The sequence below is a fragment of the Mirounga leonina genome, unplaced genomic scaffold (genome assembly GCF_011800145.1).
Source record: "Mirounga leonina isolate KUSES-001 unplaced genomic scaffold, KU_Mleo_1.0 Mir_239, whole genome shotgun sequence".
Classification (NCBI taxonomy): domain Eukaryota; kingdom Metazoa; phylum Chordata; class Mammalia; order Carnivora; family Phocidae; genus Mirounga; species Mirounga leonina.
Genome location: NW_023270624.1, coordinates 3,390,732 through 3,462,820, shown reverse-complemented (window position 1 = coordinate 3,462,820; position 72,089 = coordinate 3,390,732). Strand labels below are relative to the sequence as shown.

General features: G+C 37.7%; 3 protein-coding genes across 3 annotated transcripts; all 3 read right to left on the bottom strand.

Moving 5' to 3' along the window:
- Positions 1-3,240: 3,240 nt before the first annotated feature.
- Positions 3,241-4,220, bottom strand: LOC118026471 (olfactory receptor 2AK2). Its single transcript, XM_035029327.1, has one exon. The coding sequence runs from the start codon at positions 4,159-4,161 to the stop codon at positions 3,241-3,243; it is 921 nt and encodes a 306-aa protein (XP_034885218.1). The 5' UTR covers positions 4,162-4,220.
- Positions 4,221-42,637: 38,417 nt separating this feature from the next.
- Positions 42,638-43,416, bottom strand: LOC118026495 (olfactory receptor 2W3-like). The gene has a single exon (XM_035029349.1). It carries the CDS (start codon positions 43,414-43,416, stop codon positions 42,781-42,783), a length of 636 nt encoding a protein of 211 aa, XP_034885240.1. The 3' UTR covers positions 42,638-42,780.
- A 25,082-nt stretch (positions 43,417-68,498) lies between these two features.
- Positions 68,499-69,682, bottom strand: LOC118026494 (olfactory receptor 2W3-like). The gene has a single exon (XM_035029348.1). It carries the CDS (start codon positions 69,507-69,509, stop codon positions 68,625-68,627), a length of 885 nt encoding a protein of 294 aa, XP_034885239.1. The 5' UTR covers positions 69,510-69,682; the 3' UTR covers positions 68,499-68,624.
- Positions 69,683-72,089: the final 2,407 nt, after the last annotated feature.

Here is a 72,089-nt window from a genome sequence, read left to right as displayed (position 1 = left end):
TGATGTAATGTATGGTGATTAACATAACATAATAAAAAAATAAAAATAAAAAGAGGAAGAATAGCCAGTAAAATATGTAAACAAACAAACAAAAAACAGATTATTTGTTAAAGTAAAAAAAAAGAATTTTATCTTACAGTAAAAAAGTATGTTCCACGGTTGCATTCAACTGTATTATTATAGTAAATGAAGAGGGGGAGATCAGAGGGGAAGATGAACCATAAGATACTATGGACTATGGGAAAGAAACCGAGGGTTTCAGAGGGAGGGTGCGGGGTGATGGGTTAGCCTGGTGATGGTTATTAAGGAGGGCATGTACTGCATGAAGCACTGGGTGTTATACGAAAACAATGGATCGTGGATCACCACATCAAAAACAAATGATGTAATGTATGGTGACTAACATAACATATAAAATAAAATAATAAAAGAAAATTAAATTAAATTAAAAAATAATAAAAAATAAAATAAGATCAAGTGAAGCAAAGTTCTAAAACAAATAACCTACAGCATAAGACCTTTTTATTATACTGTTCAAAGCCCTGATGGTAAATATTCTATAATTTTCCATGAATGTATATTTGGCAATACAGTAATATAGCAAGACAATGATAGTTTAGAAATTCAGAACAATGGGGGACACATGAGGATAAGATAGAAGCTCTGAAGAGCTCTAACCATTTCACTGTTTTAATTCCTGGTTTGGTGGTGGGCTTACAGATACACTATATATTAAAAACAAATAAGCTAAATAAAGATACCCTTGGACCAAATATGTAATTTATTTTGAGTCAAGAATGAGTGCCCCTAAGACAAATAAAGCAGTTATGAGAATCATTGACGATGGACACATAGATGTAAGTCTTTAACATATATGAAAAATATGTATTTTTGATATTTTTCCTTTTTTATATTTTCTTGTTTTTATCTAAATTCCAGGTAGTTAACATACAGTATAATATTAGTTTCAGGTGTACAATATAGTGATTCAACACTTACATACAACACATAGGGCTCATCACAATTTTATTTTAAATTAAGCACCAATCCATTACATTATGTACACCAACACATAAGCACTAGAATGTTGTTATATATTCCTGATTGGAATATTTGATGTTAATACCACAATTTAATTGTCTTATTACATCTAAGCATACACCTTATCTATGACCAAACAAATTTATTCCTAGGTATATACTTAAAGAATTCAGTGTGGGGCTCCTGGCTGGTTAAGTGTCTGCATTTGGCTCAGGTAATGATGTTGGGGTCCTGGGATTGAGCCCCTCATCAGGTTCCTTGCTCAGTGGGGAGTCAGCTGCTCCCTTTCCCTCTGCAACTCCCTCTGGTATTTGTGCTCTCTGCTCTCCCTCCTGCTCTCTCTCTCTCTCCCTCTCAATAAATAAATAAATAAATAAAATCTTTAAAAAAAAGAATTCAATGCATATGCCCATTAGAAAAGTTGTATAGGGAGAGTTACAGCATTTTTATTTTTAATAGCCGAAAATGCAAAAGCATCCAATGAAAGCAATAGTGATATATCCATACAAGACAATGATTATTATGTTATGTTAATCACCATACATACAGCAATAAAAACAATAGCATCATTGCTTGCATTATTGAGGTTATATCTATAAACATTAAGAAAAAGAAGCTAGATGCACAAGAGGATTTTGTTTATTTATTTTTTATTTATTTATGTTGATGGAAGTTAGAATGATGACCTTAATAGAATTAAATGCTAATAGTGAAGGGGCACAAAGAAATTGGATGATGAAAATGTTGCCCTTACAGTTTTCCTCAACAGTAATAATGATGATTTCTTACTTCCAGTTTTTATTCCAAGATCCTAACGCAATTCTCTGTTTTTATGATTCCCTCACATTTCACATCATATCAATCCAAAAGATTCAAATGTCTCCCTTCTACTAATCTCTGGACTGGTCACTTCATGCTTCTCTAACATTACTACTTTTCTCCAAGTCAGCATTTTGTAACAACTGCACTGCAGCAATGCTCTCCTATTTGCCCATTTCTTTTCTTTTCTTTTTTTTTTAAAGATTTTTTATTTATTTATCTGAGAGAGAGAATGGGAGACAGAGAGCATGAGAGGGGGAGGATCAGAGGGAGAAGCAGACTCCCTGCCGAGCAGGGAGCCCGATGCGGGACTTGATCCCAGGACTCCAGGATCATGACCTGAGCCGAAGGCAGTTGCTTAACCAACTGAGCCACCCAGGCGCCCTATTTGCCCATTTCAATCTTCTCTGTGAGCACAGCAATGGTTTCCAGTTTTCTTGGATTAAAAACCAAACTTCTCACAATGGTCAACCTCACATTTCAAATTCTGTATCCATTAACTCTACTCATCTACTGGAGTCCACCAATTTACTCTTTCATTTTCTCTGCCCTGTCCATCATGTTCCTATCTCAAGAAATGTTTATTTGCTCCTTCTTTTGCCCAGAACATTTTTCCCTCAGAACATTCTTTATGAAGTATCAATTTGAATTCTTTACTCATCTCAGTTAAATCTTTGGCCAAATATTTATAGTTGCCACTTCATGGATTGTTTTATATAAAATTACAAAATTCTCTGACTTTCCTTATCCCAATCTCCAGCTATTTTCCCATTAATTCCTCTTATTTTAAGTATTGTAGTTTTTTTCATATTTATTTTATTAATTTTGTATCTCCCCACATTGAAATGCAAACGGAATGAGATCAACGTTTTCTGTCAGTTCTTATCATTGTTTACTCCTAGGTCACAAATAGTTAAAACATTAAATCTGTTGTTGAATGAATGCATAAATGAGTGAATTATGTACTTTGCTCTACATTACAGCATATATTTACATAGATCCTTTTAATGGTATGTGTTTGAATAGATTATATCTCCTTTTTATTGTGTTTCAGATATTAAGGAGGATATTACAAAATATTTGTCATGACATGCAAATACTGAGTTGACATGGATGAAATCTATTGCTTTAGAGGGCTAAATAATGTTGATAATAACACAATTTTTCTAGCTTAAAGATTGGAAATGCATCCACTTTCAAAAACTATCTTTAAGCCATTCTGAAACCAGCAGGATTCAAGGTATTTATCAATTTATTTATTTCATAAATATTTCTGAGAGTTTATATATTCCAAAACAGTATTCCAGGCAAAGTGATCTCTATTGTTTCATCTCAATCAATAAGGATTTCCCAAAGTGATATCTCCTGTACAAATATCCATTATACCAACAGACTTCTCATGGCCCCAATAACTTCTTTATTCCTCAGGCTGTAGATAAATGGGTTCAGAAGAGGTGTGATGATGGTGTAAAACACTGCCACTGTCTTATCCTGTCCCAGGGAATGCAAGGAGTGTGGCCTTTTATAGGTGGAGAGAGCAGTCACATAGAATAGGCTTGCCACAATCAGGTGAGAGGAACAAGTGGAAACAGCTCTTGTCTGTCCTTTACCTGAGCTCATCTGGAACACCACAGTAAGTACACAGGCATAGGATGCTAGAATGGCCAAGAACGGCAGCAGCAGAATAATAAGCCCACTCAGAATGACTGTATACTCATACTGGGAAGTGTTCTGACATGCCAGTTGTAATAGAGATGGAAGTTCACAGAAAAAGTGGTTGATGAGCCGTGATCTACAAAATGGAAGATGAAATACATACAATGTGTGTACTAGAGCATTGATAGAACAACTGGTCCATGCACATGTGACCATGAACCAACAGATCTTCTTGCTCATGAGTAAAGGATAATGCAAAGGGTGACAGATGGCTACATATCGATCATAGGACATGAAACCAAGGAGAAGAGCTTCAGTCCCACCAAGGACTATGAACACAAATGTTTGAATCTCACAGCCTAAAAAAGTAATGGTCTTACTATTTGACAGAAAGTTAGTGACCATCTTGGGCACTGTGGTGGTGATGTTCATTATATCCATGAAGGAGAGCTGACTGAGTAGAAAATACATTGGAGTGTGGAGTCTGGTGTCCAAATGAATGAGAAGGATCAGTATGATATTCCCCATCAGAGCCACTGCAAAGAGGATTACAATGGCAACAAAGAGGAAAGTGTCCATTTGACCATATTGGAAAAGGCCAGAAAGTATAAAATCTGTTTTGATGCTTTGATTTCCTGTCTTCATAGTTTAATCTGAAATATCAGAGCAGATTGTATCTAAAGATTCCATGTAAAGACAATGACTGTACTTCAAGAGAAAAGAAAATGATTATTAATAAATGCCTTGAATTGCCTCCACACCATTGCCCTAGCCAAGTAAAATATACAGACTGTACACTGCTTTCATTTTCTTTGCAAAATGAGTGGAAAACAATGCATCTTATTCCAGTAACTTTCAGAGAATAAACCCTGGATGATGAGAGCTTAACCTATCTCTTTACACACAAGACTTTTTTTTTAATTAATTAATTAATTAATTAATTTTATTTATTTATTTTTAAAGATTTTATTTATTTATTTGAGAGAGAGAATGAGAGACAGAGAGCATGAGAGGGAGGAAGGTCAGAGGGAGAAGCAGACTTCCTGCTGAGCAGGAAGCCCGATGCGGGACTCGATCCAGGGACTCCGGGATCATGACCTGAGCCAAAGGCAGTCGCCCAACCAACTGAGCCACCCAGGCGCCCAACAAGACAACTTTTAGAGAATGTATGCATATTCAGTTTCCCTTAGCTCTATACTTATTGATTATCAGATGTATTACTCACACTCAATTACCCAATGAATTTATGACAGTATTAAAAGCACTCTAAATTTCTGTTCAGTTTGAAAAATACATGTTTTATCCTCTTTTTTTCCCTTTAAATACAGAATTCGTAGGCCTTTTTAAGCACATAGGAAGTTATCTAATCATCTTCCCTCACCTCTAATTCTAAAGGGTAATACTCTGGTAAGTATTAAAAACACTGAATGGGACACCTGGGTGGCTCAGTCAGTTAAGCATCTGCCTTCAGCTCAGGTCATGATCCCAGGGTACTGGGATGGAGTCCGCATCAGGTTTCTTGCTCAGTGGGGAGCCTGCTTCTCCCTCTGCTGCTCCCCCTGCTTGTGCTCTCTCTGTCTCTCTCTCTCTGACAAATAGATAAATAGAATCTTTAAAAAATAAAAATAAAAACATTAAATGCTGTAAAAATATTTTCATAAGGTTCAGGAAATTAATTTTAGGCTATGCCACATTACTGTATTATAAATAAAAAAATTCACTTGATGGATGAGGAAAAAGTACAAACTGGATGTTAAGATGAGAAGACCTAAAAAATATCATGCATCTTCTTTCCCTCAAGAAAGAAATTCTCTAACACCCAGAGACACCTCCTCCAACATCCAAAAGCATTTCCAGTTGTAGATAAAATTCTAAATGTGAGTTCCATTCACACTAATATAAAATAAATATATTGAGGACTGACAACTTTTATGATATGTTCACCAATATAATTTAAAAATTACAATTCCCAACCTTAAAACAATTGTAATTTTCATGTGGCTCTGGTGCATTAAGTACTGTCTTGGAATTTCAAGTTGAAGTAAAAATATTAAAATAATATCATCTTAAAGTTTGTTTTAAAACCAAACTGGAAACTTGTCAAGAGAAAGGAAGCAATATTAAAATTTATATTTACCATGCTGGATTTCAGAACAAGTTATATGTTATTAGGTCCATAAAGGCTGAAAGTCAAAAATTTCTACCTAAAAAACTTTATCAAATAAGCAATTATATATAGTTATTTTCATCATAATAAAAGCTCATGATTCTTATCATAGTCCACACATATTTTTTTCATTGTTTTTTTCCACATTTCCCTTGAATTTTGAACTCTGCTTTTATTAAAAATCTTTAGTGTAAATTTTATTTAAGGTAAAGGTATTAGGTAACTGATACCAGGAGATAGAAACTAAAGAAATGAGTAGAAATGGAAGCCATACATATAGAAAATGTGTTAGCACCTTCATATTTTCAGTCAGGAATAAGGTAAATATAAAAATGGAATTATTAATAATAATCAGGACTTGCATGGAACTATACAATTTATAAAATAATTTACTTTAACGGACTGAGCCACCCAGGTGTCCCCAAAATAATTTACTTTAATGAAGGAGGGGATACCCAGGGGGAAATGAACCATGAGAGACTATGGACTCCAGGAAACAAACTGAGGATTTTAGAGGGGAGGGGGTGGGAGCATGGGTTAGCCTGGTGATGGGTATTAAGGAGGGCATGCATTGCATGGAGCACTGGGTATTATATGAAACAATGAATCATGGAACACTACATCAAAAACTAATGATGTACTGTATGATGACTAACATAACATAATAAAATTAAAGACAAAACAAAACCAACAAACAAAAAAGATCTGCATAAAATTCTCACCATGTGTTTTTTTTTACTTCCTGAAATACTTTACCTATTTTAAATATTTTCATTATTTCAAAAGTATTGTTGGATATAAATTTGTGCTTAATATAATGCAAAATGTTATGGTTTAGAGAAGAAACAAACAAAAATGTTCACTAGCCCCATCAAGAATACAAGGATGTTCCAGGGTCATGGTCTCTTACATTAGAAGTACACACTGCTACCAAACTCTGGTCCTATCTCACTGTGACAAGATGGTCTTCATCCCCTTTGTCTTTTAAACCTGGGATGATTCATATGCAATATAAGACCAAATAAATCTCAAATACTTAACTCTATATTCTTTTCACATAAATTACTTAAGCAATATGTTCATAAATAGTCCCAATTGAGAAAATGCATGTCAGATGCATAATAAATTCACACTACATAATCATCAAAGTGACATGTATTTCTTTAAATAGTATGTCTGACACTAATTGCATGTTTTCCTTTTCAATATAAGTTGTAGGAAACTCATCAAGGCACTCTAATTTTTTTTTTAATTTTTAATTTTATTTTATTATGTTAGTCACCATACAATACATCATTAGTTTTTGATGTGGTGGTCCATGATTCATTGTTTTCGTATAACACCCAGTGCTCCATGCAGTACATGCCCTCCTTAATACCCATCACTGGGCTAGCCCATCCCCCCAACCCCTTCCCTCTAAAACCCTCAGTTTGTTTCTCAGAGTCCATAGTCGCTCGTGGTTCATCTCTCCCTCCGATTCCCCCCCACACTTCATCTTTCCCTTCCTTCTCCTAATGTCCTCCATGCTATTCCTTATGTTCCACAAATAAGTGAAACCATAAGATAATTGACTTTCCCTGCTTGACTTATTTCACTTAGCATAATCTCCTCCAGTCCCATCCATGTTGATGTAAATGTTGAGTATTCATCCTTTCTGATGGCTGAATAATATTTCATTGTATATATGGACCACATCTTCTTTATCCATTCATCTGTTGAAGGACATCTCGGCTCTTTCCACAGTTTGGCTATTGCGGACATTGCTGCTATGAACATTGGGGTGCATATGGCCCTTCTTTTCACTATATGTGTGTCTTTGGGGTAAATACGCAGGAGTGCAATTGCTGGGTCATAGGGTAGCTCTGTATTTAATTTTTTGAGATACCTCCACACTGTTTTCCAAAGTGGCTGTACCAACTTGCATTTCCACCAACAGTGTAAGAGGGTTCCCCTTTCTCCACAACCTCTCCAACATTTGTTGTTTCTTGCCCTGTCCATTTTTGCCATTCTAAGTGGTGTAAGGTGGTATCTCAATGTGCTTTTGATTTGAATTTCCCTGATGGCTAATGATGAACATTTTTTCATGTGTCTGTTAGCCATTTGTATGTCTTCTTCAGAGAAGTGTCTGTTCCTGTCTTCTGCCCATTTTTTGACTTATTTGTTTTTTGGGTGTTGAGTTTGAGAAGTTCTTTATAGATTTTGGATACCAGCCCTTTATCTATAGTGTCATTTGCAAATTTCTTTTCACTTACCTCAGAGGACTCAGCAGATTAAACACCTATCTGATAGCTGAGTGATTTTTTTTTTTTAAGATTTTATTTATTTATTTGAGAGAGAGAGAATGAGAGACAGAGAGCATGAGAGGGAAGAGGGCAGAGGGAGAAGCAGACCCCCTGCCGAGCAGGGAGCCCGATGCGGGACTTGATCCCAGGACTCCAGGATCATGACCTGAGCCGAAGGCAGTCGCTTAACCAACTGAGCCACCCAGGCGCCCTAGCTGAGTGATTGTTACTGTGAAGATTCTTTTCCCTCCACCCAGCCATGTCTCTGAAACTAAAGAAGGTATTTCCTTAAAACACTATCTTTTTCTAAATGAGAAGACATACAAATTTTCTTAAATTTTATAAAATAATTAATGTAAAAGACATTTCCTTTGAGGCATATACTCTCTTATATAGAGCTGTGTTTCATTGTTTTAGAATTTTGTTCTTAAAACAAAACATTAAAAAAGGAATGGAAGACGTATCTGCAATAATATATATAGAAAGGAATCCTAACACCCATATAGGGTAGTGATTACAGTTACACCAATTTATTCTTTAATAAAATTTTTAATAAAATAATAGTATTTGTTGATCATATATATGAAGAGTTACTCAGGCAGAACCACATATATTTTAAATAATCAAACTACTTAACATGGCACATTTGCAGAAAAGCAAAAACAAATTCCAAGAGTAATCAAAAGACGTTTAAATCTCTAATCTGGAACACATTTTGGGAGCTGTTAATGTACTAAAATTCCATAGTTTTAGTGACTTTTTATTTTTTTTGCCTTAGGAAATATGTCTCAAGCATTTAGCATGATAAACTCAGTAGAAAATATAATTTAAATGTACACTGTCATTTTCTTTCCCCCAAGATTTTTAATCTCTCTTGGTGGAAATTCATATTTTGGTTCCAACAGCCCTTTTGGGAAAACTTGGTCTCTAGTCCACAATTAAGCACATATTATACATTGCATATGTTGCTTCATTAGAGCTGGTGTCAGCGCTCCAAAAGAAAAAAGAAAAACAAACAAACAAACAAACTAGTTAAGCTCTGGGCAATTCTCTCCTATATTCATCAAAGTAAGAAACAATCACATCACCAAATTTATCTGATAGGGCTTCAAAAAGTATTACTTAACTGTCTTTTATCTTTAAAATATGTATATGTATTTGGATTCTGCATAATTAATAACTAATTGATATACAGTTTGATTTTTTGTGTGTGTACAAAAAAGGTAAGAATTTCTGAGGAAGTACATGACATGCCAAATGTTTTAGTTAAATAGTTCATTGTCTTTGATACAACAATCTTAAAAATATTGGTATGCAGATGCCTGGATGGCTTACTTGGTTAAGAGACCAAGTTAGAGACCCTAGGTTAGAGACCCTAAGGCTAACTTCTTTACCATCAGGTGGGCTAGAATGTGCCAGCTCTCATTTCCCACAGACACTCCATAAAGAACAACATATGGACGATCCTTTGGATCAGGTCATGATCTCAGGGTTCTGATGATCAAGTCAGGCATCAGGCTCCATGCTCAGCAGGGAGCCTGCCTCTCCCTCTGCCTGCCACTCTCCCTGTTTGTGCTCTCTCTCTGACAAATAAATAAATTTAAGAAAATCTTAAAAAGTATTGGTATGGCTATAAAGTAGAATTCAGGTTTCTTAAATTCCAAAATGGGTAAATTGTTCTTAAGTTCAGAGAGAGTAATTTAAATAATAACATGGTGCTAATTTAATCTTTTTCTATATCAACAATATTTATTGAATTTGTAGAAATTAAGGTGATTTTGGGTTTTAAACCACCAATCCCCTTAACTAACTTAATGGGATGAAATAAAGCAATTACTCTACACAGATTTGAAAAAAGAAAACAACAACAACAACAACAAAATAAAGGAAAAAAGATAATTGTAAGAGGTTGAAAGTCAAGGTAACATACTTTAGAGTTCACAGGGAATATACAGAGATCTACATTATACTTTATGTAATTTTAATATATCAATAAGTTCTTATTAAAATGAGTACATTTCATACTGTATGGTGACTAACATAATAAAATAAAATTTAAAAAGATGAGTACATCTCTTATCTTCATTTCTCCCAATTATTTTATATATAAAATTTAGTTTACTTTTCTACAAAATACCTTAGTTGTGAAAAGACTTTCTCCACAAAGAACAGTGCAGCATCAGTCATTGAATGCCAGTCTGCAGAGGAGAAAATAGGAGTATGGGATCCAGATCTCTGATTTTAAATAGTTTGAGTCCCATAAGTAATCAACACTTCCCTCAAGGTTAGTCACTGGTGGAAATAATTTTAGCCTATCATTGGACAAACCTACAATTTTAGTAGCTTGACATGTACAGTCTTGGGAGATTACCTTAAGAAAAAAAATATGATACACAATTAAGATATGGCATTTGAGGGTCCTATGCAAGGGAGAGACCCTAAGGCTAACTTCTTTACCTTCAAGATAAATTAGCCTCTGAATTTAAGTCTAATATTTCATGGTAATGGTTAAAACTATTGTTGTTGTTGTTGCTGTTGTTTTATTTTCACTTGACATAGTGTGGGAAAATTTTTCAAATGTATTATGAGCCAACAAATGTAAACTACATAGGAGAGTTACAAAAAAGTTAGTAATCCCACAGACACAAAAAATATTTGAAGTATAAAAGTGAGGATATGCTCTTAGTTCCCAAAATTCAGCAACAGGGTATAAATGCAATGTACTGATGGAATGGAGCTAAGGGAGGATAGCTTACTCTGCATAAACAGGATAATCAGAATTATTGTTAGATTTCTTTATTCTTAAGTTTATTCCTTTTTTTTCTATTGTGAATGGTGATTGCACATAGAGCTGAGGGTTATTTTGAAAAATTAATTAGTAAATACAGGCAAGCAATTCACAGTATTGCCTGACACACAGTAAACACCCAATACATACTAGTTTTTGTTTTGAGTGTTGATTTTACTGTTCTTCTTTTTTTAATGGCCATTCTATATAAATTAAGATGGATTCAGAACGGAGGCATGTTCTTTATTGCTTTGCTCTAGTGTGTATGCAAACCCTTTAAGAGTTGTCTCACAGTGATCTAGTTCGATTAAAAACTCAGATTCAAAAAAGAGAACAAACTATCCAGACAGGATAATTTAAAATAAAATCTGTAATACAGCAAATTTCTCCAACCACATATCCATCCCAATGCAGTCACATCACTGTTCATGGCTGACTTCCTCCCAGCTGGAGGGTAGGCTCCCAACCTTACTTAACAAATGCCTGTTTTTCAGCATCTTTTTTTTTTTTTTTTAAGATTTTTATTTATTTATTTGACAGAGAGAGACACAGTGAGAGGGGGAACACAGGCAGGGGGAGTGGGAGAGGACGAAGCAGGCTTCCCGCTGAGCAGGGAGCCTGAGGCGGGGCTCAATCCCAGAACCCTGGGATCACGACCTGAGCCAAAGGCAGATGCTTAATGACTGAGCCATCCAGGCGCCCCCAAATGCCTGTTTTTCTACCACATGAGACACAGTTTGAATCCACACATATTGGTGTCTGAGCCCAAAAACCATATCAAGAGAAAGTCAGGAGATCACTTTAGATACAGATGGCCCTTTAAATTCACACAAATAATGACAATATAGACATGGAACAGTATCCAGTTTCTTTTGATCAAGTCCTAGGAAGGGAGTAAGAGCAGATGTGTCAAGAGGAGAACAGATTAGATAAATCAGTATATCTAATGACATTCTTTCAGGCATACTCACACCTTGCTGACACATCTGTCCCTTGAATCTTGGATAAAACATCAAGACGGTGGGCTAGAATGTGCCAGCCCTCATTTCCCACAGACACTCCATAAAGAACAACATATGGACAAACATAGTTTTGTCAGAACTCCAGAAACCAGCTAAAAAAGTGCAAAAAACAAGTGAATCCTTAACCAAGAAAAAGCCCTTACTCAAAATGTTGGGAAATTTTGTGGCATTTTGCCTCCCCTTGCCATACTCCCCATTGGAGCACTGTGGTTTAGTCAGGAAGACACTTCTTAATTCTCAGTTCCATCGTTTAGACAAAAGAAGAACATACTTGCTTATAAAGTACTGACTTGTGAAGGAATCTCCATATAATTTCTGTCTGTCTCACCAGGACAGTGATGGGGAAAGTGGCATAGTTGGGAGGCCTCTGACGGCAGGGACAGATTCAGGGGAGCATTAGAGCAACAGTGAGCTACAATTTGTGGGGGAAGCAAGACATTAACAAAGAGATATTTAATACAAATCCAAGGCTTCTAAAAAAAAAAAATGCAGGGATGAGACTCTAAGGAAATTTAAAAGTGCCTTGTATGTGGGGAACTTGACCAAAACACACAGAAGTCCACCTTTACTTCTTTTATAAGATTTGAAAGACCAAAACTGAAAATTATTATAAATACATATTAATGGGCCCACACATATAAAAATCTCATCTATGATATCAGTAACTTAATGTGTTGTAGAGATCGTTTTTGTAATCCACATGTGCTGTGGACTGAATTGTGTCCCCTCTTAATTCATATGTTGAAATTCTAACCTCCATTATTTTATAGTGTCTGTATTTGGAAATAGTACCTCAAATAGGCAATTAAGTCAGCATGGATCATAAGGGTCACCTTCATCCAATATGTGTGATTTCATATAAGTGGAGTTTAAGATACAGACACTTTAGAGTTACAGCCATGTAAAGACAGAGAGAGAAGATGGAAGTCTACAAGCCAAGGAAAGGGTCCCCAACAAAATTCAACTCTGCCAACCCCTTGATGTCCATCTTGTAGCCTCCAGAAAAGTGAGAAAATTAATTTTTATTATTAATTACAACCCAGGTTGTGATACTTTGATATGGCAGTCCTAGCAAACAAATACACTATGGTAACAACAAAGAAAATATCAATAAACTACAGACAAAAGGAAATAGGAGGTAAATAAAAGCATCCCATTATTAAAAGATCAACAAAATGAAAATGAAGGCACTAAGAAAGGTAATGAGGGACAGCAAAAGCTATATCAAGAAAACACTTAACAAAAGAGCATTGACAGTTATTTTCCCACCAGTAATCATATTAAATGTCCCATTCAAAAGGTAAAGATTGACAGAATGGAATGGATTTAAAAAGAGAAAATAACTATGCTGTCTACAGGATACTTTCCTTAGTTCTAAGGAGAGAGTTTGATAGATTGTTAATGAAATGATAAAAAAAAGGGCGCCTGGGTGGCTCAGTTGGTTAAGTGACTGCCTTCGGCTCAGGTCATGATCCCAGGGTCCTGGGATCGAGTCCCGCATCGGGCTCCCTGCTCTGCGGGGAGCCTGCTTCTCCCTCTCCCACTCCCCCTGCTTGTGTTCCCTCTCTCGCTGTGTCTCTCTCTGTCAAATAAATAAATAAAATAAAATCTTAAAAAAAAAAAAAAGAAATGATTAAAAAAAAAGATTGTGCTGAAGTAGTAACCAATGGAGAGCAGTGGTATTTATACTAATTTCACACAAAAATAAAACTGTAAGAAAGTAAAAGGACACTTATAACAATAATAATGACACTTCACAATTATAAATATATGTATACCAAACCTCAGAGATATTAAATATATATATATATAGAAATTTTGGTATAATTTCTCAAGTGAACATGGAACATTTTCCAAGATAGACCTTATGTAAGACCAATAAACATTTATTAACATTTTAAGAAGAGTAAAGTCATACAAACTAGCTTTTCTTATCTTAAGGTAAAATTAAAAATCATTAGCTGAAGCAAATCTGGAAAATCAAGAATATCTGTGAAAATTTAATTACGTACTCATAAACAACAAACAGGTTAAAGAATTAAACACAAGGGAAATTATAAAATATCCTGACAAAAAATGATAATAACACAATGTACTAAAATTTATTATATACAGGAAAAGCAATGTGAAGAGGGAATTTAGAGTTGTAAAAGTGCTCTTTTAAAAAGACTGCCAACTTAAGGCCCTGTGGAGATGGCAGAGTGGGAGGATCCTGAACTCACTTAGTTCCAGGGATACACAAGATAGCAAACACATCCATGCAATTACCTCTGAAAACAACACAAAGATTGGCAGAACAAACTCTCTAGTTACTCATAGAGAGGAGGCCACATAAGAAATATTAGGAGAAATGGAGATGCAGTTGGAAACCAAACCCTTCATGAGACTAACCACAAGCAGGAGGTACACTAAAATCATGGAGAAGAGAGAGAATCAGAACCCACAACAAACACCTCAAGGATGGGTCACCCACACCAGGATCATGGGTCCCTATAATATATGGATTTGAAAAACATTGGGGCTTAACTTTCTGAATTTTTACAATCAGCTGGGAATAACTTGGTATTTTAAAAGTTAGCAGGCTTAACCCTGAAGGATCCTGAGGGCAAGAAGAAACTGAGTCCCTGTCCTGGGACATTAGTGAAGGAGATTTATTTACTACTTCCAGAACATGCTTGGGTGTATGTGTGTGTGTGTGTGTGGAGGCAGAATCTATAGGAGACTTCTCCAAGAATAGAAGAGCTGACCAGTGCCATTTCCTCCCAGACCCCAAGCCAAGATAGCACCACATGTGCAGGGACAAGTGTAAACACTCTTCACCTATCTAGGTAGCACCATGAACTCCACCCCCACATTCTCCTGCACATCCACCCTATCCAACCCCTCCCATTACACAGGTGCCCATCCAAAGCATCTCCTGCCACAAAACATGCTGCAAACAGCCCCAGCAGTGAGATGTGACACTCCAAACTGACTCTTGCCCTGCGAGAGAGAAAGATAGACATGCACACATGTGTGTCCACAGTCCCAACAGCCAAATATTGGCTAGTAGCACAGAAAATGTGGACTTCCAATCAGTGCAACTGCAGCCCTAACAGGTATGGTTGCTATTACTGCCCACTTTGAGAGCCTTGAGGCACAAGGCAAGGACATCATCCTTCAAGTAGCCCCTGCACACGAGCTTAGGGCAGGCATTTGGCTGACAGCTGACACCTTCCAACATCTAGCACATGGTGGAGCAGACTGGTCCCTTAACAGCAGAGGGACAAAAACCTTCTTGGTGTAACAAGAACAGTAGTCAATTGCAGCCGAATGGACTGAAGGAAAATATAGTCAGTCATGATAGTAAAGTGCACACAACCCACATAGAGACCTCATTAGAGTACCTGGTTCTGGTGAACAGGGGCATTGTGCTACTGGACATCACAGGACCTCTTCTCCATAAAGCCATGACTCTTAAGGTCAAGAAATGTAGCTTATTTTCCAAATACATAGGAAACAAGCACAGAGGGTTACACATAATAATGAGGTGGAGGAATATGTCCCAAATGAACAAGGACAAACCTTCATCAAATTGCTAAATGAACAGAAATAATCAATATGACTCTTATAAATTCAAAGTAATGGCTATAAGATATTCATGGGATTTGAGAAAAGATTATAGGCTCTCAGTGAGACAAAGACAGAAAATATTGAAAAGAGACCCAGTCTAAGATAAAGAACTCAGTAAATGAAATAAAATACAGCATATAAGATGAGGCAGAGGACTGGATCAAGGAGCTAAAGAAGGATTAATGGAAAACAACAAAGATGAACAGCAGAAAAGAAAGAAAATAAGAATAATAAAGTATGTGACAAGGTGAAGGAACTCAGCATATCATCAAGATTAATAACATTCACTTTAAAGAATCCTGAAGGAGAGAGAGAAAGAGGGGCAGAAAATTTATTTGAAGAAATAATAGCTGAAAATTTCACTGATTTGGGGAAGGAAAGAGGTATCCAGATCCAGGAGGCACAAAGAACACCCCCCCCAACAAAATCAACCCAAGGAGGTCCAAACAAAGACACATCATGGCAAAAAGTAGTGATAAAGAGAGAATTATTATTTTTTTTTAAGATTTTATTTATTTATTTGAGACAGAGAGAATGAGAGACAGAGAGCATGAGAGGGAGGAGGGTCAGAGGGAGAAGCAGACTCCCTGCCGAGCAGGGAGCCCAATGCGGGACTCGATTCAGGGACTCCAGGATCATGACCTGAGCCAAAGGCAGTCGCTTAACCAACTGAGCCACCCAGGCACCCTAAAGAGAGAATTATTAAAAAAAAAAAGGACTAGAAAAGAAAACAGTTACATACAAGGGAAATGAGATAAAACTATCAATAAATTTATTAGCAGAAACTTTGCAGGCCAGACGGGTGTGGCATGTTACATTAAAAGTGCTGAAAGAAACAAGAAAATCTAAAAAAATATAAATATTTATGCACACGATATAGGGGCACTGAAATACATAAAGCAACTCTGAAGAGCCATAAAGGAAGGTGTTCACAGTAATACAATAGAGGACTTTAAGACCTCACTCACATTAATGGATAGATTATCTAGCCAGAAAAATCAACAAGGAAACAATGACTTTGAATAACACGATGTACCAGATGGACCTACTGAATATATTCAGAACATTCCATTCAAAAAATATTGGAATACACAATCTTTTCAAGTGTACATGAAACATTCTCCAAAATGGATCATATGTTAGGCCACAAAAAAGTCTCAAATTCAAAAAGATAGAAATTGTATCATGCATTTTTCTCACCACAATGGTATGAAACTAGGAAGTAATTGCAAGAAAAAAAAATTGGAAAGAACACAAATACGTGGAGGCTAAATAACATTCTACCAAATATTGAATAGATGAAACAATAAATAAAAAAGGAAATTAAAAAAATATGGAGAAAAATGAAAATAAAAGTACAATGATCCAAAATCTCTGGAATGCAGCAAAACTGTTCTAAGAGGAGACATTATTACTATACAGGCATAGATCACAGAGCAAGAAAAATCTCAAATAAACAACAGAACATTACACCTAAAGGAACTAGGAAATCAAAAACAAAAACCAAGCCAGTAGAAAGAAAAAAAAATAAAGATTAATAAAAAACAAATGAAATTTAAACTAAAAAACAAACAAAACCCAAGAACAAATTAATGAATCCAGGAGCTGTTTTTGTTTGTTTGATTGTTTTTGTTTTTGTTTGTTGTTGTTTTTAAAGATTTTATTTATTTATTTGAGAGAGAAAGAGAGAACAAGCATGAAAGAGGGGGGAGGCAGAGGGAGAAGGAGTCTCCCTATTGAGCTAGGAGCCCATGTGGGCCTTGATCCCAGAACTCTGAGATTATGACCTTAGCTGAAGGCAGATGCTTAACCAACTGAGCCACCCACATGCCCCATGTTTTGTTTTATTTTGTTTTGTTTAAGATCAACAAAATTGATAAACTTTTAGCAAGATTCATCAGAGAGAGAACTCAAGTAAATAAAATCAGAAATAAAGTAGGATAACAACTGACACCATAGAAATACAAAGAATTTTAAGAGAATATTATGATTTGCCAACAAATTATACAACCCAGAAGAAATGAATAAAATTCTAGAAACATATAACCTTCCATAACTGAACCAGGAAAAAAAAAATTAAAAACTGAACAGACAGATTATTAGTAATGAATAATGAAATGGTTTTGGAAAAAGAAAAAAAAAAAAAACTCACAACAAAGAAAACTTCAGGAGCAGATGGTTTCACAGGTGAATTGTACCAAATATTTAAATAAGAGTTAGCACATATTTTCCTCAAACTACTCTAAATTAGAATTTCTAAATTATTCTAAAATTAGAATATTCTAAATTATTCTAAAACTAGAAGAAGAAGGAAAGCCAACAAATTCATTTTTCAAGTCAAGCATTACTATAATACCAAAACCAGATAAAGATACCACACACACCCAAATACACACACACACACACACACAACTACAGGTAATGTATCTGATGGGCATAAAAGCAAAATTTCTCAACAAAATATTAGCAAACCAAATCCAACAATACATTAAAAAAATTCACTGCAATGAAGTGGGATTATTCCAAGGATGCAAGAGTGATTCAACATTTGCAAAACAATCATACATCACATTAACCAGAGAAAGAATGAAAATCATATGATCTCCTAACAGATACAGAAACAGCACTTGACAACATACCACATCAATTCATGATAAAACCTCTCAACAAAGTAGTTTCACAGGGAATATACCTCAACATAGTAAGACCATATATGAAAAATCCACAGAGAACATCATATTCAATAAGAAAGAAAATCTGAGAGCTTTCCCACTGAGGTCGGGAAAAGTCAAGCATGTTCATTTTCACCACTTATATTCAACATAGTACTGGAAGTCCTAGCCACAGCAATCAGTCAAGAAAAATAAATAAAAGGCATCTGAATTGGTAAGGAAGAAAATATTTATAGTAGCTTTTTAAGAGCCTGAATATCTGCCTTTACTATATATTTGCCTTTACATGTGAGATTTGTTTCTTTGATGCATTTTCTTATTTCTCATTATGGCCTTTTCTCTTTTTCTTAAAGAAGATACTTTAACATTTTTGTAAGGCTATTTTCGTGGTGATAAACTTCTTTAGTTTTTGCTTGTCTGGAAGATTTTCTCTTCTTCAATTTTGAGTAACAACCTTGTCAGGTGGAGCATTTTTGGTTATATGTTTTTCCCTTTTAACACTGCAAATATACTTGGCCATTCTCTTCCAGCCAGCAAAATTTCTGATTAAAAAATCCACTGCTGGTCTAGTTCTCTTGTATGTAACCTTTTTTTTTTTCTTTTGCTGCCTTTAAGACCCTATATTTTTAACTTTTGACATTCTAATTACCGTATGTCTTGGTGTAGCTGTTTAGGGGTTCATCTTATTTAGGAGTCTTTGCTGCTTATACCTGGATATCTGTTTCTTTCTCAAGGTTGTGGTATTTTTTAGCCTTTATTTCTTCAAATGAATTTTGTTCACTGTTGTTGGGAATGTAAAATGATGTAGCTACTATGAAAATAGAATGGTCATTTAAATACATACATACATACATACATACCTACATAAAATTGCTATGTGATCCGGTAATTAAACTTCTGAGTATATATTCAAAAAGAAGTGAAATCAGGGTCCCAAAGATACATTTGGATACCCATGTTCTATAAGCATTCTTCACAATAGTCAAAATGTAGAAGAAACTGAAGTATCTATTAATGGATGAGTAGACAAATAAGATGTGGCATATACTTACAATGGAATATTACTCAACCTCAGAAAGGAAGGAATTCTGACATATGCTGTAACAGTTTTGAAGCTTGAGGGTATCATGCTATGTAAAATACACCAGTCATGAAAAGACAAAACATGTATGATTCCACTTGTTTGCTTTAAATAAAGTATTCAAATTCATGGTGACCAAAAGTACAATGCATTTATCAAAGCCTGTGGGAGGTGGAAATGGAGAGTTGTTTAATGTATATAGATGTCTGTTCAGTTTTGGAAAATGAGAAAGTCCTGGAGATTTTTTGTACAGCAATCTGAATATACTTAACACTCTGTACACTTAAAATGATTAACATGGTAAATTTTATGTTTTGTATGTTTTACAATTTTACATAAAAATAAAAACATTATATACAATACAATAAATTATAAGTGATCTTTAACCAACAACAGTCGGGTAAATTTGAATTTCAGTATTGGAATAATCTGAAGGTCTAGAGGAAAATAGTACTATGATCATCTGAAAATAGTTCAAAGCAGTCTTCAATTTTGATTTTACAGAGCTAGATTCTAAATCAAGATTTGCATTAGAATTCATTTATTTTTCAGATAACACATATATTTTACTCATTCATTCATTATTTTTTTTCATAAATATTCCTAAATGATTTACAAATTTCCAGCATAGCAATTTTTTAAAGTTTTTATTTAAATTCCGGTTAGTTAACATGCAGTTTAGTACTAAATTCAGGTTTACCATATACTGATTCATGCTTCCATACAACAACTGGTGCTCAGGGGGAGCAGCAAGATGGCAGAGGAGTGGGGGACTCCATTTCAACCAGTCCCCTGAATTTAGCTGGATATCTACCAAGCCAATCTGAACACACACAAAATCAGCCTGAGATATAAGAATGTATGTCTGGATCTCTATGGACAGAGGATCAGTGGTTGTGAGGTATGAAGGACAGAGTTGTGATTCTACGGACAGATATGGGAGGGTAAACATAAGACGTGGGGGAGCCCCCAGAAGCTGGCTCCTGGAAAGTGATAGAAAACCCCAGCGCAAAGGCATCCTGTGCTGGCATTGGGGATAGCTCAGAGAGCGGTGGCAGCAGAATTGGAAGGACCTGATAACAATGCTCAGAAGGGACCCAGGAGCTGAGGGGGTGCACGTGGGGACCTGGGGTGGCCCCTTGCATGGACCTGTGCCCACGGACTGGAGGCCAGCTGCCGCTACCCATGAACACCCAGCCAGCCACTGAGGCCTACGTGACCCAGGACTGCTCACGGTTGTAGAAGCACAAGGGCAGAGACAGGCGGAGACCTGGGACAACCGCTGAGGGGGCCACTGGGGGTGTGCACCACCTGTGGATGGCTGTGGTTTTCTGCCATGCTTACAGAAAGGGAGACTGTGTGTTCTGGAAGATTCAGAGAGGAGCAGACTGGCTTCTCTCCTCTGGGGCAGAGGTCTGAGTGCAAACATTTTCCTTTGCCCTGACCCTCTGAAAAGGCATGAAAAGCAGCCAGAGAACAAAAGCTAAAAAAAACAGTTTCCACAGAGCCTGGCCCCTTGATAGGGCGCAGGGCAACTCTGTCCAAGCAGGGTTGCCTGAAAAACAGTGAGATGGGTCCCTCCCCCACAAGATAAGCTGGAAGAACAAGAGGATGACAACCCTAGGGTTCCCATAAAACTGTAAAACCCCAACACCAGGGGAAAATAGTATATTGAGCTCCAGGTATTGCTTCATGGTTGGTATTTCTCAGATACAACTTTTTTTTCTTTTTTATTCTTTCTCATGTTTCCTCTCTGTTTTTTTTCTTTTTACCTTTTTCTCAGATGTTTAATTAACATATCTCATAGTAGCTTTTTAACATGTACTTTTTCATATATATGTATATATGTATTATATATAGATATATATATATGTATATATATCTATATGTATCTAATGTGTATATATATCTATATATAGGAAACTTTATCTATATATAGATATATATAATATATGTATGTATATGTGTATATGTATCTATATGTATATATATATAGATAAAAGCTTCAGTGTAGTCCTTTTTTCCCTATTCAATACTACCTTTATATATGTACGAGTTTTATTTTCCTTTTAACTCTGGGAAGTAGTGTCCTCTAGCAAAGAGGAAAAAATACACCCAGGAAGTACTGAAACACCCTACCTTGCCCACACTGAGATATTATAACATCCCTCCCCTCACCTCTACTTTTTTTTTAATTTTTAATTTTTCTTAAAATTTTTAATTTCATAAATTTTATTTTTTGGTTTCATTTTAGCTTTGTTTTTCGGTGGTGGCTTTTGACTGCTCTGGATTTTCCCAGGGAGTCTTGCCTGGATTGTGGTTGATATTAAGAACTCTGTACATTCCCTCAACCACCCCTCAACAGAATGACTAGGAGGAGGAACTCCCAAAAAAGAAAAGAACCAGAGACAATGGGGTCTCTCCTGGAGACCTAATGAATATGGATATAAGCTAGATGTCAGAAATAGACTTCAGGGTAACAGTTATGAAGTTAATAGCTAGGCTTGAGAAAACCGTTAATGACAATTTAAAACCTCTAAGGGCAGAAATGAGAGCCAATCAGGCAGAACTTAAAAATGCTATGAATGAAATGCAGTCTAAACTAGATTCTCTAATAGCCAGGGTAAATGAGGCAGAAGAACAAATTAGTGATCTAGAAGATAAACTGATAGAAAGGTAGGAAGAGGAGGATGCTTGGGACAAACAGCTTAAAATCCATGAGAACAGACTTAGAGAGATTAGGGATGCCATGAAACGTTCCAATGGGAGAATTATTGATATCCCTGAGGGGGTGGGGAGAGACAGAGGACTAGAAGGTATATTTGAGCAAATCATAGCAGAGAAAATCCCTAATCTGGGGAATGAAACAAGCACTCATATCCAAGAGGCAGAGAGTACCCTTCCCAAGATGAAGGAGAGCAGACCAAAGACCCAGCACGTAATAGTAAAACTCACAAATCCTAGAACCAAGGAAGCCATCCTGAGAGCATCTAGGGGGAAGAGATTTCTTATTTGTGGAGGGAGGAACATCAGAATAACATCAGACCTGTCCACAGATACCTGGCAAGCCAGAGGGCTGACAGACATATTCAGGGTACTAAATGAGAAGAACATGCAGCCAAGAATACTTTATCCAGCAAGAGTGTCATTTAGAATGGATGGAGAGATAAAGAGCTTCCAGGACCTACAGAAAATGAAAGAATATGTGACCACTAAGCTGGCCCTACAAGAAATACTAAGGAGTAGTCTATAAAAGAAGAAAGACCCGAAGAGTAATATAGACCAGAAGTTTACAGAGACAATCCATAGAAATAGGGACTTAACAGACAATAAGATGGCAATAAATATGTATCTTTCAGTAGTAACTCTCAACAAGAGCATCCTAAATGTTCTCATAAAATGGCACAGGGTTGCAGATTGGATAAAAAGACAGGACCTGGGCGCCTGGGTGGCTCAGTTGGTTAAGCGACTGCCTTCGGCTAAGGTCATGATCCTGGAGTCCCAGGATTGAGTCCTGCATTGGGCTCCCTGCTTGGCAGGGAGTCTGCTTCTCCCTCTCACCCTCCTCCCTCTCATGCTCTCTGTCTCTCATTCTCTCTCTCTCTCAAATAAATAAATAAAATCTTAAAAAAAAAAAGACAAGACCCATCCATATACTGTCTACAAGAGACTCATTTTGAACCTAAAGATACATCCAGATTGAAAGTGAGGAGATGGAGAACAATTTATCATGTCAACAGACCTGAAAAGAAAGCTGAGGTAACAAATCTTATATCAGAGAAATTAGAAATTTAAACCAAAGACTGTAACAACAGATCCAGAGGGACACTATATCATTCTTAAAGGCTCTACCCCAAGAATCTAACAATTGTAAATATCTATGCCCCCAACATGGGAGCAGCCGACTACATAAGCCAAATCTTAGCCAAAATAAAGAATCAGATCAACAATAATACATTATTAACAGTAGAAGATTTTAACACTCCAAACTCAGCATTGGACAGATCATCTAAACAGAAGACCAACAAAGAAACAAGAGCTCTGAATGACACACTGGACCATAGGGACCTCATAGATATATACAGAACATTCCACCCTAAAATAACAGAATACTCATTCTTTTCAAATGCACATGGAACTTTTTCCAGAATAGACCACATACTGGGTCATAAATTAGGTGTCAGTCAATACCAAAAATTGAGATTATTCCCTGCATATTCTCAGACCTCAGTGCTTTGAAAGTGGAACTCAATCATAAGAAAACAATTTGGAAGAAATTCAAACACTTGGAAGCTAAATACCATCCTGCTTAAGAATGTTGGGGTCAACCAGGAAAATCAATGAAGGACTTAAACAATTCATGGAAACCAATGAGAACAAAAATATATTGGTCCATGGCGGAGCAAGATGGCAGAGGAGTAGGAGACCTGGATTTCGTCTCCTCTCAGGAATTCAGCTGGATAGGGATCAAACCATTCTGAACACCTACAAACTCAACAGGAGATTGAAGAAAAGAAGAGCAATAACTCTCTCATCAGAAAAGCGACCACTTTCTGGAAGGTAGGACGTGCGGAGAAGTGAATCCGAGGTGATATTTGGGAGGATAGACGGCGGGGGAGGGGCCTCCGTCGGCCGCTTCTGGCAAGTGATAGAACCACAGAGCACAAAATCGGAACTTTTAAAAGTCTGCTCCGCTGAGGGACGTCACTCTGGTGGCTAAGCGGGGGGTGGAACCCTCCGGGACAGTGTGGTCTCAGGACCCTCGGGGTCACAGAAAGACCGGGGGTGCCTGAGTGTGGCAGAGCTCCCAGGTATCGGAGCAGGGAAGCCGGCTGCAGAGGCGGAGCCCAGGCGCGGGCTCTCAGCTCGGGGTTGACATAAACCGTATTCCGCGGCACAGTCGGGCCCCTGCTCCTCCAGCAGGGACCCAACAAGCGGCAGATCCGGGGAGACTCACCTTCCTTCCCCAGGAGGAACCGCGCGGGAGTGCACCACAGGGATCTGCTGGGTTTGGAGACTCCACCCGGGGTCAGGTGCCAGAGACAGAAACGTGCGGTCACAGGCTGGGCGAGCACGGAGTGCGGCCGGAGACCGGGGAGACAGGAGTGACTGATGGCTTTTCTCTGGGGGCTCACTGAGGAGCGGGGCCCCGAGTTCTCGGCTCCTCTGGGGCGGAGATTGGGAGGCCGCCATTTTCACTCTCTGCCTCCAAAGCTGTACGGAAAGCTCGCAGGGAACAAAAGCCCCGGAGAGCAAACCCAAGCAGAATACTTAGCCGGGAGGGGGCAAGGGCGGGGTAATTCTGCCTCCGGCAGAGACATTTGGAAACCACAGCAACAGGTCCCTCCCCAGAAGATCAGCGAGAACAGCCAGCCAAGACCAAGTTTACCAATCAATGAGAACGGCAGAACTCCAGCGCTAGGGGACTACTGCACATAGAATTCATGGCTTTTTTACCATGATTCTTTAGTCTTTCAAAGTTAATTTTTTTTTAACTGTCTTTTTGCCTTTTTATTTCTTTTTGAATTTTTCTTTTTCCCTTTTACAACCAACATCTTATCAATCCCTTTTTTTAAAAAAAAAACATTTTTATTTTTCATTTTTAGAGTCATATTCTATCCCTTCATAGTAGTTACCCATATTTTTGGCTTATATATATAAGTTGTTCTCTCTTTAAAATTTTGAGATAGTTTCTTCTAACAGATTAAAATATACCCTAAATCTCTAGTATATGGTGTTTTCTATTCCCCTGCCTGATCACATCCTCTCCCCTTTTTGTTTTTTTCTTTTTCTTTTTTTCTTTTTTTAAATCCTCTTCTTTTTTTTTCAAACAACTTCTTATCAATTCCTTTTATAAAATTTTTTATAATTTCCATCTTTACAGTCATATTCCATCCCTTCATCATATCAACCCTTATTTTTGTACATATATAAGTTTTTCTTTCTTTAAAATTTTGGGAGGCACTTTCTTCTAAAAGACCAAAATACACCCCAAATCTAGTGTGTGGCACTGATCTATATACCAGCCTGATCATATTTGATCACATTCTGGTTTTTTGTTGTTGTTTTGTTTTGTTTTGTTTGTGTTTGTGTTTATCTTTATCTTTTTCTTTTCTTTTTTTTCTTTTTCTTTTTCTTTTTTCTCTCTTTCCGTTTCTTTTTCAACTGCTTCAGGTCTTTTCTGATTTGTTTAGAGGATATTTTCTGGGGACGTGGTTACTCTGCTAGCATTTTGTTCTCTCATTACTCTATTCTCCTCTGCACAAAATGACAAGACGGAAAAAATCATCTCAACAAAAAGAACAAGAGGTAGTACCGACTGCCAGGGACCTACTCAATACAGACATTAGTACGATGTCAGATCTAGAGTTCAGAATCATCACTTTAAAGATACTAGCTGGGCTTGAAAAAAATATGGAAGTTATTAGAGAAACCCTTTCTGGAGAAGTAAAAGAGCTAAAATCCAACCAAGTAGAAATCAAAAAGGCTATTAATGAGGTGCAATCAAAAATGGGGGAGCTAACTGCTAGAATAAATGAGGCAGAAGAGAGCATCAGTAATATAGAAGATGAAGTGATGGAAAATAAAGAAGCTGAGAAAAAGAGAGATAAACAACTACTGGATCACGAGGGCAGAATTCGAGAGATAAGCAATACCATAAGACAAAACAACATTAGAATAATTGGGATCCCAGAAGAAGAAGAAAGAGAGAGAGGGGCAGAAGGTATAATGGAGCAAATTATAGCAGAGAACTTCCCTAATTTGGGGAAGGAAACAGGCATCAAAATCCAGGAAGCACAGAGAACCCCTCTCAAAATCAATAAAAATAAGTCAACACCCTGACATCTAATAGTAAAACTTACGAGTCTCATAGATAAAGAGAAAATCCTGAAAGCAGCTCGGGAAAAGAGATATGTAACCTACAAGGGTAGAAACATTAGATTGGCGAGAGACCTATCCACAGAGACCTGGCAGGCCAGAAAGGACTGGCAGGATATATTCAGAGCATTAAATGAGAAAAATATGCAGCCAAGAATACTCTATCCAGCTAGGCTGTCATTGAAAATTGAAGGAGAGATAAAAAGCTTCCAGGACAAACAAAAACTAAAGGAATTTGCAAACACAAAACCAGCCCTACAGGAAATCTTGAAAGGGGTCCTCTAAGCAAAGAGAGAGCCCAAAAGCAACATAGACCAGAAAGGAACACAGACAATATACGGTAACAGTCACCTTACAGGCAATACAATGGCACTAAATTCTTATCTTTCAATAGTTACCCTGAATGTAAATGGGCTCAATGCCCCAATCAAAAGACACAGGCTAACAGACTGGATTAAAAAACAAGACCCATCGATATGCTGTCTGCAAGAGACTCATTTTAGACCCAAAGACACCCCCAGATTGAAAGTGAGGGGGTGGAAAACCATTTACCATGCTAATGGACACCAAAAGAAAGCTGGGGTGGCAATCCTTATATCAGACAAATTAGATATTAAACCAAAGACTGTAATAAGAGATGAGGAAGGACACTATATCCTACTTATAGGATCTATCCAACAAGAAGCTCTAACAATTGTAAATATCTATGCCCCTAACATGGGAGCAGGCAATTATATAAGGCAATTAATAACAAAAGCAAAGAAACACATCGACAACAATACAATAATAGTGGGGGACTTTAACACCCCCTTCACTGAAATGGACAGATCGTCTAAGCAAAAGATCAACAAGGAAATAAAGACTTTAAATGACACACTGGACCAAATGGACTTCACAGCCATATTCAGAACATTCCAGCCCAAAGCAACGGAATACACATTCTTCTCTAGTACCCATGGAACATTCTCCAGAATAGATCACATCCTAGGTCATAAATCAGGTCTCAACCGGTACCAAAAGATTGGGATCATTCCCTGCCTATTTTCAGACCACAATGCTTTGAAACTAGAACTCAATCACAAGAGGAAAGTCGGAAAGAACTCAAATACATGGAGGCTGAAGAGCATCCTACTGAAGAATGAATGGGTCAACCAGGAAATTAAAGAAGAATTAAAAAAATACATGGCAACCAATGAAAATGAAAACACAACTGTTCAAAATCTGTGCGATGTAGCAAAGGCAGTCCTAAGAGGAAAGTATATAGCAATACAAGCCTTTCTCAAGAAACAAGAAAGGTCTCAAGTACACAACCTAACCCTCCACCTAAAGGAGCTGGAGAAAGAACAGCAAATAAAGCCTAAACCCAGCAGAAGAAGAGAAATAATAAAGATCAGAGCAGAAATCAATGAAATGGAAACTAAAAGAACAGTAGAACAGATCGATGTAACTAGGAGCTGGTTCTTTGAAAGAATTAGCAAGATTGATAAACTCCTGGCCAGACTTATCAAAAAGAGAAGAGAAATGACCCAAATCAACAAAATCATGAATGAAAGAGGAGAGATCACAACCAACACCAAAGAAATACAAACAATTATAAGAACATATTATGAGCAACTCTATGCCAGCAAATTAGATAACCTGGAATATGTGGATGCATTCCTAGAGATGTATCAACTACCAAAACTGAACCAGGATGAAATAGAAAACCTGAACAGACGTATAACCACTAAGGAAACTGAAGCAGTCATCAAAAATCTCCCAAAAAGAAAAGCCCAGGGCCAGATGGCTTCCCAGGGGAATTCTACCAAACATTTCAAGAAGAATTAAAACCTATTCTTCTGAAACTGTTCCAAAAAATAGAAACGGAAGGAAAACTTCCAAACTCATTTTATGAGGCCAGCATTACCTTGATCCCAAAACCAGACAAAGACCCCATCAAAAAGGAGAATTACAGACCAATATCCCTGATGAACATGGATGCAAAAATTCTCACCAAAATACTAGCCAATAGGATCCAACAGTACATTAAAAGGATTATTCACCACGACCAAGTGGGATTTATCCCTGGGCTGCAAGGTTGGTTCAACATCCGCAAATCAATCAATGTGATACAATACATTAACAAAAGAAAGAACAAGAATCATATGATCCTCTCAATAGATGCAGAAAAAGCTTTTGACAAAGTACAGCATCCTTTCTTGATCAAAACTCTTCAGAGTATAGGGATAGAGGGGACATACCTCAATATCATAAAAGCCATCTATGAAAAACCTACAGCGAATATCATTCTCAATGGGGAAAAACTGAGAGCTTTCCCCCTAAAGTCAGGAACGCAGCAGGGATGTCCACTCTCACCACTGCTATTCAACATAGTATTGGAAGCCCTAGCCACAGCAATCAGACAACAAAAAGAAATCAAAGGCATCCAAATTGGCAAAGAAGAAGTCAAACTCTCACTCTTTGCAGATGATATGATACTTTATGTGGAAAATCCAAAAGACTCCACCCCAAAACTGCTAGAACTCATACAGGAATTCAGTAAAGTGGAAGGATATAAAATCAATGCACAGAAGTCAGTGGCATTCCTATACACCAACAACAAGACAGAAGAAAGAGAAATTAAGGAGTTGATCCCATTTACAATTCACCCAAAACCATAAGATACCTAGGAATAAATCTAACCAAAGAGACAAAGGATCTGTACTCAGAAAACTATAAAATACTCATGAAAGAAATTGAGGAAGACACAAAGAAATGGAAAAACGTTCCATGCTCATGGATTGGAAGAACAAATATTGTGAAGATGTCAATGCTACCTAGAGCAATCTACACATTCAATGCAATCGCCATCAAAATACCATCCACTTTTTTCAAAGAAATGGAACAAATCATCCTAAAATTTGTATGGAACCAGAAAAGACCCCACAGAGCCAGAGGAATGTTGAAAAAGAAAAGCAAAGCCGGCGGCATCACAATTCCGGACTTCCAGCTCTATTACAAAGCTGTCATCATCAAGACAGCATGGTACTGGCACAAAAACAGACACAGAGATCAATGGAACAGAATAGAGAGCCCAGAAATGGACCCTCAACTCTATGGTCAACTAATCTTTGACAAAGCAGGAAAGAATGTCCAATGGAAAAAAGACAGTCTCTTCAACAAATGGTGTTGGGAAAATTGGATAGCCACATGCAGAAGAATGAAACTGGACCATTTCCTTACACCACACACAAAAATAGACTCCAAATGGTTGAAAGACCTCAATGTGAGACAGGAGTCCATCAACATCCTAAAGGAGAACACAGGCAGCAACCTCTTCGATCTCAGCCGCAACTTCTTCCTAGAAACATCGCCAAAGGTAAGGGAAGCAAGGGCTAAAATGAACTATTGGGACTTCATCAAGATAAAAAGCTTTTGCAAAGCAAAGGAAACAGTCAAGAAAACCAAAAGACAACCGACAGAATGGGAGAAGATATTTGCAAATGACATATCAGATAAAGGGCTAGTATCCAAAATCTATAAAGAACTCATCAAACTCAACACCCAAAGAACAAAGAATCCAATCAAGAAATGGGCAGAAGACATGAACAGACATTTTTTCCAAAGAAGACATCCAAATGGCCAACAGACACATGAAAAAGTGCTCAATATTGCTCAGCATCAGGGAAATCCAAATCAAAACGTCAATGAGATACCACCTCACACCAGTCAGAATGGCTAAAATTAACAAGTCAGGAAACGACAGATGTTGGCGGGGATGCAGAGAAAGGGGAACCCTCCTACACTGTTGGTGGGAATGCAAGCTGGTGCAGCCACTCTGGAAAACTGTATGGAGGTTCCTCAAAAAGTTGAAAATAGAGCTACCATATGATCCAGCAATTGCACTACTGGGTATTTACCCCAAAGATATAAAAGTAGGGATCCGAAGGGGTACGTGCACCCCGATGTTTATAGCAGCAATATCCACAATAGCCAAACTGTGGAAAGAGCCAAGATGTCCATCAACAGATGAATGGCTAAAGAAGATGTGGTATATATATACAATGGAATATTATGCAGCCATCAAAAGGAATGAGATCTTGCCATTTGCAATGACGTGGATGGAACTGGAGGGTATTATATTGAGTGAAATAAGTCAAACAGAGAAAGACATGTATCATATGATCTCACTGATATGAGGAATTCTTAATCGCAGGAAACAAACTGAGGGTTGCTGGAGTGGGGGGTGGGGTGGGAGGGATGGGGTGACTGGGTGATAGACACTGGGGAGGGTATGTGCTCTGGTAAGCACGGTGAATTGTGCAAGACTGTTGAATCTTAGATCTGTACCTCTGAAACAAATAATGCAATATATGTTAAGAAAAAAAAAAAGAAAAAGAAGAAGAAGTTAGTGGGAGGGGAAGAATGAAGCGGGGGAAATTGGAGGGGTAGACGAACCATGAGAGACAATGGACTCTGAAAAACAAACAGGGTTCTAGAGGGGAGGGGGGTGGGAGGATGGGTTAACCTGGTGGTGGGTATTGAGGAGGGCACATTCTGCATGGGGCACTGGGTGTTATGCACAAACAATGAATCATGGAACACTTCATCTCAAACTAATGATGTAATGTATGGGGATTAATATAAGAGTAAAAATAAATATATAAATATAATAAAAAAAATAACAAAAAAAACCCAAAAAACATATTGGTCCAGAACCTATGGGATGCTGCAAAGACGGCCCTAAGGGGAAATACATAGTCATCCAAGCCTCACTCAAAAAAAAAAAAAAAAAAAAAAAAAAAAAAAAAAAAAAAAAAAGAAAGAAAGAAAGAAAAATCCCAACTACACAAACTAACTTTATACCTTATAGAATTGGAAAAAGAACAACAAATATACCCTAAGCCACACTCAAGAAGAGAACTAATTAAGATTAGAGCAGAGATCAATGAATTAGAAACCAGAAATACAGTAGAGCAGATCAATGAAACTAGAAGCTGGTTCTTTGAAAGAATTAGTAAGATCATTAAACCACTGGCCATACTTATCCAAAAGAAAAGAAAGAGGACCCAAATTAATAAAATTATGAATGAAAGGGGAGAGATCATGACTAACACCAAGGAAATAGAAACAATTATTAAAAATTATTATCAATAACTATATGCCTATAAATTAAGCAACCTGGAAGAAATGGATGCCTTCCTGGAAACTTATAAACTACCAAGACTGAAACAGGAAGAAATTGACAATCTGAATAGACCAATAACCAGTAATGAAATGGAAGCAATGATCAAAAACCTCCCACAAAAACAAAAGTCTAGGGCCTGATCTATTTCCAGGGGAATTCTACCAAACATTCAAAGAAGAAATAATACTTAGTCTCTTGAAGCTGTTTCAAAAAATAGAAACAGAAAGAAAGCTTCCAGACTCATTCTATGAGGCCAGCATAAACAATTGATCTCTGATCCCCAAACCAGGCAAAGATCCCATCAAAAAGGAGAATTACAGACCAATATCCCTGATGAGCATGGATGCCAAAATTCTCAAGATCCTAACTAACAGGATCCAACAGTACATTAAGAGAATTATCCATCATGACCAAGTTGGTTTTATGCCTGGGATGCAAGGGTGATTCAACATTTGCAAATCAATCAATGTGGTAGAGCACATCAATAAAAGAGAAGACAAGAACCATATTCTTGTCTTGTCAATTGATGCAGAAAAAGCATTTGATCAATACAACATCTGTTCCTGATAAAAAGTCTTCAGTGTATAGGGATAGAGGAAACATTCCTCAATATCATAAAATCCATCTATGAAAAGCCCATAGTGAATATCATTTTCAATGGTGAAAAGGTGAGAGCCTTTCCCTTAAGATCAGGAACAAGACAAGGATGCCCACTCACCACTATTATTCAACATAGCACTAGAATTCCTAGCAAGAACAATCAGACAACAAAAAGAAATTAAAGGAATCCAAATTGGCAAAGAAGAAGTCAAACTCTCTCTTTTCACACATGACATGATACTTTATGTGGAAAACCCAAAGACTCCACCCCCAAATTACTAGAACTCATACAGCAATTCAGTAATATGGCAGGATACAAAATCAATGCACAGAAATCAGTTTATTTTCTATACACTAACAATGTAACTGTAGAAAGAGAAATTAAGGAATCAATTTCATTCACAACAGCAACAAAAACCATAAGATACTTAGGAATAAACCTAACTAAAGAGGTGAAGGATCTATACTCTAGAAACTACAGAACACTTATGAAAGAAATTAAGGAAGACAGAAGAAGACAGAAAAATATTCTATGCTCTTGGAATAGAAGAATAAACATTGTTAAAATGTCTATCCTCCCCAGAGAAATTAACACTTTCAAAGCCACCCTTATTAAAATACCATTGGCATCTTTCAAAGAGCTGGAACAAAAAATCCTAAAATTTGTAGGGAACCAGAAAAGACCATGAATTGCCAAGGGAATGATGAAAAAGAAAAACAAAGTTGGTGGCATCACACTGCCTGACTTCAAGCTATATTACAAAGCTTTGATCAGCAAAACAGCATGGTATTAGCACAAAACAGACACACAGACCAATGGAACAGAATAGAGACTCCAGAAATGGCCCCTCAACTCTATGGTCAACTGATCTTTGACAAATCAGGAAAAAATATCCAATAGAAAAAAGGCAATCTCTTCAACAAATGGTGCTGGGAAAATTGGACAGCTACATATAGAAGAATGAAACTGGACCATTCCCTTACACCATACACAAAGATAAACTTTAAATGGATAAAAGACCTCAATGTGAGACAGGATTCCATCAAAATCCTACAGGAGAACATAGGCAGTTACCTCTTCAACATCGGCCACAGTAACTTCTTTCAAGACATGTCTCCAAATGCAAGGGAAACAAAAGCAAAAATGAACTTTTGGGACTTCATCAAGATTAAAAGCTTCTGCACAGCAAAGGAAACAGTCAACAAAACTAAGAGACAGCCCATGGAATGGGAGAAGTTATTTGCAAATGACATTACAGATAAAGGGCTGATATCCAAGATTTATAAAGAACTTCTCAAACTCAACACTCAAAAAACACATAACCCAGTCAAAAAATGGGCATAAGACATGAATAGACACTTCTCCAAAAAAGACATAGAAGTGGCTAACAGACACATGAAAATATGCTCAACATCACTAACTATCAGGGGAATACAAATCAAAACCACACTGGGATACCACCTTACACCAGTTAGAATGGTAGAAATTAACAAAACAGGAAATAACAAATGTTGGTGAGGTTGTGGAGAAAGGGGAACCCTTTTACACTGTTGGTGGGAATGCAAGTTGGTACATCCACTCTGGAAAACAGTATGGAGATTCCTTAAGATGTTAATAATAGAGCTACCCTACCACCCAGCATTACAAGCTATTTATCCCAAAGATACAGACGTAGTGAAAAGAAGGGGCATGTTCACCCCAGTGTTCATAGCAGCAATGTCTACAATAGCCAAATGTGGAAGAAGCGGAGATGCCCTACAACAGATGAATGGATAAAGAAGATGTGGTACATATACACAATGGAATACTATTCAGCCATCAAAAATGATGAATACCCACCATTTGCATTGACAAGAATGGAACAGGAGGGGATTATGTTAGGTGAAGTAAATCAAGCAGAGAAAGACAAATATCATATGGTTTCATTCATATGTGGATCATAAGCAATAGCACAGAGGACCATAGGGGAAGGGAAGGAAATCCAAATGGGGAGAAATCAGAGAGGGAGATGAACCATGAGAGACTATGGACCCTAGGAAACAATCTGAGGGAGTCAGAGGGGAGGAAGGTGGGGGGATGGTGTAACTGGGTGATGGGCATTAAGGAGGGCATGTGCTGTGATGAGCACTGGGTGTTATACTTAACTAATGAATCATTGAACACTACATCAAAAACTATGTACTATACAGTGACTAACTGAACATAATAAAAAATACTCAAAACACTAGAAATATAAACATATTACCTTATAGTAAAGGCACATATCAGAACCCCACAACTTACATTATACTCCATGGTGTAAGAATGTACGATTTTCTGTATGTTTGGGAACAAGACAAAGATGACCCCTTCCAACGTTTCTAATCATATAGTATTAGAAGTTCTAGCCAGAGATATTTGGAAATAAAAAAGAAATAAAAGGTGAAAACAGGAGGAAGATGGTGGAACAGGAGATTCCTGAAGTCACCTTGTCCCACAGATACACTGAGTAACAGCTACATCTGTAAAAGTAACTGAAAATTACCCAAAGACTAACAGGACAGACCTTCCACAGTTAATACTAGAGAGGAGGCCACATCATAAAGGGTGGAAGGGGCAGAGACATGGTTGGGAGCCATCTCCCCTTGGCAAGATTAACCAGGAACAGAAAGGACACCACAAGTGTATAGAAGTGAAAGAATTAGACCCCATTCCAGGCATCCTAGGCACTGGAGACCTGTATTGGGAGATGAGTCCCCATAACATCTAGCTTTGAAAATCAGTGGGGCTTAAATTCAGGAGCTACCTAAAATCAGCAGAGTCTACCCCTGGATACTTTAAACATCAGAGGGCTTAACTCTGTGAGAGCCAAGTGAGATATGAAACCAAGTCCCCACCCTTAAAGATCCAGCCTAATAAATAATCCTGCCTGAGATACAGCACAGAAACAACAGTTTGAAAAGCATCTGGTGTGTATGTAAAGATTCATTTGCTAATCTAAGAACATGCACTGGAGAGGCAGGGATATTCAGGAGACTTCTCTAAGAGCAAAAGTGCTGGTGGATGTCATTTCTCTTCCTCTTTTGCCAGCTTAGATAGCCAGAGACTTAATGCAAACCAAAGCTAACACTCTCCACCCATCTTACTAACACCATGTGCTCCACCCTCATGTTTCCCTGCAGACCAGCCACATTCAATCTGCCTGCTTTGGTAGGCATCTTTCCAAAGCAGATCTTGCCTTTCCACACCCTGAAAGTAGCCCTAACAGGGACAACTACCACTCCCAAGTGACTCCTGCCCTGGGAAGAGGGGGAGATAATCCCACACAAGAGCACACAAGCAGTTTCAATAGGCCAGCCTTTTAGCTTGCCCAGTAGGTGTTCCCACACCTGGGGTGGAGAGACGAACTGCAGACCTGTAGTCTGACTGCTGAACCTACCCATCTATGAGCCCACCACTGCCTCAGATAGGCACCTCGACAGTGCAAGAAACAAACCCTACTCAGTGCATGCACAACAAACAAAGTGGGTCATTGTAGGTGGCTAGACTGAAGGAAAATATGATTCAACCACAACACTAGGACATACACAGACCACACAGGAGATAACACCAGAGCACCTGGTTCCAGTCACCAGGTGCATTGTGCTACAGGGCACCAGAGGACCTCTTCTACACAATGCCACTACTTTCAAGACAAGGAGGGGTAACAAACCTCCCTAACACATAGAAACAAACAGAGATTTAGATAAAATGAAGAGACAGAGGGATATGTCCCAAATGAAAGAACAGACAAATTCACAGCAAAAGAGTTAAATGAAATGGAGGTAAGCAAAATGCCTGATAAGGAATTCAAAATAATGGTCAGAAAGATACTCACTGGATCTAGAGGAAAAAAAAAAAGTGAATGTATTCAATGAGAACTTAAACAGAGATTGAAAATATCAAACAGAACAAGTTAGAGATGAAAAATTAAATAACTGAAAAAAAAAAAAAACACTAGAGGAGAGTTCTGGTCTAAGATGGTGACATAGGAAGACCCTGAACTCATCTCCTCTACAGAACACACCAAGTTACACCTATTTATAGAATAATTTCTCCTGAAAAACTGAAGACTGACTGATCAACTTCTGCACAACCAAAGTAAAAATGAACATTAAAAGAATAGCAAGAGAGACAGACACAATCATGAAAGGAACACCTACCTCTGATGTTTTGAACTGCAGTGGGGAGGGATACTGCTTAGGAACTGGGAATAGATTTAACTTTCCTTCGGCACAGAAAAATAGCCACAGTTGAAAAGAGCAACTAGTTAATAAAACAGCCAGCCCTTGAACTCCTCCAAATGGCAAAGGGACTACTGGAGCTCTCTCTAGGTCAGAGTGAATGGAGAGTGACATAGTTTATGCTCCCCCTCCACCGTGGAAGTGCAGACCAGAGCAGGGTCTGGAACCTATAGCCAGGTTGCTACTTCAACAAGCCCCAAGTCTAGTAGTTTACACCAGTCCCCGTTGTACTGGGACACAATAAAAGAGCTGAGGTTGTAAAGAAAAATTAATACATAAAGAGCCAGACCTCGAACACTCCCAAAAGGTGAGGGAGCTGCTAGAATATTCTTGGGGTGGGATTGACTGAGAGACAAAGTTTACATACCTCCCACACCTTGAAAGCACAGACCAGTGCATAGTCAGGGCATCCCAACTGAACTGCACCTTAGTGAGCCCAGCAGCCCTAGCCTATTATCAGCTCCAGCTATCACACCAAGGTGGCCACAAGGCAGTGCACACTAGGACATTCTGGTTAGCATCAACTACAGTTCTAGCCTTTGTGCCAAGTTGACAAAAGTGTACAGCACCCCCAGAACACTCCAGGCTCGTACCACTTTGGCTTCAGATGGCTTGCTAAGGCACCCTTGGCACAGAGCACTCCAGAATGTCCTGGCTGATGTCTACTTCAGATCCAGCCATTTTGCCAGTGTGCCCCTGTGCACAGAGACCCATGAACTCCTGGTTCATTCCTACATTGACCCCAGTCACCCAACCATGGCACATTTGCCCTGAGCACCTTGAGACACCCAGCTTTGTACACAACTCATCTTAAGCTGTCCTGTGTGGGCACATATTGCATGGAGAGCCCATGGACCACACCAGCACATGCCCACATTAAATGTAGATTTCCTGACAGGGTACCCACTGCATGGAGTGCCCCAGGACCTTCCAGCCTATACCCCACCTCAGCTCCAGCCACAACTCTAGGGCAGCCTCTGTGCAGAGTCTTGAAACACCCAGGTTTACATCTATTTCAACTATCCTGCCAAAGTGCCCTCTGTGTGTAGAGCCCCAGGTCCCCCCTGTTTGTACCCACTTTAGTTTCAGCTATTCTGCCAGGGCACTTTCTGTGCACACAGCCCAGAGACTTCCTGGCTTGCACATCACCTCCTTCATCTCTAGCTGCCCCACCAGGGCATCCTCTGCACAGAACACCCAGCATAACCCAGCTTGTACCATTTGAGCTTCAGCTGTCCAGCCAGGGTACCCTCAGTGCATGGAACTCTAGGGCACACTGGCCTGCACTGACTTCAGCTTTAGCTGTTCTGACAGGGTGACAGTTGTATGGAGAGCCGCAAGATCCCCTGGCTGACATCCACATCAGCTTCATATGTCCTGATAGTGTGCCCTCTGTGCTGAGAATGCTGGAACCCTGATCTGCCCCCATTGCAGTTTAGCTGTCCTTCCATGATGCCTGTTATGCTGAAAGACTTGAAACCTCCTGGCCTGCAACCCACCTCAGCTCCAGGCACACTGCCAGGGAACTCTCTGCACAGAGAGCCCTGAGAAAACTTGGATAACATCCTCTTCAGCTTCAGCTATCCTGCCAAGTTGCTCCCTGCATAGAGTCTTGGGACACTCTGGCTTGCACCCTTTGTAGCCTTAGCTATCTTGCCAGGGAATATGCTATGTGGAGAGCCCCAGAACCCCCAGCCCATACCAGCCCCAGGTCCAGCCAAGCAGCAAGAGTCACCAAGCACACATAGTCTACATAGGGAATGAACATACATAAGACCATTCTTTCAAGTTTAGAAAAAGTAACTGTTCCACCTAATCCATTGAAATAAGCACAAAAAGTCAATCACAATGGGGAGACAGAGAAATATGCTCCAAAGAAAGAACAAGACAAACCTCAGAAAAATAACTAAATTAAATAGAAATAAGCAATATGCTTGATAAAAAAATTAAAGTAATGATCATAAAGGTGTACACCGAGCTGGATAGAAGAGTAGAAGAACTCAGTGAGAACTTCAATGAAATATTGTAATATAATATATTATATACATATATTACATATATATGTAAAAGGAAAAATCAGAGTTGAAGCATATAATAACTAAATAAAAGTACTCTACAGGGAATCAACAGTAGGATAGAGGATACAAAAGAACATATCAGCAATTTGGAACACAGGGTAATGAAAACACTGAGGCTGAACAACAAAAATAGGGAATACAGAAAAAAATTAATAAGGATAGGTTAAGAGATCTCTTGGACAACATCAATCAAACAAATCATTTACATTATAGGGATGGCAGAAGAAGAAGAAAACAAAGAAAAGAGCAGAAAACATATTTGAAGAAATAATAGCTAAAAAAATTCCTGAACTAGGAAAGAAAATAAATGTTCAGATTCAAGAAACATACAGAGAGCTTCAAACAAGATGAACCCAAGGAGGCCCACACATGACCCCCTTGACAATAATTAAAATGTCAAATGTTAAAGACAAAAAGAGAATGTTAAAAGTACCAAGAGAGAAGCACAAAACTATATGCAAGGGAAACTCTACAAGGCTACCAGTTAATTTATTAGCAGAAACTTTGCAGGCCAGAAGAGAGGGGCATGATATATTCAAAGTGCTAAAAGGAAGAAAAAGAAAAAATATAACCAAGAATATTCTACATGTCAAGATTATCATTCAGAATTGAAGTAGAGATAAAGTTTCCTAAAGAAACAAAAATTAAAGGAGTTTATCATCACTAAACCAACATTATAATTAAAGGGTTTCTTTAAGTGGAAAAGAAATGGTCATAATTTGGTGTAAGAAAACTATGAAAAAAAAGATGTAAAATATGACAGCATATATATAAAAAGTGTAAGAGAAAGTGAACGACAGTGCTTTTTAGGAAGGCATTTAATGTGAAAGGACCATCAAAATTAATATAGACTGCTACATACCCTAAAATCTTATATATGAACCTCACGGTAACAAAAAAAAAAAAAAAAAAAAAAGAAAAGAAAAAGAAAGAAACCCTAACATAACACTAAAGAAACTCATCAATCACAAAGAAAGAGAACAAAAAAAGAGAGAACTACAAAAACAACCAGAAAACATATAGCCAAATGGAAATAACTACATATTTATCAACAATTACTTTAAGTGTAAATGGCATAAATGTTCCAATCAAAAGACATAGGGTGTTGGAATGGATAAAGGAAAAAAAAAAAAAAGACCCATCTATATGCTGCCTACACAGAACTTCACTGTCTGCTAATAGTTCACCAGTATTTGAAAATCTTCATACTTTTGAAGAATAATTTTCACATTGTGCTAATTTGTTTTATTTTAAATGCTTGTCCAAAAATGACAAAGGACAAGAAACCATAGCAAGATATTATGGGTTATGTCTACAATGATCTTTCAATTTTCCAGTTCAAGACTACATTTTACCTTCTTTCTACTCTTCATATCAACCTACATTCTCTGCCACCATTCAGCCTCTCACTGTACTTCAACTGGTGACTAATTCTTACATTGTAAAGAGGAAATAGAAACAGTGAAGAACTCCATGCATTATCTCTATAAAAATACATACTCTTGCATCCATTTACATATACACCATCTTTTACCCTATCACAACTGAAATGTACTGGTTCCTATTGAAAGCCTTGAATTCACCAAGATTTGCCATTTTTAAAGACCTGTTCTTATACTAGATACTTCTGGCATCAATAGATCCTTCCTTTGCCTTTACATATTAGCTTCAATTTACAAACCTACTTAGTATATCCTATTTTTAAATGAATCAAAACATTCCATGAGGGATTGCCTCACTTATGTGTTTCCTTTTTTATACCACAGAGTATTCTAACAAAACTTCCACTTTTTCATCTTCTTTCTTTCTTCACCACGCTCCAAATGGGATTTCGTACTCAACTGATCCTCTGAAACTATTGTCAACATCACCAACTTCTTTTTGTTAGGTCACTTACATGTTTTCTCTTGTAATGTTCTTAGCAGTATTCCAAACACTTGATGACCCCATCTAGAGCTTGGTTTCAAAAAACAAAAACAAAAACAAATGAACAAACAAAACCCCACTACTTATTTTCCTTTCAATTGCTGGTCATTATTTATTTCTGCCAACCAAACTATCTTCAAACCTAGTGGAAACTACATTATTATTGTTGTCATTTATGAGTCAGAAGTTTTGACAGGGCTTAGCAGGAATGTCTAATCTTTGTTCCATGTTCTGAAAGTGTGGACCACTTACAAGGCTGTATTTGCTGGGTGTCTGGCTCTGGTCGGATGACCTCATTCACAGTGCTGGAGGCTGGAATGGCTGGCTCGTTCTGACCAGATCTATCTGTTCATATTGCCTGTTAGCATTCAGCAGTGTGGTCTGAGCTTAATTTACATGGAAACTAGATCCCAAGGGAAAAAAGTAGCAGCCAAGCCTCTGATGAACTGGGTCCATGATTGGTACAGCATTATAACTGCCAAACTCTGTTGACCAAAGTGAGTCATGTGACCAGACCATATTGAAGGGTTCATCTGTGGATGGACGGGGCTACAGACATGCATAAGATATAAGTAATTGGTAAGAGTCATCTTTGCAAACAATTGACCACACTGCCCAATACTAATGTGTTGCTGGTCCTTTTTCCTCTGCCTGATTTATAACATTAATTCATTTTAGGATTTAGTTTCAGTCTCTTTCTTTTTCTTTTCCTTTAACTTGTTTACTTCAGTTATCTTGTCTATTTTTACCCCATAAATGGGCAATAAAATCTGAGGCATTTAAATAACATCTGTATACTGGTGAATTCCAGTTAATATTTCCAAACCTGCCTTTCTAACCTGAGTTCCTGACCTTTTATATAACTACCACATTGATATCCTTGTTTGACTATTTATTATTTATTTCAAACATAATTTGTCTAAAGCAAACATCTGAATCCCTACCCCAGCTGCATATCTGCTTTTACTTCAGTCACTTCCATTCCAGAAAATGTTCCAATAAACACTTATTTGTTAAAATTATAAATTGCATCATTATTTTTTTAAAGATTTTATTTATTTATTTGACAGAGAGAGACACAGTGAGAGAGGGAGCACAAGCAGGGGGAGTGGGAGAGGGAGAAGCAGGCTTCCCGTGGAGCAGAGAGCCCGAGGCAGGGCTCGATCCCAGGACCCTGGGATCATGACCTGAGCCGAAGGCAGAGGCTTAATGACTGAGCCACCCAGGTGCCCCAACAAATTACATCATTCTTAATTCCTAATTATTTCTCAGTCCACAAGTTCCTTTAGAACATATCTTTGCTTGATCTCTAAAATACATCTCTGATTGTAAATTTACTCTTTCCACTGATAATGTTTATTGCAAAGCATTAGCTACTGTTGCCTCATTTACTGCAGTAGTCTTTTTTGCTTTCACTTTTGTCCCAAAATATCCATTCTCTGCAGAACCGATGGTGTAGACCTGTAAAATTGTAAATCATATTGTTTATTTTCTCAACAATGTCCTGTGCTACAGGTAAACTTCCTAGTCTGTAGCATTGCCTGTAAGATTCTCCATGCTCTGGCGTTTTCTACTTCTTTGATTCTCTCTATTATTATTATCTCTCTAGAACCCCACTGTATGCACAGTGGCCATTCTTCTGATCTCAAAGCATGCCGAGCTTACTCTTACCTGACAAAATTTAAACGTAACATCCCTTCTCCAGGAGTGATTGTGGTAGGTCTTCCTTTTCATTATCTGGGTGCAGGTAAAGGACCTTCAAAGAGCATTCCATCTTGCCCAACCTTTCTCAACTTCATGGTTATTTCCCACTATACACACACACACACACACACATATACACACATATATTTAAAATATATATATTATTAAATATATAAATTTTATTTACTTTTATCAATAAATGATAGCTTTATTTTTTTGTTATTTATTGTCACCAGCATACACATTAATAGGTAAATTTCACAAAATCAAGGGCCTTGTCACTCTTGATCAGAAGTTTAATCCCAGCACCTAGAACAGTGCCTGCAAGAGATTTGCCATTCACTAAATGCTGTTGAATGAATAAATAGATAAAAAGGAATAACAGCCACATGTTGTTATGGAAGTGTTGTTTCTGTTTTTGTTGGTTTTGTTGTAAGAAAATGAAAGTGGAAAATAAATTCTTGTCCATGCTGACAGATCTTATCAAGATTTATAAAAGTGAATAACTAGAATAAAATATCCAATATGCTCTAATGGTTAAATATTTCCGAAAGTTTGGGTAAAAGAAATTTCATTTTTATTCTCTCTCTTTCCTTTCTAGAAAACATGGCTCCAATCACTGCCCCTAGATTTTTAGCACAGTATGTGAACCATCTAGATATTTGTGCATCAGCAATGATTAATAGATGTTCCTTTGAGAACTATTGTTTTTGATATCATAATTTATGTACTCCTGTGCTACTTACACAAAAGAAAACTAAAGTTGGGCCATAAACTGTGATGATATATGCCCAAACTCTGGCAGGTGGGTAGTCATGCAAGATAATGGATAAATATATTTTGTAGGATTTTAACATAAGGGGGCATTGCTATCATTGTGTTTTATTATAATCTCTTCCTTAAACCTAGATTTCCCCAAACCAATCTTCTCAATGCCTCATTCACCTCTTTGTTTCTGAGGGTGTAGATCAGGGGGTTCAGGAGTGGTGTGACAATGTTGTAGAAAAGAGTGAGAATCTTTCCCTAGTCATTGGAGGAGCTGGTTCCTGGTTGCATGTACATGTAGATGATGTTTCCATAAAAAAGTGAGACCACTGTGAGATGGGAGCCACAGGTACTGAAGACTTTGTGCCTCCCTGAGAATGACTGGATACTTAAATCAGCTCTAACGATGTAGCCATAGGAGATCAGGATGAATACCAGGGGTGACAGCACAATGCCCACTGTCAAAATAAAGGCAATGCCTTCAACAGCAGCTGTATTAACACAGGCCATCCAGATCAGGGCAAGCATTTCACAGAGGAAGTGGTCTACTTTGCAGTACCCACAGCGGGGTAGCCACAGAGTCACTGGGAACATAATCAAAGAGTTGGCCACACCACAGCACCAAGCAAGGGACACTAAACCCAAGCAGAGGCGTGGATTCATGATCACCATGTAGTGGAGGGGTTTGCAGACTGCAAAAAACCGGTCATACGCCATGACAGCCAGGAGCAGGCACTCTACACCACCCAGACCCAGAAATAGGAAGAGCTGGATGGCACAGCCTGTGTAGCTGATGGTCTTGTCACGCCCATTCAGGTTGTAGAGCAGCTGAGGGATGGAGCTGGTGATGAAACTGAGGTCCAGGAAGGATAGGTGGGTGAGGAAGAAGTACATGGTAATGTGGAGGTGGAGGTCCAGCCGGGACACCAGGATGATGGTGGTGGTGCCCACAAGGGTCAGGAGATATGCAATCAAGATGACCACAAAGAGGATCCTCTCCAGATGGGGCGGTCAGAAAACCCCAAAAGGATGAAATTTCCCTGGGTGCTCTCATTGGTCCCATCCATCTCTATTGTCCTTAGGAGAATGGGAAATTGAATAAAATTTAAAAAAAAGTAATTCACAGCCATTAGTCACTCTGTATGTCTATCATACTAACACTATTTGAAATTTCTAATAAAAATGTGAGTGTATATATGTGTGCATAGCTTAAAACCTTAAAAATAGAGACAATTGGATGGAAAATTTTATAATGTGTCATAGAAATCTACTGAAAACAAAACATAAAACCTGAATGCCATTTTAAAAAGAACAAAATTTTTGGAGAAAATTAAAAAATATATATATTTTTAGATTTTATTTATTTATCTCAGAGAGAGAGAGTACAGGTAGAAGGGGCAGAAAGAGAGAGTCTCAAGCAGACTCTGCACTGAGCATGAAGCCTGATGCAAGGCTCAATCTTAAGACCCTGAGATCATGACTTGAGCTGAAACTGATTTGGCCACTTAACTGCACCAACCAGGCACCCCTAAATAAAATATTTTTAATAAGATAAAAAAATAAATAGGACACTGGCAATATACTGGAAACATTTTCCTAAAAATGGACAAAATCTTTAGAATATGTAAATACCTTACAAAATTTTAAGGAAATAGTTTTATTTTTATTGTTTGTTTGTTTTTGATAGAAAATTTGTATATGCTTCCTCTAGCTCTTAAATCCCTGACTGAGGCTACATGTGAACAAGCAAAATGTGTCCATTTGTACTATACATCACCCTAGGAAAAAAGTTGGGACATCATCCTAATATAAATTCATTTTCTCTCCTTATCTGTGAATACATTTTCTGAATGTTCCTGAAGCTGGTTAGAAGTGCTTGATAACTATTGGCAGTTCGTAATTCCTGGGAAAGTCCATTTTTCCCAAACTTCTCCCAAAAATCTCGGGTTTAAGAGAACATATTTTGGGTTCTCCGGGTTTTGTAAACTTTAATTACCAGGGCCATATGTGAATTTATCTACCCGGTAGATCCCACCACAGATCATGATATCAGTTGTCTTCTTTGATCACTCTTTTAGAAACTGAATACCTACCTAACAGAGTCACTTCCATATACCATACTTTTCACATGGTAATACTGTGCCTTGTGTATTTACCCCTTTTGAATTACCCCCACTCTCCATTCCTAATCCAGTTTTCAAAGATGTAAATGATTATAGTCACATTCATCCTACAACTCTAATCCCTGGTATCTGCCCTGTATTCAGTAGGAGAACCATAATGATTCTCATATTAATTAATTTTTGCAATAGTTTATTAAATTCCCAATGACTCTAGAGGATTTTTTTAAAACTTGGTTTTTAAAATTTGGGAAAAGTTAGGGGTACCTGGGTAGCTCAATTGGTTGAGCGTCTGACTCTTGGTTTTGGCTCAGGTCATGATCTCAGGGTTATGGGATCAGCCCCATATAGGGCTCTGCACTCAGCACAGAGTCAGCTTGAGGATTCTGTTTCTCCTTCTGTCCCTCCCCACTCTCATGTGCTCTCTCTCTCTGAAATAAATAAATAAATCTTTAAAAAGTGAAATAAAATAAAATTTGGGAAAAGTTGGATAAAATTCATGACAGACTAAGTGAAATAATTATTCAAATATACCCCTTTTTTGTTTCTTCTTTGTTTTGTTGTTGTTGTTTTGTATATCTGAGTGAAATGAAACATTTCCACAAAAGTGGGGAAATTGCTCTTTTGCACCTCTTTTCTTATCACTGTCAATTTTCTCCACATTGGGACAATCTTTGGTTTTTATTGTCTGCTTTCTGGTTTCCCATTGCTTGTTCCATTAGTAGTGTATAATTGTTGACTCTGTCTACTCATGCTGTTGATGCTAGCCTTGGTTTTATGTCCACTGTCATCCTCCTCCTCTCTTTCCTTTCTCCAACTCTTCTTCTTAAATTATCCTTATTTTTGTTCATGATCTCTGGTCACTCTTCTGAATTAACCCTCTCTTCCAAAATGTTTGAATATTTTCTTGACTTATCTTTTGAACACTCCACAGATATAGCTTGGTTTTCAAAAGCCCTACAATTTGCACTAGTTTACTTTTAAACTTAATCCCTTACTAATATCCTAGATATCTTCCAGTTATTACTCTCTGGAGCTAAACATTGTTCAAACTCTGGTCATGTATCCTGTTATGTTTGCTTATAACTTCCTTATCTGGTCTATTACTACTGGGCAATTTTGTCACATATGTTTTTCAAGATTTAGTCATCCCCTGGAATCTCCCATTTATATATTATATTATGTTATTATATTATATTATTATACTATACTATACTATATTATATTATATTATATTATATTATATTATATTATATTATATTATATATAATATGTCACTTTGTGCCAGGAAACCTAATTCTTTGGACTATATTGTAAGCATCACCATTATCTTTATACAAAGAATTTAAAAAATGTTGTATTTCAGTGAGGTAAGCAGCCAAATCTTGATTTTAGCTCAGGTCATGATCTCAGAGTCATGAGTTCGAGACCTGTGTTGGGCTCTGCCTGAGCAGGGAGCCTGCTTAAGAGTCTCTCTCTCTCTCCCTCTGTCCCTCTTCCTCTGCCCCTCCCCACCAATGTGCATGCAAGTGTGCTCTCTCTCTCAAACAAAAACAAAAACAAAAACAAAAACAAAACTTTATTTCACTGTTTGTAAAATATAATTAGCTTGGTGACAGTGACAGAAGTGGGTTCCTGGTGCCTGGTTACCCATCATATCAATACAATGCTTTGATTATACATTCATATTACTATAACTTTCAATTTTTACCACCTCAATCTTTCCCACATCCAGCTTTTGTAGTACAGCCTATTAAAATATCTTGTTTTGTTCTTTGTTGTTGCTGTGGTTTTTGTTGTTTTTCCCTCACATTTCCTGTCACCTGGGAATGCCTTTCTACTTTCTCTCCATATCTTTACCTATCAGTTGATTTCAAATTTAATTCATACTATTTCTGCAGGTCATTTTCTTTGATTAAATCTAAAAATCTTCTTTATGGGTTACTATTTTGTATCAGTTTGCATATGTCTGCCTATTATTTTATTTGAAGTGTAGTTCAATATTTATTTTATGTTAAGTATTTGATTGGATAACTTCAAAAGAAATAAATTATAATTATACCATTTATATGATATTGCTGTCTATTTAGCTTTGAATTGGCCAATGTGTGCCATGTGTTCATTTCCAAGTGTGTCCTGGCATTATTAAATTCAATTCTCTAAGAATAAGTTGATGTTTCTCTATTTTTGTGTGTGTGTCTTCACCTTCTGAAGGATTTCAAAGATTGTTAATTAGCAAACTAATGGACAATCTAAGGAGTGAAAAAAAGTGTCAAAAGAAATACAATATGCAGACCAGATCCTTACTCACTATTTTTTGTGGCATGTTGCCAAGTGTAGAATCAAAGTAGCTAAAGTTGTCTGATTAAAGAAGTAAAAGAGACAGATGGTTTAACTCCAGCAAATCACTCTGTTTTGTGATTTCTACCTGCCATTTATCCTCTTGATCTTGTCCCCAGAGGAGGTCTAGCTTAAAGCTGGTGGGTTGTGGGTGACTCTCTCCAATGTCATAGACCATGAGAGCAATCCATGGGAGAGAGAGATAGGGGACATACCTCCTGAGCTTCGTCCTTTTCTATTTAATTCTGAAGGACCTCAACTGCCCTGTAGAAAGGTTTTATGGAGATGACATGGGAAGGATAATTACTCTGGAGAGAAGCCTGGGAGACAGTGCAGAAAGGATGTAGAATAATAGGGATTTTGATGCCTCAGGGGACTTCAAATTCCCAGGAATCATTAGTGTGTAAATTGGAAGTTTCAGAAGCAGAAGTCAAGAGGGAAATCAATCATACTTCTGTGCTTTGGTGTAACTATAACAATCATAACCATAACTATATATATAACTATAAATATAACAACTATAACCATAACTATATATATAATTTCTGTCTGCTATTGACATAAAGAAGGAAACCCGAGGGCTTTTTTGTTGTTGTTGTTCTGTTTTGTCTTGTCATGATAGGAAATGCCCTTATAACTTCCTTTTAGCCAAAAATATGAAACTAATTCATAATTTCTACAAAATCTAACAAACCGTGTAGTTCTCTCTTCTCCAAGCAGTATTTTACTATCACAGCCAAGCAAGGCATAGCCATCCCCATACCAGAAGTTACAGCACAGCAAGGTCTCATTTCTCTTCCCTTTTACCAAAAAACCAGTAGAATGAAGGCTCAGATTCCATCTGGAGTTCTTCTAAGGAGCAGCTTATGGGAAATGACATGGCAGTCTAATTTCATAGACTGTAGTAAAAAATATGAATTACTGAGTTTAATTTCTTCTGGATTGGAAAAAGGAGTGCCAACACACATGCACTAAATCTTTAACTCCAAAATCTCACTGAATAAATTTGAACTAGCAATCTATCCTGTTAGGTAATAACTTTTAGTATGCAAATATATTCCTAATTTTCTTAAAGGGCTTGTGAAAACAAAAGAGATAATGTAATTTGATAATGTGGTTATCAATCAATCTACTAATCTCACAAAAAATAATCAAACTATTTCTTAAATAAAACTAAGCAGAGAAATCACTCCAAATCTTCATTGTGTTAGTCTTATGCTTTCAAGCAAATAAAAGATACTTTTCAGAGGTACAGGAATGTGATTCATCAGTCTCACACAAGTCACAGCGCTCACCATAGCACATACCCTCCCCAATGTCTATCACCCAGGCCCCCCATCCCTCCCACCCCCCACCACTCCAGCAACCCTGTTTGTTTCCTGAGAGTAAGAATGGAATCACATACCTGTACCTCTGAAACAAATAATACATTATATGTTAAAAAAAAAAAAAAAGAGGATAGTAGGAAGGGAAGAATGAAGGGGGTGGAAACTGGAGGGGGAGATGAACCATGAGAGACTATGGACTCTGAGAAACAAACAGGGTTTTAGAGGGGAGGGGGGAGGGGGGATGGGTTAGCCCAGTGATGGGTATTAAGGAGGGCACGTACTGCATGGAGCACTGGGTGTTATAGGAAACCAATGAATCGTGGATCACCACATCAAAAACTAATGATGTATTGTATGGTGACTAACATAACATAATAAAATTAAAAAAAAAAATCAGTTTCTTCCTGCTTCAGTTTTGGTGGGTTATATGTTTCTAGGAATCTACCCATTTCTTCTAGGTTGTCCTATTTGTTGGCATATAATTTTTTGTAATATTCTCTTAACAATTGTCTGTATTCCTGTGGTGTTGGTTGTTATTTCTCCTCTTTCATTTATAATTTTCTTTATCTGAGTCCTCTTTTTTTGCTTTTTGATGAGTCTGGCTAAAGGTTTATGAATTTTGTGGATCTTTTCATGAATCAGCTCCTGGTTTCATTTATCAGTTCTACTGTTGTTTTGTTTCTATATCATTTATGTTTGCTCGAATTTTTATTATTTACTTCCTTCTGCTGGTTTTGAGTTTTGTTTGTTATTCTTTTTGTGGCTCCTCTAGGTATCAAATTGGGTTGCTTATTTGAGATTTTTCTTTGTTCTTCAGGTAGGCCTGTATTGTCTAAAAAGTTTTTTTTCCTAAATGTTTCCTGAAAGAAACATTATTTTCTTGATTAACCCAACAGTTCAATTTTTCTTCTTTGACTTTGCAATTAGCAAAGTGCCTCCTCTTGAGAGTCGTGTAGCTTGGCCTTTTATTTAGAGGACTCCCATTGTGATATTTCATCTTTGAATCCCACAATTTGCATATGAAGGTGGTTGGTCTTATGTGGTTGCATTATTCAAATATGTTATTAGTGTATTTGCTGAGGTACTTTATTTTGCTTCTGGAAAAATCAGACATTTTTATTCTGAGTTCCATTTACTAAGCAATGCATCTCTGTAGATATAATTCTTTATCAAATAGTGACTTTCAAATTTTATGGTAAAGTGTGCCTTCATACAACTGTTAAATTTTGATTAAAGTTACTTATAAGTGATATCACTTTTTTCCTTCCATTTTGTCGTCATCTTATATGGACATATTCCCTTCATGATTTGGGGAAGAAAAAGGCTTTGACAATCTCTCACATTATTTGATGTCCCTCTATGGAGCTACCAATACTCAGAGTTTTGTATCAAACTGGACTGATTTGTACATCCTTCTACTTCATTATCATATCTATGATCAATTAATAATTATATGACCTTGGAATTAGGGGCTTGGAGAATGAAGAATGTTAAGGACAAATATTGATATTTTTAATTAAGACTACTCTATGTGAGACAGATGTTATATTGGGATCACTATCTACTTACATTGCTGATAATACACTGTTACTTATAAGACTTTATCTGCATTGGAAATGGTACAGAGAGAAGTGGTGATATTACAGGTCTCTTGTTTCCAACACACCACATGTTTCAACCATGGTATAAGATTCAATCTTTCCCATCCTCTACTAGGCAGAGTTGCTTAGCTTTTGATCATAATATGGGCTAGGAAGCCACAGTTTTTATCAGTTTCTGATTTTATGCGTTTCTATTATTTCTTCTGGGCTGGGAAAATAACTACTGTACTATGTCACATTATCTTTTAAATATGGCCTTTTGAAACTGTCATCTGTCCATAAGCAGCCAATAATTAATGATTTATCAGATTTGGTGTACATTAACCTGGCAAAACATGCATTTTCCTTTCTCTAGTGCATATTTATATGTATATATAGTTAGAGGTCCCCCTAAATAAAGTCAGGAACAATATTTTCAGCAAAAACTTGGAGGATTATAGAAGACTCATTGAGAAAGTGTACCTTGCCTCATTTCTAGTCTAATTCTCTTTATTTAGGAACTGATCTAGGTCAAAAGATGCAGACAAAAGATTGCGATTTTCTTTTAGTTGTCTCAAGCCCAATGCTTGTTTACTCAACTGTGACTATTGATTTTAGTTTTTGTTTTTTGGGAGGTTTGTTGTTGTTCTGATTTTGTTGTTGTTGTTTGTTTGTTTACAAATCCTGTAAGAACTCCTTAGGTGTCCCAGAGAGTTTATGCCTACTATGCCAGGATCAGGCAACTAATATCAGAGGCCTCTACATGCAAACATAGGTTTCAGTCTCTAACAACCACATATGCCTAACCACAATGTGCCTGTCCCTGCCTCTGACTATCCTCCCATTCTTAGTAGAATCTGAGAATCTTTTTCAATCATAGCTCTTCATACCCATTACTAGAAAAAAAAAAGAAAGCCAGCAAAGTATTTTTTTTTTAATCTGTGTTTAAATACCAGCTCTGCCCCCTTTCTAGATACAGCAAGTTATTCAACATAAATATGTTTCAATTTCCTTTTCTGTAATTGGGGGATTAAAAAAGTGCAAACATTTATCATTGTTATTAAGACTAAGCTAACTAGAGATTCTGAGCTCAAATAGCAAGACCATTTTTTGGACGTCAGGCAGCCTCTTTCCACAGTCACTGTACTTCTTGTTTTATGGGCACAGGTAGAAAGGAGCCAAGATGTTGGTGAATGGGGATGGTCATGTGCTTATGGCCTTCCCCTCACCCTTCATCTGGTTGCTACAACTGTTTTGTGTCCTATATGATAACACTGAAGGTCACTGTAGGGCTCCTGGTTAGCATCATTCCCCTAGGGACAAAACCTGGTGGCCAGGAGACTACACTGGACTCCATCATGGTGGGAATAGTGATTTGTTTTCACAAGGATAGTTGCAAAACCCACATGCTGATTTGTCATCACTTGCCAAGGTGATATCCTTTTGTTCAATTATCTGTAAATCTACATGTTATTTTATCTGAGGTAATTATATGCCTTCAACATTGGTTCCCATCAATGGGCACATTTTATGACCAAGGAAACATAGAAACTGGCTCAAATTCTTGGTATACATTAGAAGGGGTGTCAGTTTGCAACCCCCTCAGGAGTTTCCAAGTTGTAATATGAAACTGGACTCCATATGCAGAGGGCAGGGAGAGATCAAAAAGAGACAGACCATTCTAGGTTGGTAAGTGGCAGTTTTAATAGGCAAAGGGAACTTATATTTAAGGCTTGCAAGACAGCAAGCAAGATGAATGCATCCTTGCACCCACCTGCCAAATCTTAGAAGTTTATAAAGAGGCCTTAACAGGGGTCAGTCAAGTATACTGCGCAGATGTTATCAACAACAAGTTATCTTAAGGCTCTGTCCTCGGAACAGCCTCTGGGAGTAGAAAAGTCAGGCAGAACCCACATTCTAAGGACAGGGGAGGGGGTGAGAATCCTCAATCACTTGGGTCTAGATCACTGATCAACTGGTGGTCACATTTTTTGATGAATTTCCCCAACAAGGGGTGAGCTTAATAGAGCAGTGAAATGCTCTACTGAAGTTCAGTTACATCATCAGTTTGGAGACACCACACTGCAAAGCTTGGGCCCCATTTGTCTAATGTGTAACACACTTTAAAAAAATGGCCAGGATGGGGGCGCCTGGGTGGCTCAGTTGGTTGAGCGACTGCCTTCGGCTCAGGTCATGATCCTGGAGTCCTGGGATCGAGTCCCGCATTGGGCTCCCTGCTTGGCGGGGAGTCTGCTTCTCCCTCTGACCCTCTTCCCTCTCATGCTCTCTATCTCATTCTCTCTCTCAAATAAATAAATAAAATCTTTTAAAAAAATGGCCAGGATGTGGTGTTGACTTTCTTTTAGCTAGATTGCACAGTCCTCATGGGGAGTTGTGATTGATCCTGTTCACTTTTTACACTTAATAATTCCTTGGAAATATATTTGGTCCCTGCAACTGTATCATTGGGCTCAGCAGGTATAATTGATTTGTTTTACTTGGAAGGAATTATTTCAGCAGGAAAAACAACCAAGATTCTGTTCAATTGAAAATTGAGAGTGTCTCCTGGTTATTTGGTTCGTCATGTCACTGAACCACAAGAAAGGAGGTCACTGAACTGGAAGGAGTAATTGATCTAATTATAAGGGGACATAAGTTTGCTGGTACACACACATCTTTGTGGTTTCCAACAATTCCACAGGAATATCTCTAAGGTTCAGTGACCTTGGACAGTGACAAATATCAGCAGCAAAATAAAAACAATACCATAAAGAGTCAGATGTTGCAGAAATGAATGTTTACAGCCATATCACCACTGAGACACTGGCAGAGAATGATGGGAACATGGAATAGGAGTTGGGAGATGAAAACTTAAGTAGTACATTTGACCTCATCACCAGCTAAAGAAATGGAGAGTAGAGAAGCATTGCTTATTCTATTTACTTGTTTGTTTTTTGCTTGTTTCTGTAAGTGCTGGCTAATATTTAGATTTCAGGTAAGAATATTACCATGTAATTTAGACTGCTACAGGAGTAACTCATAAAGCATTATGTGCTCCTGTCCTGATGTTGAGGATTTGTACTTTTTACTGAGGCAAAGGAAAAGAGTGGATGCTGAGAGTAAAAATGGCTAGACTGTTCTGGATATCTTCTATTTGTTCTACCTCTATGGACAAAGCAAAGACTTCCATGTGCCTCCTGATTTCAAATTGGGTTTGGTCAATAGTACATCATAGCAGATGGAAGGGAGAGAGAAGCTTAAGCTAAGTTTTTCTATTGTTATGATTTATTTATTTTCTTTTATTATTTGAACTAAAATGTGAATTAAGTCATGTCTATCAATACTTTTCTTGCTATGACATGTTATTGACTCCAGCATCTCTCCATTTTTAATTATGCTCTCAGATACTTCAGCCTCAACAGCACTTACTAACAGATCTTTAGGAAAAAAAAACTTTATTAGGACAGAGCACATTCCTTTCATCTCTAATTCTGGACTCCTTCATAACTCCCTCTCCTTCTTAAAAAAAGGGGGGGGGGCTCCTGGGTGGCTCAGTTGTTAAGGGTCTGCCTTTGGCTCAGGTCATGACCCCAGGGTCCTGGGATCGAGCCCCGCATCAGGCTCCCTGATCCGCAGGAAGCCTGCTTCTCCCTTTCCTAATCCCCTGCTTGTGTTCCTGCTCTCACTTTCTCTCTCTCTGTCAAAAAATAAATAAAATCTTAAAAAAAAAAAAAAAGAGTCTTGTCTCCTATGAAGTCTCCAGCACAGAGAAATCTGGCTTCTTCTGTCACACTTTCTTAAAACTGTTGACAGAGGGTTTTGAGATTGTCACAAATGATTCATTGGGAATTTTGGAGCTCTCCTTACTGACTTTCTGACATATGGACACATGGATGCTGCTTCCTTTTGGAAATTTTCCTCAGTCATGTAAGCTGGTTCTGTACCCCCCTTTTAGTCACCTCCTTTATTTATTTATTTATTTGTTTGTTTGTTTGTTTGTTTGTTTATCTCTCATGAAGTCTTTGCTTCAGCTGCCCACATCAGTATTTGCTCTTCCTATAATGATTCCTTTGGCTTTATTAACAAGATGGTTTTAACCAATATTTTAAGAAGCAATTCCCAAATAAATATCTGTCATAGATTCTACATAGAAGTTCACACTGTTTTATACACATGAGTCTCCAAAAGGAACTCTGACCAAACATGTACAAATAATACTCAAAATTTGTAACCTTTGGGCACCTGGCTGGCTTGGTCAGTAGAGCAAGTGACTCTTGATCTCGGGGTCATGAGATCAAGCCCCACATTGGACATAAAGCTTACTTATAAAAAAATGCACCCCTTGAAATTTTGCAACCTGCACAGGGATACCTGACTCCAATTTCTTTCATCTAGCAGTTTTACATCTATAATTATCTTGCTTATTTATATTGCGTATCTATATGCGTGTGTATGTTTTCAATTTTATCCAATTGCAAAGACCTTAGCAGTCATATTTGCTGTTGTAACTATTACTAAATCCCAAGTTTGGCTGCTTGTTACTCGGAAGGCCAATACTCAAGAGATGAGTGTTGATTGAAAAGGAATATGAATTTTATTCTTGAGGCCAGCCACCTGGGGAGAAGGTAATGCTTCCCCAAAAGCCAGATGAGTGATTTCTGCCTAGCCAAGAGTGTTTTAAAGGGATGGAGGCTGTTAATCAGTGAGGGGGTACAGTGGTCTGTAACATTTCCTGATTATGTATATATTTAGGGTTGGCTATTTTCAGCTTCCAATGCTTCAGAGTTGTGCAAGAGTTCTAATTCATGTTCTGTGACATGCAGGGCCTTTCTATTCTCCTTTAAGAAAGGAGTGCAAAATTTATAGATACACAAGGATGGTTAATAAATTACTCATATAAACTTAAGAATACCTATTAAAGATCACCATGCTAGTTATAATGATCAAGGTTGCTTCATAACTCTAGTCTCTGAAAGAATTAATAGCACATAGTAGGTGCTCACTATACTTGTTCAAATGATGAGTGCATCAGTAGATGGAAGATGCAGTTGTGGTGCCCAATGGCAATACCTACAATGGAAACACAGATTGTTGATTGGTCTGATAGGTGAGAATCAATCCAGTGATTATGACATATCATTTTCCAGGATCCTGTGGAACAAAACACAACTAGTACAACTTCCTAGTTTATGTCTCATTTTACTTCTGCAAATGCCTGTGTCTTTTGTGGATATGAGATCTTTGACAATGATCATAATGAAAGAGTAAAGCTGTAAACATCTGTGACAAAGAGAAGATTATAGCTACAATAATGCAGTTGTAGTAACTCAACAGATTTTTTTTAAGAGAGATTTTTTTGAAAGATGATGTTCCTCAAGCAGTATTTAGAATAAACAATTGGGAAGGATGGATGGAATTGAGAAGGAAGAGCTTATAGTAATCAGATGTTTGGAATAAAGAATTACAAACTAGTTTTTCAAACTAGAAAAATAGCTGTGGCAAAGGTAGAATTTAAATGAGCACACATGCTTGGGTGGCTCAGGCAGTTAAGTGTCTGTCTTCAGCTCAGGTCATGATCCCAGAGTCCTGAGCTGAGCAGGGAGCCGGCTTCTCCCTCTGCTCCTACCCCCTGCTTGTGATCTCTCTCTCATGCTCTCTCTCTCTCTCAAATAAATAAAATCTTTAAAAAAAATAAAATAAATGAGCCCACAAGAAGTGGAAAATTTGATGTCAACATACACTGAGTCAGTTGAGCCATAAGTTTTATGGTTATTGAATACAAAATATATAATAAATAAGCCAAAGAGTATGGCATATTTCTTGTTTGGGGGACTGCTAAAATTCCCAAAATAATCACGTGAAACAATATGAATGACTTGTTTTTCTCCAGGACTGTCAATAGGTGTAGATTATATATACATTATTTGTAACACACTTCCTGAGCAACTTCTCTATCTTAAAAGCACACACACACATATACGCAAATACAGGTACACACACATATGTGTGTATATACATTGTCAGGGACCAAGAATTGCTGTCCCTTTTAAGGTCTTTCTAGCCTAAGAATCAAATTGACAGGAGGCAGATTAATAGGAGAAAATCAAGTTAATAGTGTATATAGGGGAAATCCCCATAGACATGGAAATTCCAAAGGCAGTGAGCAACAAGATGCTTAAGAGCTAAGGAGAAGGATAGGAGTCTGGGAATACAAAGGGGAGGAAGACCATTAGCTAGGTGAGAGAACGTGTTTGGAAAACAAAGGTTACCCTATTATGTAGATAGGTGTTTTATGTAAAGAGGATTCTCCCTTAATAGCTCTCTTCCTAGGATAGGCAAGTAGTTGAGAGCGGGGGAGATAAAAGAGCTTTTCCAGAATCTGCTGGGTTTTGGTTACTTTTTTTAGATTTTATTTATTTATTTGAGAGAGAGAATGAGAGAGCACATGAGAGGGGGGAGCGGGAGAGGGAGAAGCAGACTCCCCGCCAAGCAGGGAGCCCGATGCGGGACTCGATTCCGGGACTCCAGGATCATGACCTGAGCCGAAGGCAGTCGCTTAACCAACCGAGCCACCCAGGCGCCCGGGTTTTGGTTACTTTTAACTCAAAATAATGTTCATGTCAGAGTGGCCTTTTTGGGGTAGTCTGACCTTTGCCCCTACAATATTATGAATGTATATTTTATCTGTGTGTGTGTGTGTAATATGTAAAAAACAAAAAACATAAATCACAGATTAAATAGCTATGTAAGTATTTATACATTTTTAGATAGAAAATGTCTTTAATAATTTTATGTAAAATATTCCACGAAATTGATTGGGATTCAATAGAACATTAGAGAGTTCTTCCTATGACCAGGATAGAGGTAGAGTCAGTAAAAATCTTCAGTGGGAATGATCATCAACACTTATGCAAAGGTAAGAAAGAGACAAAAATCAGAGGTGAAAGAACTTTTATCATCTGCTCTTACTTCATAATTTTGTAGATTGCCAGCAGTGGAGTCCCTGCTGTAATTGTTTTCCCTTTGAAAATATTCCACAATACAAGATTTTCCCTCTCAGGGAACATTGAATTTCCATACTATAAATTTTCTATAAAGATTATGGGAATTTTCCTCATCTAGAAGAGTCTTAATTTCTGCCAGATCTGATATCATTGGTAATATTACCCCCAAAGGGACAAAAATTAGTTCTATGAGTTTAGAAAAATATCAGCTATTGTAGTAGTTTTAGACCCTCCCTTAACTACATAAATGAATTTAGATAGGGCCTGGATCAGAGAGAGAGTTATTACCAGAGATAACTTTTATCTGAATGAACTATCAATATGGCAGGGAAAACATCTACTTACCAAATATCTGCTCTTCTTACTGTCCTGTGAATCACCCTCCTTCCTTTTGAAACCCCAGGTGCCATCCCATTTCTTAGTTCAGGTTGGCATATAAACCTCAATTGCCTGATTTGTCTTCAGGTCTCATATTTTTATGGGGCCCCTCTACACATGTCATTAAATTTGTTTGGCTCTTGTTAACCTATCGTATGTTAATTTGATTATTAGAGCAGACAGAAACCTAGAAAGGCAGAAGGAAAAGCCCAAGGGATAAGGAAAGAGCAGATTACTTCACGTTCCTATGGGGGATGGAAAGTGTCCATGTGGTAGATTACCTTACTGTTACCAACCAGAAAGTCCCAGACTGACTGGTCAAGACTACATCCTGGGGATGGTTGAAGCTGCAGTTTGGTTAGGTATTAAAATTTGCTTCACTGTTGTGGACTTAGCATAAGTGACTCTATTTTGGGACTGCTCTTTCTTTTAAACAATCCCCCCACTTTTTATCAAATTCTTAGCTTATCTGAGAGATGTGATCAAAATTTAAGGCATTAGCACCATTCTCAGCTATTGCTAGCAGTTTTTGTTGATCTTTTTTAGTATTCATAGGACATGACATTTTTGCTTAATCCCTGTGATATTCATAGCTCATGGTTTCAGGTAAACTTTTTTTCTTTTTTTAAGTCGGTCATTTTCTTCATTCCTGTCTGGCAGTCCAGTCTTACAGAGATCATTTGCTTGGTGGATAACAGTTGCAAGCAGGTATTTAACATTTTTGAGAGAATAAAACACACCAGAGAGACTATTATGGTTATTATAAGCAGGATAATTTTCAATATTTGGAGTTCACTTCAGAGCCATGGTCCCCAAGACTCAAACCAATAAAAATCAATAAGTCAAAGAAAGACCATACTGGAGTCACCTCTTTACGCTAAGTGGCTTGCTCAGTGATTTTACATAATTGAGTTTCAACTGCCCCCTAAAGTTTTAATCTGGGTTAAGCAGGTGGTATTAATTAAACACAGATACCTTGTTCAACTAAAAGATTATCAAGGGATACCCTTTTATCAAAAATAACTTTGGCCAGAGAATCCAAGAGTCTTTATTGGGCAGATATCGTCTTAGTGATAAATTCCATAATATTTTAAGGAATTAAGAAGAGGTTCCTGATCATAACCTCATTAACATTTACTCCTTACCAGGGAAATATGGTCCTGTTACAGAAAGTGAACCTGAATCTTGAATGCCTCCTTAAATTCCCATTTGAATCTGTCACTCAGAACACAGGTAGTTTTATTCTGGTTACCCTTGACTTGCATCTCTTTCTTAGAACAGAGCTTGGACACAAGATTCCCCAATTTTGGGATTCTTAACCAGAGGCAGGGAACTAGCCCAGGGGGTCCCTATCATCATAAATAGATCAGAGATTTTTATGACAAATCCAACATTCTGAAAGTTTACTCTTATTAGCAATGGCCTGGAAGAAGATGGCATTATCTTTCCAGTCCAATGCCAGAGTGAAGGAAAGAAATATAAATAGGAATTTGTGGGGTTTTGTTTGTTTGTTTGTTTGTTTTTTAGAGCATGAAATTTTGATACAGCATCTTGGAAGGAAGCAGTCTACATTGATGTCAGCTACTTCTCTTTCTAGTCAGTTTGATTTGGAGATCTCCAGCATAGGGCCAGATGTTATGCAATGCCTTCTTCAACTGTGAGATGTATATCTGGGGGTCAAGCCCCTAAAGTTTGGTTTCCAACAGGGTAGTGAGGAGGACCTAGCATAGTGCCTCCAAGGAGATTCAAGGGCAGTCTTTATTCTTAGCAATTCCAAATCAGAACAGTGAGAGAAAATTGAAAATGCTAGTTTGGAGAGTTGAGGAAATTAGAATTTAGGACTCAATCCAGTTTACAGGTATGTAACAAAATGTCGAAAACAAATAACAAGATTAGAATCTAATAATTTAAAAGCATATATTTTTTTTCTTTCTACAATTGCCCCACATTTTTTTTTAAAGATTTTATTTATTTATTTGAGAGAGAGAGAAATGAGAGACAGAGAGCATGAGAGGGAGGAGCAGACTCCCTGCCGAGCAGGGAGCCCGATGCGGGACTCGATCCCGGGACTCCAGGACCATGACCTGAGCCGAAGGCAGTCGCCCAACCAACTGAGCCACCCAGGCGCCCCTGCCCCACATTTTTAAAAGATTATCACGTACAATTTTTTTTTTTTTTGCCTCCAACTTCGCCTAATTATTTACATAAGTGCAACAGGAATAGCAATTGACACATTTGAAGCTCTTTTTAAGATTATTTTGCTAAAAGGGCGCCTGGGTGGCTCAGTTGGTTAAGCAACTGCCTTCAGCTTAGGTCATGATCCCAGCATCCTGGGATCGAGCCCCGCATTGGCCTCCCTGCTCAGCGGGAAGCCTGTTTCTCCCTCTGCCTGCCACTCCCCCTACCTGTGCTCTCTCTCTCTGGCAAATAAATAAAATCATTTAAAAAAAAAGATTATTTTGCTAAAAACTTGTAAATAAGCTACCAGGCACATTTTTCAAGGCGCTTTATTGGCTTAGAGTCAACCTTAGTTTCTGAAAACTGGTCATATCTGAGTCTATGAACATCTTTATTAAATATGACAGTCCAGCAAACCCTTGACAATATAGCTGATATTGTCAATTATATCCTGTTACAAGGAGAGGAAACTCTCCTTGCACTTATAAAAATAGCTTACAATATTGCCCTGAAAAGAATACTCAAAAGAGTTTCTGAAATCTATTGGGAGCAGTTAGGGAAAAAGTAATATGTCACCTTAAGCGTCTGCCTTCGGCTCAGGTCATGATCCCAGGGTCCTGGGATCAAGCCCCGCATCGGGCTCCCTGCTCAGCGAGGAGCCTGCTTCTCCCTCTCCCGCTCCCCCTGCTTGTGTTCCTTCTCACGCTAACTCTCTCTCTGTCAAATAAGTAAATAAAATATTTAAAAAAAAATAAAAAATAAAAAAAATAAAATGTATACTTTGCCAAGTTGTTGTAAGTCATACATAGCTTAAGATGATAGTTTCCTTAAATCTGGAAAAGCAAAACATTAAAGAACCAACAATGTTTCAAACAAGAAATCATAAAAATTATGAAGTTTCCCTCAGTTCATTCAGTCCTATGTGATTAATTTTTATTCTGCTTGAATCAAGTATTTCTATTAGTTTTGGTAATTCTTACTCAGTTCAGTTTTTTTTTTAATTTTATTTTATTATGTTATGTTAATCACCATACAATACATTGTTTTTGATGTGGTGATCCACAATTCATTGTTTTCATAGAACACCCGGTGCTCCATGCAGTATGTGCCCTCTTTAATACCCATCACCGGGCTAACCCATCCCCCCTCCCCCTCCCCTCTAGAACCCTCAGTTTGTTTCTCAGAGTTCATCGTCTCTCATGGTTCATCTCCCCCTCCGATTTCCCGTTATGAGAAGAGTCCTTTTCCTGAATGTCCTTGAAGATGAAGCACTTTCACAGGAACACTTTTGCAAAGTATCAGAGTAAAACAATAACTGTCAACACTAAGAAAAACTTTTTAACATGCTCATTGTTAGGCATCTAGTGAGAATTTATTATAGTGACATTGACAAGGAAGTTTTGTTATTTCTGTAACATACCACATATTAATACAGTAACTGGACTTATGACTGATAACATTATACAAGGACATATCAAGCTTTAGGAATTTCATACAATTTCTTGAACTCTTATAGTTCTACAAATACAACATAAAAACAACTTAGTATTATTTCTTATTTGACAACACTTCCCATATAATTTAACATATCAATGAGGCTAATTAGTTTAACATGTCCTTTAAAAAATAAATAAAAAGGAAAGAGAGGGTCTTTGGAAATGTTTCAGGGACCCTCTGAAAATTCTCAAAGTTGTTTGAGGTCAAAAAGACTCCATTCATATTTTGATTTGGGGAAGTCTGTCAAAATATCAAAAGGTTTTAAAACACTTGATCAAACAGGATCATAGGTCACTGTTAAATAATACCTAGCTTTTATAATAGAGAATACTCAATTTTCTAAAGAAATCAGAGACCTGATAAAAATAATGCAGGGAATTATTTTGACTAAACACAAAATATGTGTATTCTAGGCAGATCATTTAAAAGGTAAAGAAAACAAAAAAATATTTGTTTAAATTCCTCATTAAGGGGCGCCTGGGTGGCTCAGTTGGTTAAGCGACTGCCTTCGGCTCAGGTCATGATCCTGGAGTCCCTGGATCGAGTCCCGCATCGGGCTCTCTGCTCGGCAGGGAGCCTGCTTCTGCCTCTGACCCTCCCCCCTCTCATGTGCTCTCTCTCTCTCTCATTCTCTCTGTCTCAAATAAATAAAAATTAAAAAAAAAAATCTTTAAATTCCTCATTAAAAGCAGAGAAAAAATTCTAAGAAAACTTTGTCCTTTTAACACAAAGAAACTGAACTGTAATTTTAAACCAACTTTCTCTTTTTTAAAGATTTTATTTATTTATTTATTTGAGAGAGAGAATACAAGCAGAGAGAAGGGGCAGAGGGAAAGAGAGAAGCAGACTCCCTGCTGAGTATGGAGCCCAACACGGAGATCAATCCCAGGACCCTGGAATCATGACCTGAGCCAAAAGTGGATGGTTAACTGACAGAGCCACCTACATGCCCCCCCAACATGCTTTTGATACTAAAAATAATTTACCTAAATTCACTTAAATTTATTCCAATCTTAGCCAGCTCTATTTTTTTCTTTATTATTTCTAGTAGTTTTAATAACATATATTATAATTTTCACCCTTAAAGATCTTTAATTGCTAGTGGAAACTAAGGAATGAACAATTATGAGTAGTCTTTTACATTAGCATTCTGTAGATTGGCAAACATAAATACTTTTGTAATTTCTAGAAACATGGGCTTTTTATGAAAATTTCTCAGCACAGCATAAAGTATATTTACTAACAGACCCAAAATCTTTACTTCTTTGTAATAAAAAATCAAAAGAAGATACTGCTAGGTTCAGTAGTTAATGCTTCATTGTTTTACATTCTTTTAGAAATGATCTAGCTATTTAATGATCATCCATCATTTAATTTAACTTGGTAAAACTTTAAGATTTCAGGTTACCAAAAAGATTGAGGACACTATTTTAAAAATCACTTAAAAACTTTTATTTATTTCATGTTCATTTATTTACTTGTTCTCAACAGTTAAGTTTTGATTACTTATGAAAATTTCATCATGGTAAGTTGTTTTTCTTGATGACAATTTTTTGGCAGAGATGATGTAAACTTACTTAACAAATAAACAGAAATAGACTAAGCTATATGTATACATTATATTTAATATTGATAACTCTAGACATTTCCATTTTAATTAAACCAACAAATTCTAATTGAATATTTTCCCAAATTGTGTGAACCTGAAAAACATTGGGTTAGTTTTTATTATATTTCTGAGAATTTGGGGTATACTTAATTCATATAACCCCTTGTTTATTTTTAAGCCAATTAGATGCCACTTTTCTACAACTTACTTTTTGCAATATCATCCAGATGTAGAAAATGCCACACATCTACAACACACATATAGATAGACATACATGAACATACAGGCAGATGAAGAATCCTCATAGTTTCTGTAGCTAAAGCTTTTTATCACTAATATTTGTGGAGAAGCCACTTAAGATTTGTTGAGTTCTGACAAGTAATCTTATGGAAGCTGTGGAACATTTTTTTAACCTCTTTTCCCCTTTATTATTATTTTCTTTTTAGTCTTAGTAATTGGGGATGCTCTAGATAAGAATTCCTAAAGGAATCAAGTAGAAGGAATGCAAGTTCTTCAAATAGGAGTTTGGTTTCCCAAGGTCAATATTTACAAAAACTTTTGAGATAAATAAGGGAGGTTTTAGGAGTGATAAAAAGAAATAGGTAAACTTTGAACTGCCTCTAGAGCTGCATTTCTACTTTTGTAAAGATTTGTAAGAAAGGTTGAACTGCCGTGGCATCGTAAATGACATCCATCCATTGAACTACTCTACCTTCAGTTTGCCTAAGGGAGAGGCCTGAAAAATGTTACTATCAGGCTCTGAATATCAGTTTCCAATTTGGCCAATATTTGACTAAAGAGCCACTTATAAATTTCTTTTAAATATCTTGCCATTTTTAGCCAGAAAAACTATAGGAAGATCTGGGAGGGATGACTTGTAAGAATACTTAGATATTTTTTGTCAGTTTGTCAAGGACCTCATCTGTAGGTTCTGAGTGGAGTTTTAGTAGAGAATTATGGCTTCAGTATTTAGCAGAATTTGGAAAAGTTTTCATTTTAATTTTAGTTTCCCTCAGCTGATTGAGGTAATAATGTAGCAGTTTACCAGAAAATCCTTCAGAGTCTCATCAAATCTGTAAGGTGCTCACAGAGACCACCCTCCAAAGGTAGATATGGGGTTGTCTGTAAGGCCATTAACTTTGTAGACTTCTGTTTATAGACCAGTAGTCTCTTCAGAGAAAAGACAACTCATACAGAGGATTAGTAAGATGAGTATTCAAATAAGGGAGCAGTAGGAATTACGTCGATTTTACAATCTTTTTTATTAGGTACCTCTTGCATCTTTATTTTTTAAAGATTTCTTTTTTTTAAGATTTCATTTATTTATTTGAGAGAGAAAGAGAGTGAAAGAGAGAGAGCTCAAATGGGGGGAGGGGCCAAGGAAGAGAGAGAAGCAGACTCCCCACTGAGCAGGAAGCTCAATGCAGAGCTCTTGAACCCAGGGCCCTGGGATCATGACCTGAGCCGAAGGCAGATACTTAACTGACTGAGACACCCAGGTGCCCCAAATTTTATTTTTTTGTTGTTGTTAGCCTTTTGTAATAAATCTTTCATTTGTAATGAAGTCTATTTTGGAATTTTGAAGCATTTTGGAGGCATTTGCATGCCAGTTAGAATAGGTATCCCATTTTCTTTGTTTAATTTGAGAACCGTTATTTCAAGTGCACTTCTTAACTAATCTTATCTAATTGGAATTTTCCTCATAATGGCCATTATAATTGCCCTGAGAGCTAGCAGCAGTTTAGTAGGACTCTTAGTTGTAAATGGAGGTTAACCCACATTTCTGTCCAGCTGTATCTGGATACAAATAATGCAACACACGTTTCTGTCCAACCATATTTGAGGGCCCCAGCCTGATAGTTGCCAAGCCAACCTCTTGAGAACAAAGCAAGTTTACTAAAATTTTTCATTTTGTAGATATTAATAGTATCCAGGACCATAGTTCTTAGATCCCATGTCTTTTAGCTACCCATTATCTATACATAAACAAACATGTGCACCTTAACATATCAGCAGTAACCAAGTGATGTTACTGCACCCTGACCAAGAGAAGTCCTTGTGTACACAGCCAATAATTCCCAGCAAAGAATTTGGGACTGGGGAAGAGATTGAACCAGTAGACCTCAATAAATAAGGACCAGTGACTGATTCCAAACAAATGAGGAACTGCAGCCCGCAGTTCCCAAGGTGGAATCTGGGACAGAAGCAAGAGCTGGGGTTCCAGTCAAATGGGGGAATTGTGGTCCAAACATCCAGCAGTTCCTAATGTGGAACTAGTGATTTCAAACACATGGGGAACTGACTGGAAAGCCAATTAATTTGGGAAGCTTGATGCAAAAGGAACAGAGCTCAGAACTGAGAGGAACTTACCTACAGCACTCAGAAATGGCAAGAAAGAGAACTCAGAATGGTTCACAGGCACCATACCTGTGCTTCTCATTGTCCACAAATGGAAACAGTGTGAGAAGTTTCCTTTGGATCCCACCATCTTTGCCCCAAATCTGTTAAATAACTTGAATTCAATGGAATAAATTTTTCATATCTAATTGGTCTTCTTAATGAATCAGACAGCATCCCACCTAGCAAGTGGAAAGGCACTCCAAGGAGCTCTACAAAATGGGAGGCTTTTATAGACAGAAGGGAAAAGGGATAAGGAAAGAACAGATTAGCTCATTTTTCTTTGGGGAATGGGAAGGGTCTTGTGGCAGATTACATCCTTGGTGCTGAGCAGAAAATTTCAGACTGACCAGTAAAGACTACATTCCTGGGGAAGTATGAACTGCAGTTAGATTAAGTATTAAGCCTTGGTTTGATGACATGGGCTTAACCCAAGTGACTCCATTTGAAGCCTGTTGTTTCTTTTTAACTGAGTTGGCCTGGCATTTGGGGATTGGCTGCTTGGTTTCTGGTCAAGTGAAATATTTTTAGGAATGTTCAAGTTGGGTTTGCTGACATGGCACGTTGGGCAAAAGCAGCTCCATCTTGGGCCTAGAAATTTATTTCAATACAAGGAATATCACCTAGAAAAGGAAAGGGCCCAGGGACTTATCTAGAAGCTAAATATGGGTGTCCTGAGTCTGAGGAAGAGGAGCAGGGGACATATCTGAGTCATTTACAGAAGGTCCATTCTTTACAATTAGTCTTCTCATGGGGCACAGGAGAAAGGGTAAAGGAATTTCTTATGTGTAACTGTTTTCTGGGAGCACAAGGCTCAGGTAAAATCAACTTTGCTCTGGCTCAGCTCCAGGAAGTTGCGTCTTTTACATGATTCCACAACTACCTTTATGGGTGACCCTGTGTCACAGGATAATCAGATGTGTTAAAAACAAGATAACGAGTCACTTATATTAAGCCCTACATCACCAAACTGAGACTTAATTACAGTTTCAGTTCTCCCAGAAGTGGAATCTTACACTGGCCAACCAGAAATTGCCTGGTCAACCTTCTTTAGAGGGTCTGCCTGAGAAACCTCTGCCATCTCCTATAAGGAAAGCAACCTTGCAATAATGAGTTCACCTTTGCCTAGTACGACTTCCCTGTTCCTGCTCCCTTCTGCCTATAACAGCCTTTCATTTTGTAGAGCTCTCTGGGGCTCCTTTCCAACTGTTAGAGTAAATGCTGCCCAATTTACGAATCACTGAATAAAGCAATAAGATCTTTAAAATTCACTCAATTGGATTTTGCTCTTAACAGAGGAAACAACCAAACTACTCACCACAGCCTGTAGAACTACTTTTATTTGTTAGAGTTATGCAAATCTTTTGTTCTCTGTGTGACACTTTTCCAGAAATAGAAACACTGGCAACTTCGGAGCCCATGTGGCTGTACCTCAGGTCTACTCAGGGCATCCAGCAAGTTCTTTTCAAGATGAAGATGGGTTTGTAGAAGCCCTGGGAGCACTGCCCAATAGGCTGTATATTAAGGAGGTGTTGTGGAGTTTTATATCTCTTTGGTGGAAACCCTGTCATACAGGTAACTCTCATCAACCCATTGATATCACTACCCTTTAAAACAACAGTTTTGAATATTCAGATCAGGGTCACCTTGAAACATGGTATGCCTTCTTTCAAGAGACCCTGGATTGTCTGCAGTTAAAGGATCTCATTGGGGCTGATGCCATTCGAGGTAAGGCAAGGTGAAGGAATAAGGAGGTTAGAAAGGGAAGATGGGGATAGAGGACCATTGTGAAAGAGGAGAGACTATGAAGCTTAGTCACTGAGAATAAAAATGATGACATTCCTTAACCAGGTTTTTTTTCCTCATTCCTTCCTCACCTTATCTCCTCTTGGTCTATGCATCTTATCTCAGCATATTCTAGGATGTGTCTGCCCTCCAAATACTTGCAAAGAAAGCTGAGTGTAATCTATATGCTATGTTGTTAAAATGGTCTGAGGACCAGCTGTGAACAAGAGCACCCCATGGGAGGTTTGCAGAAATGCAGACTCTCAAGCCCCTCCTAAGACCTACTGGATCAGAATCTGCATGTTAACAAGATCACAGATCATTCATTTGCACATTAAGTGGAAGAAGCCCTTGATGGGGTTTAGTACACACTACCTCAAAATGCATCACTTTGGTGTACTGAATATTTTAAGATGAAGGAATTTTTGAATTGTATGTGTGGGAAGGACTTTCTGATCTCCCTGAAGCAAGTCATAAGATCCTCATATGGGATTGCTCCCTATTCCTAGAGGACAGGAACATCTTTATTTCCAAGATGGAGGGGACCATGAGAGGAATCTGAAGACACAGGCCTTGCTAGGTTTACCTCAGTTTATTTAATTTTGCTTATACCCCCACTTGTCCTATCGTATTTCTCCATCACTGTCCACTCTTCATCAAATCTAGTGTAACAATAATTTTTCAGGGTTTTTTATCTCCTTATGAAATCTCCAATGTCATGTAAACTTATATTAAACAAATTTGTATGTTTTTCTCTAATTAATACATCTTTAATTTTCAGACCCAGTCAGGACATGAAAAGGGTCCAGGAAAACCTTTTTCTCTCCTACACTGTGCTGTATTATGCAAGGAATGACAGTAAGTCCTGCTCTTTAGACCTAAAGGGCTTTGACACTACTTAAATGCTTAAGGATTTTTGCTTTTTAAAAATTAGTGGAGCAGTTGAAACAGCAGAAATTGGGAGTCAGACAAAACTTGGAGTGAATCTCTGGTTCATTTCTTCATGAGCAAGTGATTTAATGTGAAGCCTCAAGTACCACATAGGTAAAATAAAGACAAAGAAAATCATGCTGATTTCTGACAAATGCCTAGAGGATTAGATGATTTAAGAGCAACTGACTCACAGCAGGAGATAAATAAACATCAGGTTTTTCTCACTAATGAAATAAAAGCATACCTAAAAAATAATGATGCATTAAGACTAAAATGACCCATATGTCATTTGTATGGGTTAACTTCTTGTTTTGCCTACAATTTAAGCCAGACTTGGGAGAAATGCTAAAGGTTGGGGACAAAGGGTAGGAAAAAAAAAAAAGAAAGAAAGAAAAAAGCATGACTTGATGAAAGACTTTGGATGAGCATTTGAAAAAAAAAAAAAAAAGAAAATACCCAATGTGTTAAAATAGCCCATGTTTGATGGATGTTAGCTAAGAGAAGTTATCAGTTCATGATCATTCTGACTAAAAGACCAAGAAAGTTGTTAATAAATTAAAAACAAAGAACAACAAAGGCAAAATTCTGATTAAGAAAAGTAGTTTCTTAGTTGGCACTCTGGTATAAGTTGTGAAAAATCTTTATAACTATTCATCGTACTTCGTTCTTCAGACCTGTATTATAGATCATTTGGGGGTTTTTGAATGCTATGTGTTGTGCAGTTCACTCATTAAAACATAATTTGTAACTGAAACAGTTGTAGAAGTCTAGGAAAAGTTATGTAAGTTTGGAAGGACAGGTTAAGAGCAGGTCTGATCTAACAGTTCCAGATGCCATCACTGATCTCTGAAGGAGTTGACAAACAGATGGAGAAGCCTATCTCCCACTCACTCTTAATCCTTCCCTACCTCTCTGTTACCCAGCAGCATCCTCCTCAGGGCCCACTTCACCTCCTAGTTTCTGAGGGTGTAGATCAGGGGGTTCAGGAGTGGTGTGACAATGTTGTAGAAGAGGGTGAGGAACTTCCCCTGGTCCTGGGAGGAGCTGTTTCCAGGTCGCATGTACATGTAGATGATGTTTCCATAGAAAAGGGAGACCACTGTGAGATGGGAGCCACAGGTGTTGAAGGCTTTGTGCCTCCCTGAGGATGACTGAATGTGTAACACGGCCCTCAAAATGTAGCTGTAGGACACCAGGATGAACACCAGAGGTGACAACACAATGCCCACTGCCAGGACAAAGACAGCACCCTCGATGGCAGCTGTATTGACACAGGCCATCCGGATCAGGACAGGCATTTCACACAGGAAGTGGTCCACACTGTGGTGCCCACAGCGGGGTAAGTGCAGGGTTACTGGGGACATGGCCAAGGAGTTGGCTACCCCACAGCCCCAGGCCACTGACACCAAGCCCATGCAAAAGTGTGGATTCATGATCACCAGGTAGTGGAGGGGTTTGTAGACTGCAACAAACCGGTCGTACGCCATGACAGCCAGGAGCAGGCATTCTACACAACCCAGACCCAGAAAGAGGAAGAGCTGGATGGCACAGCCTGTGTAGCTGATGGTCTTGTCACGCCCATTCAGGTTATAGAGCAGCTGAGGGATGGAGCTGATGGTGAAACTGAGGTCCAGGAAGGATAGGTGGGTGAGGAAGAAGTACATGGGAGTATGGAGGTGGGGGTCCAGCCGGGACACCAGGATGATGGTGGTGTTGCCCACAAGGGTCAGGAGATATGCAATCAAGATGACCACAAAAAGGATCCTTTCCAGATGGGGATGGTCAGAAAACCCCAAAAGGATGAAATTTCCCTTGGTGCTCTCATTGGTCCCACCCATCTCTACTGAACCTGAAGAGGAATATTGATACGAATAATAGTAACATCCATTATAACAGAACACTTACAATGACCCAAACATTATTTTATGCTTTTTACACTTATTTAGTCATTTAACCCCCAACAACAAGGATATGGAGTTGGCATTCTTTTTATCTGTGACTTACAGAAGAGGAAACTGAGACAGATGTATGTTAAGCAAATTATCATATTCTAGAAAGGAGCAGAGCTGATTTTGAATCCAGGAAATGAAACTTAGAATCTTCTTCCTTTACTGCTGGAACAGATCCTAATTCCAATGACTGGAAAAGAAATGCTGCTATGGTCCAACCATGGATTCCTCTCAAGAGCCAACTTGCTAAGCTCCTGTTCAAACCTCAGAGGCCACAAATGGAGCCCCAGAATAACCAATTAATAGTATTTAGAGAATATCCGTTATATGTAGAATACTTTATCAACTCTTTATCCAAAAGACAAACCTCATTTATTTTTTTGTTGTTGTTCTTGAGATGATTTTGAAGTACCTGAGTAGATAAATAATGATAAGAAAATAAAATATTACTAAAGCAATATACACATAAAATTACCCCTCCACACTTCTTTCTCTCTTTCTCTCAATTGGGGATGATATTCAAGAAATGAGTATTTGGGGTGCCTGTGTGGCTCAGTCAGTTAAGTGTCTGCCTTCAGCTCAGGTCATGATCCAGGGGTCCTAGGATCAAGCCCTGTGTGGGCTCCCTGCTCAGTGGGGTGCCCAATTCTCCCTTGCCCTCTGCCCCTTCCCCCATGCTCTCACACTCACTTTCTCTCTCTCAAATAAATACAATCTTTAAAAAAAAGAAATAAGAGGGTTTTTTTTTTCTTTCAAAGCATTATATAGTGTTTGAGAAAAAAAGTATCACATTATCCAACAGATAATAAAACTTTAAGGTGATAATTCACATATATGTGCAGAAACATCTATCAAACTTAAGTTCCAAGAATGAATCACAATCAAAGGAGAGCATGTTTGAGGACATAAACCACAACTCTTGCAGATCAATGCAGAGGAAGAGATATCTTGGGCTACAGCTCCAATCTCCCTTGTTACAATCCCTTAACCAACAAGAGACAATTTTGAAATATTGGAAAGTTCCTTCACCTTCCTCATAGCTTTCTCATCAAAAATGGTAATAATCAAACTACCTTATTTATTTTACAAGTAAGTTTTGAGATCTTTTTAATATGAAAGACATTCGGTATATGTGAAAGTCTTTATGTATGTTACATAAAGGTTATGTGTCATATGAACAGGGAATGACAAAGAAGTCCATGAGACTAGACAAGGAAATTCTAAAGAAAAAAAAAAAAAATCTAGTGAGAGGAAACTACCTTTAATGTACATCCAGACATACTATGGAAATATAATAATTAAAACAGGATCACTGACAAGGAATTTGAGTGGGGATACTGTGGATCCCTAACTCATTCCTGTCACAAAAACAAATTCAAATCAAACACAACTACTATACAAGAAAGAATGGCAGTTGTTCTCTTTTTTATTTTCCTGATAATCTTTGATTTAGTTAGATCTCACAAAACAAGTTGCAATTCTCAAAAGCTATGAGGCAAAATACAAGTAAATTTGATTGCATATTTTTTAAAAATCTGTAAGAACTACTACTAGCAAAACCTAAGGAATAATGACAGTAATAGAGCAAATCAATGTGACAACTGACAATCTACCTTGTTTACTATTTTCTTCAAGAAATTGGAGCAAAAACATGTAATGAGAAATAGGTAATGACTTAAAGAAGCAGTTCGCAGGAAAAAAATTATTTACAGAACTGTGATTTTTTTCCTTGTTTTTATTATTATGTTATGTTAATTACCATACATTACATCATTAGTTTTTGATGTAGTGTTCCATGATTCATTATTTGCATATAACACCCAGTGCTCCAAGCAGAACATGCCCTCTTTAATACCCAACACCAGGCTAACCCATCCTCCCCACTCCCCTCCCCTCTAGAACCCTCAGTTTGTTTTTCAGAGTCCATCATCTCTCATGGCAGAACTGTGATTTTAAAATATTAAAATCATTCTCACTGATGATTAAGTATTTAAAATATAAATATAAAATTATTTACTTTTTAGATATTTTTAAATATGTGGTACATACAGAGCTGGGAAAGTACTGGGAAATAAACCCATTAACTTTGGATAGGAATTAAATGGGAATAATATCTTTGGAAGGATAAAGATCATTAATTAAAAGTATACATTTATCAGAGGAGAAAGATGACAGAGGAGTAGGAGACCTAAGCTTCTTCTGCTCCAGGAATTCAGCTAGATAGGGATCAAACCATTCTGAACATCTACAAACTCAACAGGAGATCGAAGAACAGAATAGCAACAAATCTCAGAACAGAAAAGTGACCACTTTCTGGAAGGTCTCTTCTGATTGTTTTAGTGTATACTTTTCTGGGGCCATTGTTACCCTGTTAGCGTTTTGTTCTCTCATTCATCTATTCTCTGGACAAAATAACAAGATGGAAAAACTCACCTCAAAAAAGAGAACAAGAGGCAGTACCAACTGCCA

Excerpts from the sequence above, each read along its gene's own strand:
- LOC118026471 (XM_035029327.1), bottom strand. The coding sequence starts at position 4,161 with ATGAAGACAGGAAATCAAAGCATCAAAACAGATTTTATACTTTCTGGC.
- LOC118026495 (XM_035029349.1), bottom strand. The coding sequence starts at position 43,416 with ATGTACTTCTTCCTCACCCACCTATCCTTCCTGGACCTCAGTTTCATC.
- LOC118026494 (XM_035029348.1), bottom strand. The coding sequence starts at position 69,509 with ATGGGTGGGACCAATGAGAGCACCAAGGGAAATTTCATCCTTTTGGGG.